This window comes from Halichoeres trimaculatus, unplaced genomic scaffold (assembly GCF_033239565.1).
Source record: "Halichoeres trimaculatus isolate MK-OKI-2021-1 unplaced genomic scaffold, fHalTri1.1 fHalTri1_scaffold_18, whole genome shotgun sequence".
NCBI classification, from domain to species: domain Eukaryota; kingdom Metazoa; phylum Chordata; class Actinopteri; order Labriformes; family Labridae; genus Halichoeres; species Halichoeres trimaculatus.
The window spans coordinates 23,390,678-23,462,766 of NW_027437196.1; the positions used below are offsets into that span (position 1 = coordinate 23,390,678).

A 72,089-nucleotide genomic window follows, 5' to 3' on the forward strand; every position below is an offset into this window, starting at 1 on the left:
CATTTCTGCAAACATGAGTAGTTGGTGAGAAGCCATATAAAAGTAGCATGTCTCAGGAAGTTGCCTTAAGACATAAAATACACGCAAAACAAGCAGACAAGCAGCATCAAGTGAATGTTGAAACATGCAAATGCAGGACATGCATAAGAAAAAAAAAATCAAATAAAATCTCCTTTTTCCTTTTTTTCTTTTTTTTTTTTTCATAAAAACTAGAGCTGAAAACAGAATCACTCTTGGATTTAAGCAGCCAGGGGTCAATAAATACGGGTAAAACCAGGTTTTAAGATTTCAAGATGTGGCTTTCTGAAAAGACTACTTTTGTCTCTATAACCTGGCTGTCCAGAAAAAAAAAAAACAATCATTTTTGTTATGTACAGTGGGGAAAATAAGTATTGCATCAACTTTTTTTCTCATTACATTTATTTCCAAAGCTTCAATTCAAAGAAAATTTTACCAGACATTGGTATTAACTCAAATAATCCTCACTTGAAAAGAAATCATGATATTCAAGTCCATAAATAACGATTATGTGGAATTAAGTACGATCACACAGGAAAAAAAGTATGGAACTCACCATGGAAAGGCTGTATACTTTGTCAAGGAAATGTACCATACCACCTGAAATCTGTCAGTAATTATTACTTAAACTTCCAATTAGTACAAACCAACAACAGTTGGGCTACAGCAAATTGATGGTCCTATAAAAAAGGTCATTTTTTTCACCAAGCAGTTAAATACGACAAACCTCATGATGGGTAAAGGCAAAGAGCTCCCAACCTGATTGTTGGTCGGCATCAGAATGGAACTGGTTATAGACTTATATCAAAGCACCTGAATATTCCAGTCAGCACCGTTGGGGCCATTATTTACAAGTGGAAGAAGCACCACCTTACCATCAACAGGCCACGCACAGGAACTCCTTGCAAGATTTCTGACCAGGGAGTCAAAAAGATAGTCAGAAGAGTACTCAATGAGCCAAATACCACCCTGGAAGTGCTCCAGAAAGACCTGGAGGCAGCAGGTACAATTGTTACAGAGAAAACAATGAGCGCTGCACTCCACCACCATGGCCTCTATGGACACTCAGCCCACAAGACTCAAGAAAAAGCATGTTGAAGCTGGTTTAAAGTTTGCTGAACAGCATCTTGACAAGCCTGTAGAATACTGGGAGAATGTTGTCTGGTCAGATGAGACCAAAATTGAACTTTTCGGCTGTCATACTACATACCATGTTTGGAGGAGAAATGGCACTGCACATCACCCAAAAAACACTATACCAACAGTGAGGTTTGGAGGTGGAAGCATCATGGCATGGGGTTGTTTCTTATCTCATGGTATTGGCAAACTTCATATAATTGACGGAGCAATGAATGGAGCCATGTATCGGGAAATTCTTGATATGAATCTGCTGCCATCCACCAGGATGATGAAGATGAGACGTGGCTGGACCTTCCAGCAGGACAACGATCCAAAGCACACGGCAAAGTTGATCAATCTGTTAGAATGGCCTGGTCAATCACCTGACTTAAATCCAATTGAACATTTGTGGAAAGAATCAAAGAAAAGTGTTCACCAGAGCAAAGAATATTCAAGATTTAAAGACAATCTGTGCAGAGGAATGGGCCAAAATCACACCTGAGCAGTGTGGACGATTAGATCAAACATACAAGAAGCATCTGAAAGCTGTTATTGCAAACAAAAGCTTCTCCACTAAGTATTAAATGAGTCTCAGTTAGTGTGTTCAATACTTTTTCCTGTGTTATCGCACTTAATTCCACATAATCAATATTTATGGACCTGAACGTTGTGATTTCTTTTCATGTGTGGATTATTTGAGTTAATACCAATGTCTGGTAGAAATTTTGTTTGAATTTCATCTTTGGAAATAAATGTGTTGAAAAAAAAATGTTGACGCATTCAATACTTATTTTCCCCTCTGTACATGGTATGGGACTGTCAAAAGGTAAAGCTGTTGGGGACCACTGGGATTGCAAGCGATCAACAAAAGAAAGGAGGAAAATAAAACAAGATAAAGAAGGCCAACATAAGAGGGCCCTTTAACTACCCCAAGCTTAACAAATATAGGGAGAAAACTAAACTACTGCTGCAACTGACAGAAAATCAAAGTATCAGGGATACCCAGAAAAACTTACCAAAAATACAAAACAACAAAAGAAAGACTGGGTAAAGGATTCGTCTAACTTTAACCAAATGCATGAAGACAAAAACCTCAGGGCTGAACAGAAGTGACTCACCTTTGCGGCTGCTCCCAAGTGTTCAAGGTACTGCAGTCTTTGTTTACCAAAGTGCTGCATTCAAGAAAATGCATAGTCTCATATTTAAAGTGGCTCATAACACATGACAAAAAAGGGGAAATGCACGGTCAGGTATATATGTAATATTTTTAGACCCAGGATGTAGAAAAAAGATGAGGTGTGTGTCAGTAACTCAGTGTGTAAGTTGTTTGTAAGCTGGTGAGTTGAAAACGTGTAAAGCAGATGGAAAACAAACTTAAAGATGGCCGAGGCTCACTAAGTAAAACCATACTGCCACGTAGCGAGTCCATGGAGCATGAGAGATGGAGCAAGTTGACTGCCTGAGCTAATAGACACCTGGAAGACTGGCCAGGTATGAATACCCGCCAACCTTCGTCCTGCAGGGAGAGAAACAGAACGAGCAACGAGGTGAAGAAGAAACAAAACATCAGTCCCTCTGCAAGACAAAAGGCCTTGACACTAATTATGTAAAACCAAACCTGGAGCATTTAAAAATTCCAGAAGATGTTGTCAGATCCTTCGCCATGCTCACTTTTTATATAACAGAAATCAGAAGGTGAAAGGTTGAGGGAAATTATGACACACAGCGTTCATTTTCTGGAAAAGTCGACAGCAACGACGCCAAACAGCCTGAATTCCTCCCTGATTACCTTTTTCTGAAGCTCTGTTTTAATTCCTGTAGAAACGGAAAATAACGCATCCGTTCCACACTCAAACCTTCACAGGAACCGTTCTGGTCATTTGGTGCTGTCACTGAAGGCGGTGAGGTGGAGAGAATGAAACAAAGACCGGCTTATGTGATAAAAGCTGGGTGGAGATGTTGAGGAACTGGCAGATGAATTTCTCTGCTTTGCTCCATTTACTCTATTTTTCTCATTTTTTGTGTTGTTCCAGGTGAGGTAAACTGGCATTTCATTCCCTGCTGACAAAATCTGGGCATGCAGCTGGATATTTAAGGATGAGTCAGTACAGTCAGGGCAAATGTCAGGATTTCACACTTTGGAGTTCCATGGCCTTAAACGCATTTAATTATTACATAATCCTTTATTAATTTAAACCACATGTTGTCAAAACAGACAAGTGGATTGAATTTAGCGCTGTAAGGTTCACAGTCTTTGCAACTTTCCTCTAAGCTACTCCAAAATCATTCTTGGAAATTTTGGGAGTTTTTCCTCTGAAGTTTGTCACAGCGCCCCTCATGGTGAAAAGTCTCCTGAACAGGTATCACAGGACAGGTGTGCACATTATGCTTCTACTCTCAGTTATATTGTTTGCTCACAGCCGTGTCTTATTATCCATGTGTGTTCATTTGATGCACAGTGTACAGTTGCTGTGAACTTTTGATCACAGCTGTATGAATGGTGATGAGTTTTTTGACATATAGAAAAGTTTGCAACCATGGTAAGTTGAGGAAAGTACGTTTGTTTGTTCATAGATTACATTTTGAAAAGAGCAATTGTTGTATTTGGTACATTGTACAGTGTTGTACACATTGCATGTTGTATGTTGATTTTCCAGAAGGAAATGTTGTAGTACTAAAATTTCTGATGAGTAGGTGTAGTCATCAATCAAAAGTTAACATTATAGTAGCATAAAAAATTGTTGTCCAAATGTTGTTGTTTTTGTTGTTGTTTGTTTCTTTGTTTCTTTGTTTGTTTTTTGCTTTTGTTTGTGTTTTTATGGATAGAAAATAAGCTTGAAATAATTTAAAAATAATTTAATTTAAATTAATTAATTTGTAGAATGTGAATTGTTCAACGTTGATTTTGGCATGAATTTAAGGATTATATTTTAGGCTTGTTTACCTTTTTGTTTCACGGTGCTTGAGGGTGATTAAAGACCATAGACTGTATAAAACATGGACGAAGCATCCATGACATCACCCGTCTGTTCCTGAAACTGTGAAATGAAGCCAATCCGCAGACACAGCCACATTCACTATGACGCCGGTATCTTCAAACTTGACTTCCACAGCCTGATCAGGAGAGCCACAGTAACATTTTACTGTCATGTTCAAAGATTTGAATTTAATAAATAACATTTAACACTATCTAGTGTATTAGAGCAGACTGTTGTGATAATTTTTAGCAGGTGACTAAAGAAATGAGATAAGTTCAACAGGCGTCCCTTCTGAGCTGTTAAAGCACATCTAAAAAGCCAAAACATGTTATTTGAAGCTCCACTTTGACGTTCTTTAAATTAAATGAACTGGATCATTTCACTTGACTCAGGTAGTGCCAAATACAGAAGTTCAAAACTGAATTTTTGGGGGGGAAAAAAGAAAAAAAAGGGAAAGTGAACCTTGGAGTGGAGTTTGAAACAGACGATCTAATGTAGAGATTGATGAACTGCTCTTATCTACCTAAGCTGTCATTAATCTTCTCTGGCACCGTCACAAAACCAACCGTCAGCAGTTGAGACACATCATTGCTTTTAAAAAAGTAAGTTTTCATGAAGACAAAGAGCATAAGAGAAACAAAACGGATTATATTTTAACTTAACATCAAGATTCTCAGATATATCAATAAACTGTTACATCACATTTATGGAATGCTTGTTTTTAAGTTCATTTCTTTGCCTGAAAAACTCAAACTTTTAACTCACCAATTATGACCAAAGTAAACAGCCAGGATCTATCAGACTCATTTGGACCTTCTGTTTAACACCTAACAAATATTTTGTTAGCACACTGACCAGTTAAGCTGTTTTGTTGAACAGGATATATTATTTAAGTGAAATAACTGCATTGCATGTATTTAATTGGAGAATTTTTGCTCTTTTTCATTTGGTTTTTAATTCATTTATTTGATTTTCGTATTTCATTTCATTTACTTATTCACTTTATCCTGTCCACTGCATATCCATTTATCTCATTTTTATGTAATTGATATCAGGTTTATCTCATCTCAATGATTTCACCCCTTTATCTTTTTGGGCTTTGAGTCATATTTTGTCTTCCTAGTCTCAGTTCATGTGCAGTTCTTGTTGCTTGGGTTCCTGTGTTGTTAGACCATGAAGACCCAGGTGACATTTAACCAGTGTTTTTCTTCATGTTGTTATTTTGTGTTTGGCCCTTTGAGATTTGGTCCTTTTTTTTTTTTTTTTTTTTTTTGCTCGTCTGTTAGCATGTTTTTAAAGGTGGTATAAAAAAAATGTATAATGACAAAAAGTGCATGCCCATGTTCCAAGTCTTTGACTGTAGGCCTTGAATCATAAATATGATAACTACATTATAGTTATATTATCACTTATTTTGTAACTGCAACTAAATGAGCATGTTTTAGCTTTTGCTAAAGCATGCTAGCATAATTTGTTGAACATTTCTGTACTTTATTTGCTAACAGCTCTCTATTCCGGTTCATATGTGCGTGTTTATGAGTTTCAACGCACTCTTACTCCTCCTAGCTGAAGTCTCAAAGCCACATTTTACTGTATTTAATTGAAGATAAGATTTATGTGACTGTGGCCAACACTAATATGTTACTGTAAAGGTGATTTATGGCTGAGATGCCTCTCCTCTCAGTGGGTCTTTGTCTGACCTGCTCTCTCGACAGGAAGTGCTCGTTGTGGAGTTTTTTCTGTAAGATATTAGGTTGCATCCTCTTTTACCCCTAGTCCATGCCCCAGCTGTCTGTCTGACAAACATCTTTAACTTTCCCTCTCCTCTGGCACATAATGTTGTCTAGACTGCAGTTTGGTTCGGGATAATGACGGGTTTCACCTGCAACCTGTGGCTCACTGTGGTTAAAGTCTTACTGCCATAAAATCAGGATCAAACTGCAACATTTACAAATCAAAACTGGAATCAAACTATATAATTGCACATGCATCATTTGTTTTCTTACTTATGAGAGAAATAATCATTTGAAATCTTCCTATGCCAAACACGAGAAGACATTTCTCTTGCAGTGATGCAAGGAGCAGCTGCTGTGTGTTTGCACTAATAATGTCCACATCTCTCCTGGTATGTGTGTTACTTCTTTTAGCACACAGCATGGCTCTGAGACCAGTACAGACTTGTACATTTTCTGCATAAATTGAAACCCCCTGGTTTTGTTTACTTTACTGATTGCAATAGTTAAAGCAGGGAACACTGATTTAAATTCACACTGCGAGGAGGACGTATGGTGAGTGTCAGGTCTCAGTCTGGAGCCTAAAACTGGTGGAAACACTGATCACAGGCAAGTTTCTCCAGTTATTGCACGCTAGATAATTGCATCTGCATTTCCCATTCAATTACCAGTTTGTGCCACGGCAAACTCTCCAAGAATGAGTCAACAATATGGAAATTGTGCGATTATGGAACCCCTTAATCATAGAAAACAGAGCTGGCAATTATTCCTGAAGAAATGTGCGATAAATGGACTGTGGCCTCCTGCCATTCCCGCTCTCCTGCTCAGGCGAGACGTCAGCTCGGCTGGAGGAAACGGGGCTTTAATTGCAGGCAGGTCTGTGTTTATTTAGCAGAGACACCAGCAGCCAATGAACCTGTGTTTATTTTCGACTTTGGATGACTTTAGAGGAGAATAAATCATTCATGTGTCGCCACATCGTATAAACCACTCAAAAGAGATGTCAAGTTGAAAGAGACCTTCATCCTGTGGAAAAATAAACCTTTTTTGCACCTTTTTAGTAGCAGCGTCTTTGAAGAATGGAGGAGTTTAAACCATTTGGCTCGTGCATTATTGCACGGTTGTTTTCTCTACTTTCAAAATGTAAAGTGTTCTCCCTGGTGCATTAATTGTGGACATTGAGGAATCTAGATATGATAATGTTTGGCACCATTACGCTCCTCTCATAGCGCCTCATTATACGCTCAAACTATGAAGACCTGTTATGGAGAGTTGGAGAGGGAAAGAGCCAGGCACAGAAAGATTTCTGTTACCATGAGGACGACTATATTCCAGGTCCTCTGTGTCCTCCAGAGGGGGGGACCGGTGGGACGGCTCACAGTGTGAAGTGCTCCCAGGGGTACGTGGGATAGCCGAGAGGGGAAATGTAATAACTCAATGAGGAGGAGAGGCTGCCAATTACAGTCAGCTCAGGATAGAGGAGCAGGATCAGACGCATCGAAAAACGGCTGCGTTTCTAGACTCCCCGGGGAAGGTTCTCCATCAGCGAGCTGCCAGACCACTGGAAATATGAGCAGCAATGTGGGAATCCAAACAATATCGTAATTTGGAGCGATAACAGCGAGCTAAAGAATATATCTAAACATGAGTATCAGTGGTTATGTTGTTTTAAGATTAGATGTACACTCCAGCCTGGGATCTTCTCGTTCTCCTGGCACTTTAGTTGCACTTATACAATGTTTGGATTGTCCCGTGGAGTATTTCTTCTAACAACACAAACTAAATGACCCACAGGCTCGACATTCCTCACGCTGCAGATAAGCAGCTTAACATGAGACAAGCTAAACAAACTTAGCAGGGCCGGTAAATACGTGTAACTCTCCAGTTTTGGGGTTATGACGCCGTTTTGGGGTGATTCAGTGATTGTATTGTTCCAGGGCAGGAACCGCAGAGGTCAAAGGTCACTTCCATCAGCAGGTCACACAGAAACCGAGCGTCAGCAGACTCACTTAAACCAACATCAGTTATAGTGAGAGTTCACAGCTATCACTCCTAACTCTAATAAGCACAAAAAATAACCCTGCAGTCAGCCAGAGGTCATTTCAAGGTGAGCATTAAGACGGCCTATCGCCTGAGGGAAGAGGAAAGTATTTCTGGGAACAATAGAGACGCTGTAGACCGTGAAATGATGGATTGCATCATGGATTTGTGTTACAAACTAAGTGACATACATTATCCTAATATTACAAACTATTTTCTGCTCTGTCTATTTTTTGGACAGGTCTCATTTCTCTCTTAAGACTGGGCCTGAGTGTGATTAATATCTAAATAAAGCTTGATGTTTTGAAGCTGAAAGTTGAAGGGTTTTTAAGTTTTGTGGCAGAGAAGCAGAAGACTCTTCACGGGTGTTTGTGTGGGACATAAGAGACCATTAAAACTGAAACGCTAGAGAACCTTGGCGGTCTTGCTGGAGCATAAAATAAAAGATGATGTCTGAATAAAGTATTTCATGCTCAGTCTGATCCAAAGGTAGCTCCCTTACTATCCTAACAGGCACAAAAAGCAGCAGCTTGAGGAGCTGTAAGGCAGCGCAGATGTTGTAAAACGCTGTTTTTGTGCAGAGTTAAAAGCTGAGCATATTGTTTGGTACAGCGACAGTCTTGCTGACATAGTTAGTGAGCTCCAGGATATCCAGCTGACCCTCTGCGGCTGCAGATTCTTTGAGAGGCCCGTTCTGCGGATTAGGGGGCGCTGGACCCTGACCTCTGACCTCTGCTGTTTGTTTACCTTTCCTGGAGTAGCTCACTGCGACTCTACTGTAGCATTGTGTTAACATCCTGCGGGCTATCTAGATCTTCTCAGTGTGTTATATTTGTGTGTTTAACAATGAGGAAAAGAGTCAGACAGGATGAAGATTAGAGGATACCTGTACCTGAAATAGTGGTTTTAATTAAAGCTCCCGTGAAGATTTTTTTAGTTGGGGTTGCTGATCTTTTCCTGTGATTGAAAAGTCAAACTTTCTGATTTATCTCATCTGTTTGTCTCTTACAGTCAAACACAACTCCTTTTGTAAAGTTTGTCGTAGAAAATGTTGGAACAGTTTGTTTGCGCCTCATCTATGAGCCAGTCTTACTCCTGATAGTCATGTTTGGTTTTTTGTAGGTTATTAAGAGGCATCACTTTTAACCTCAGTCTCTTTTATAACCAGCTAAAACTGCATTTAAGGCTGATGTGGTGTTCACACCAATATCTGGGCCAAACAATGCAACGCTAGACATTCACCGTCAAATACTGTGCCTCCTCCTGATTGCAATAAACATACAAAATTTGCCCAATCAGTATTCTCGCTCACATAAGTCATCAGCAACACAAGGAAGCTCATTTCATTCTAAATTATACATTTTTCAACTGGGGTTCAATTGCCTCATTTAGAAGTTGTCACAAGAAATCTGGGGTAAGAACGGTCAGATCAGTGGGATGAAAAAAAATCCTGATACCTGTTTAAAACAACAGATGGCACTGTTTTTGTTATCAGCCATAAAAACATGTAAAACTAATAATAATGATAATTCACAAGTACATAAAAGTATATTTATGTACATTTATGAGACCTAGATAAAAAAAAAAAAGGACCCCCCCCCCCCCCCCCCCCCCCAGACAAAAAAAGATATTGAAATGTTCAAATTTTCAAAAATTCAAATTTACATTACTACCTAGATAAAAGGACATGACTACCTGGGTGAAAAAAAATCAATAAAAACGATAGAAAAAATGAAAACAACAAAAAAGAAAAACATTCAAATTCACAAGTACATATAGATACATTACTACCTAGATACAAATAAATAAGTTAATTAATAAATAAGTAAGTAAATAAATAAATAAATAAAATTAAATCAATATAAAATAAAGTAAAATAAAATTTTAATAAAATAATTAAAATAAAATAAAATAAAATACCCAAGGTAAGCAAACATAAAAAATCTGCTGGCATATTCAAAATAAACTATCCATGTTTTAAAGGTAATATGGTTTCCTCTTGACTATATCAGCAAAAAAAAAACAACTCCAATTTTTATATTGCTCTTTTTCTGCAGAGCAAACATGGGGACAGGAGGTGAAGATTTTGGTGATGAGGATTCAGTGCCAGTGTTTCATGTTTATTAGGTCCCTAGCTACGATCCCTAACTACTGGATTAATGATCTTTTCCTCTCATTCTACTCCTTGTGTACATGTTGCAAGGTGTGTCTTCGCCTGGGTCTCTAACAGAGGTAGTGAATATCATGTGTTACATAAGAGCTTATTTCACTTTAGAGGGTGCCAATACATCCTACAGTTTTTACCCTTTTGTGCCTTTTTAAAAGCGTGACCAATATCAAAACAAGATATAAAGCAAATTAAGATAAGGGCTCCAAAGTGATGGAATTAAAGCATCAGAGATAACAGACTCTTTGGTCAAGCTCAGACACAATCCATGTCACTGATATTATTTTTCTATGTAAAAAAAATCATATAATGAGCCTGTATTCCATTATGCGTTCAGAGTATCATTATATCCCCCTGCCTGTAAATATGTTTATGAATCACACTCATTAATGTTAAGCCTGTCTCATGAACCTTCGTCTGTGGCACAAACTATATTCAGGATTTCCAGGTTTCCTTTTCTAAGTGCAGTTTCTGTCTTGCTGGAACACATCCAGAGGCTAAATTGTTTTTGGTTCATTACAGCCACACCAAACTGTGGACAAAGCAGTGCCCGTTATATCCAGCTCGTACAGAAATGCTTGCTCATTCACCACTAATTAACTCCAGCATGCAGTGCAGAGGAGTACGGAGCAGAACGCTTCTCGCTGTCTCAGTTTGGAGTAAACAAGACCCCGGCGGGGAAAAGGGTCTTGTCTCGGCTGCCTGGCTGGCCCATTTTAATAAATCGATGCACTAATCATCGGACGAGCACCAAGTGCCCTGGCTGAGCCTCCAGTCGCTCTGCCTTTGAGGTTAATTTAATTAGGTTCCAGTGCTGGAAAGCCCATGACATGCACACACAAGTGCAAGGTGTAATTGATTTTTTTTTCCCCTTACTGATATTTCTCAGCTTTTAGGTGGAAGTCATGTACAGGGTGAAGGAAATTTAATGACAAACACAGTCCACAAAGAGCTCATTTTTGTGGCTTAAGAAAAGTTTAGCTTATGATACAGTCCAGCTCTAATGAAAGGAGATTAATCCTCAACAAATAGGTTGACAGTATTTACAAAGCAGCTCCTTTGTCGGGGTGTTTATTGTGTTTTTCCCCAATTTGGCACTGCATTGTTAAAAAAGTACAGGACTGTGACATGTTCCCCTTGTAGTGCCAAAATAAGTAAAACAGAGCAGAATCTAATTGAACATGTGCAGCTGTACAAATGAAAAACAGGACAGTCACCATAGAAACTTGTGGTATATTTTGCCATTTCAAACATCAGGACAGGAAGTGTGTCGTCTGCTCGGCTCTGGTTCTTAATGTTCATTATTGTTTGGTGATTCGACAGCTGGCTGACAGAGCTCCAAACAAGTGTTCAGGTGAATTACATGAACCTGTTTGTCAAATAAAAGAGCACGGCTGCCTGAAGCCGTAGAATGAAGGCAGCCATCAGCTGGTCTTTTCAAAGAGAAATGAGAAATTAAGTAAAAACATCACTGCTCAAAACTTTTTAAGATGACTATTCAGTTTGAAGATGGCATTAAATCATCCATTCTTTGTACTAGCAGCTAATTCAAAATTTAAAATTGTCAAATTTTCAGACAAATAATGTGTTTTATACATGCGATCTGTCTTTTTTATCATCAAGTGTGTGCTCTCTAAATGTGTGAAGTCTTGGAGAATCCTGTGATGTGTACCAGCCTTAACTCGTGTCATTTGTGAGGGGTCCCTTCAAATGGTGCCACAGTCTGTTGTCAACTAACAAGGCTGACGTTGGGAATACAAAGAAATCCTGTGTCTGTTTCTGTCTTCACTCTGTTACGTTATGGCTGTGTATTTAGTCCAGCAAGAAGCAGGACTGCTAGACAGCCTGAGTTACAAACATATTCAACATTGGCCTTCACATTAAACTACAGATTTTTATTGACTTTTTTTGTTCGTCTACCTAAGGGGTGCCCTGTCCAGCTATAGAAGATGTTTTGGTAACACTTTACACTAAGGGTACCTTAAGTAACGTAAGCTTAGGTATTATTCAGCATTAATTCTAAGTTAAATAAGCATTATAATATGTTACCTAACATTAATTACCATATTAGTTAAGCATTAATAAGCAGTTAATATCTATTGTTCAGAGATAATTACAACATAATTAAGCATTAAAAGTTACATTATGTATTTAGTTATCCTTTAACATCAGTTACCTGACATAAACCTCAATAAATGTAAAGGAGTGTCTTATAGGCATTATTTAACCACAGTTAACCATGACTGAATGCTTTTTGACCCTTATTGTAAAATGTAATACATGAATCCCTGAGGTAACACCCATGCTGGTTAGACTTTATTAACTACATCCTATTTAGCATCAATTAAGCATCAGTTTAGTATTAGTTTGCACTCAACTTATCACCTGTAAAGCATGAGTTACAAAAGCAGTTATGAATAAGATTTAAGACAAGCAGCACCTAAAGACATAGAATTCAAAATTCAACAGAATAAAGAAAAAGTTACAACTAAAACTCAAAATAAATGTTTCATTTCTTGCATTTATTACAAAAACAACAGTAACATTCTGTGTAATGTAGTTTAACATTCTGTTAAACAAAGGAGAAAAAGTGTTACCGTTAGCAACCAGTTGTTTTAATTGCAGAGACTGATAATCAGTGAAAGAGAATTTATTGTAAAATTAAATCAACTTCTCTCAATTTTTCTCGGGAGGACCCCCAAGTTGCAAAGAGTGGAAATAAAAGCTAAAACATTTAAAGGAAGGACTTATCATGATTAACAATAGACACCACTTCCTTACTGTCTTAGTTTTCTTGACACTTCACTCCACTTCACAACATTGAAACATTCCCTACATAAAAACATGAATGAACCATTTGAAACATGTATTTATTTATTTATTTATTTATTTATTTATTTATTTATTTATTTATTTACTTAATTATTCATTTAATTATGTATATTATATACTCTGATTATTTATTTATTTATTTATTTTATACATAAATATACGTGTTTATTTATATATTTTTTTGTTTTTGTTTTATTTCTTTTTTAAGTTTTTTTCTTTCTTTTTCTTTTTTTCAATGCATGTTTGGGAGGAACATAATGGAGTCATTATCTTGCAGTGATTAAAACTGCATGCCCCCCTTATGTGTCACTCCTTTTATCATGGTGTTGTTTTGACCCTTAGGCTGCAGGTACTTTGGGTTGATATGCTTTGTCAGCACAGAATATGTGCAGTGCAAGAGGTTTGGGGGGAGGAACATGGATTTGGGGGGAGAGAAGAGGAGGGGAGGGGAGAGGAGAGGTCCTCTGAGGCTGTCACTCCCAGAAAGTCCCAGGGTTGCCTCCAGATTGGTTCATGTTCTGGACGAGGAGCCTCTGCCTCTCTGTGGGCCTCTGGTGAGCTGTTTTTAAAATCTCCATCTCTCGTCTGATGGCGGCGTTCTGCTTCCTCTCCTCTAAGATGGAAGCTTTAAACTGTTCCTCAGTGGCGCTGGTCCTGGCTCGAAGCTCCTCGAAGTCTTATTGGATCTTGTTCTTGGCCTGGAGCTGAGTTTGTAGCTTCTCTACCTCTTGTAGTAGCGTTCGCTCTCTGTGGGCAGCAAACTGCCTCAGAGAGGTCATCTCCTGGACCATCTTCTGGCAGGTGGCTTGATGTTCAGCTTTTAAGGACGTGATAGTCAGCTGGTCCTTGGTAGCATTGTTACAATCTTTCTGCTGCTGAAGCTCACGCTGTAGGGTCTGTAGCACCTGCTGAGCGTGCTGCATATGAGCCTGGTACGTCTGGCTCTGCTCTGCCATCGTCTGACGCAAGGCGTTTTGTTCTTTCGCCATAGCTTCCATGGCGGCCTTGTCCTGTGACACCTTGACAGCATGAGCATGTGTATGTTTCTGAAGCTCTTGATTAAGGGTGTCAGCTGTCTGCCTGGCAGTGAGCAGAGCAGCTTGGTGCCTCTTCGTTTCCTCCGATGTCCTCTGAAGGAGAGCTTGGTGTTCAGCTCTGAGGGATGTGAAGGCTCCCTGATTCTGAAGAGCATTGTTGTTGTTGTTGCTCTTCTGCTCATGGAGCTCCCGCTGTAGCCCCTGTAGCACCTGTTCAGCGTGCTTGAGATGAGCCTGGTAGGTTTGTCTGTCCTCTTCCATCTTTTGGCGCAGGGCGTTGTTTTCCCTGGTCATGGCTTCCTTGGTAGCCTTGTCCTCTGTCGTCTTTTGAAGCAGGGCGCTGTGATCGGCTCGTAAAGATGAGAAAGCAGCCTGATCTTGGGAAGCTTTGTCAGCGCTGGTCTTCCTCTGCTCCTGAAGCTCGCGCTGTAGAGCCTCAATCCTCTGCTCTGCACTTTTCATATTGTTCCTGTTGCTCTGGCTCTCTTCTGCCATCCTCTGCAGCAGGGCGTTATGTTCTTTGGTCATAGCCGCCATGGTGGCCTGGTCTTGGGCCACCTTGTTGGCATAGACCTGAAGTTGTTTGTTGAGGTCGTCCACAATCTTCCTTGCCTCATTCATTTGATTTTGGTGGAAGGCTTGCAGCTGGCTGTGAGCACCTTTTACATTTTCTAGTTCCTGCTGCAGGTGTTGGTTCTTCCCCCTCTTTAGGTCCAGCTCAGCGTTATCCACCTCCATCCTGCTATTCCCACCATTAGTTTCTTTTCTTGTCTGCAACAGCTGCAGAGGTGGAATTGGAATTGAGGCATTTTTCAGTAGTTCCTCCAGCTCTTTGCACCTGTTCTGGTACACTTCTCTGAGGGTTTTCTCTTTCACCGCATTCCTCTTGGCCATATCCAGTTTTTTGCTGAGTACAGCCTTCTCCTTCCTCTCTTGCTGGCAGGTGCTCCTCTCTCTGTTCAACATGATGTTGAGCCTGCCTGCGTCCAACACGTTGGTGTTTGCAGCTCGTCCTTGGACCTGATGTTTGAAGGTCTTCTGGTTGAGCTTGCTTCTTGCTTTTTTGCCATCACTGGCATTAGTATGTGCAGTTTTTCTTCTGCAGGTCTTGGCCTGAGCGTTTCCTGCTTCCTTTTTCTGAAACATTTTTCTCAGTTTGTAGCTCTCTGTCTGACACGTGTGTCTCCAGTGAAAGATGGGTTTGAAATGATCCCTGAAAGCTGCTCACTTATAGACTAGTGCGTGGAAAGGAGCCCTCTGTGACCTCATAGAGGAGAGCTTCTAGAACTCTGTTTGTTCTAAGGTTCAAACTCAAATTCAAATGTAAACATGTGGAGGCCATTCTTCTTCATGCTAAAATGTTACATTACTTATTAATTTATCTTTCAAGTGACACTTGATACACCACCATGGTGGTTAATTTTGTATAAATAAATCAAAGTGGTATACAATGCTCATCTTTATAGCAGTGGCGTGGCGTGGAGATTTTTTTTGAGGAAGCCAAGAGAGACAAAGCCTGTTATCTGTATTTTTTTTTAGGGAGTGGGGTACATAAAAGGCTATGTTGCAGTTTGTATCGCTATTTCATGTAACGGACCTGTTAGAGTGCCCAGAGAGCGCTCGTTTTACTTACTTTGAACACTGACCCACGCCCTTTAGATCTCCCACCCTCACTCACTTATTCACACACGTACATTGTCCTCTTGATTTAGCTTAAACATCGTATTAATTAATTCAACCGCCCACTTAAACACACAACCGGCCGCTTCATGCACACTACTAATGTGCTAACCTCCCTGATTTCATTCAGTGGCTCGAGGATGACGATACTGTGATTTGATTGGTTTGAGGCCAAAGACGGGGTGGCTTCCCTTGACACAGTCTTGGTCAATCACAGATGAGCAGTGTCATGACCACGGCCTCATCTGATTGGTTAATCATTCTTGTTTTTTTTCACCAAGGGATGCCAACTCAGCTTGGCCTCCTTGCGGACAACAGCGTGCAGTATCATATTTTCACCACGCATTCGCCACAGAACATTTACGAGGGCGCTGTTTTACACATTGTAAAATGCTCAATAACTAGAGGAGAGGAATAAGGAGGAGATGACGGTGACAAAACACAGAAGAAGTATCGAAACTGTTAAAAAGGAATATTTTCATTAAATCACAGCTACAGTCTAAAAAAAGAGAGGAAGCATGGCTTCCCTTGGCCTCCGGGAGAAAACGCCACTGCTTTATAGCTATTACGATCGTAAGATCTTAAACACACTCTACAAGAAGGGACAAAGCAGACTCTTCCACCTGAGCAGACTCAGGTCTTGTGGTATGGAGGGGCTCTTTGAAGTCCTTCTTTGACTCTGTGGTGGCATCAGCTATCTTCTGCCGGGGCAGCTAGCTCGTCCATCTTATTGGAGATAGATCTAACGCTCCCAATAATTATGGATGGAAGGACAGGTCGATGTTGTCACTTCTAAGTTCACACCTCAGAACCAGCACGTCATCCTCACATCCTTCTCCTCACCTTGTGGGAAGACATCAGGCCTTACACCAGTTAGCATTGACATGCTACAGGCTGCTAACAGCTGAGTTCACATGTAAACAATGCAGCCATGGTTACATGTAGGATCTCCAGACAAACGCAGGAGAAAAAGTAGTAAAAATATCACTGAAGCCACAAAAAGTTTGGTGTCCATGACCAACAAATGAGTCATACAAAGTAATGATCCACTCCAAATACAAAGATAACAAAAAAGAGACAAAAAAAAAAGTTACAAGAAACAGACAAAGAAGAGAGAGCTGCTGCAAGAGGCAGCCATAGCCAACAGGCCTAGCAACTGGGGAATTAAATAAGATAGCACGGGAAAAAAGTATTGAACTCGCAAACTGAGACTCATCTAATACTTGGTGGAGAAGCCTTTGTTTGCAGTGACAGCTTCCAGATGCCTCTTGTATGTTTTAACTAATCGTCCACACTGCTCAGGTGTGATTTTGGCCCATTCCTCTGCACAGATTGTCTTTAAATCTGGAATATTCTTTGGTGCCCTCTGGTGAACCCTTTTCTTTAGTCCTTTCCACAAATGTTCATTTGGATTTAAGTCAGGTGATTGACCAGGCCATTCTAACAGATTGATTTTCTTTTTTTGAAACCATTTGAGAGTCAACTTTGCTGTGTGCTTTGGATCGTTGTCCTGCTGGAAGGTCCAGCCACGTCTCATCTTCATCATCCTGGTGGATGGCAGCAGATTCAGATCAAGAATTTCCCCATACATGGCTCCATTCATTGCTCTGTCAATTATATGAAGTTTGCCAATAGCATGAGATGAGAAACAACCCCATGTCATGATGCTTCCACCTCTTTTGGGTGATGTGCAGTGCCATTTCTCCTCCAAACATGGTATGTAGGATGACAGCCGAAAAGTTCAATTTTGGTCTCATCTGACCAGACAACATTCTCCCAGTATTCTACAGGCTTGTCAAGATGCTGTTTAGCAAACTTTGAACCAGCTTCAACATGCCTTTTCTTGAGGAATGGAGTCTTGTGGGCTGAGCGTCCATAGAGGCATAATGAAGACGAAAGAGATTGTGGTGGACTACAGGAGGAACAGAAAAGACATCCAGCCCCTGTTCATTGGTGGGGTGTGTGTGGAGAGCGTGGCCGACTTCAAGTTTGTGGGTGTCACCATCAGGGAGGACCTGACTTGGAGTACCAACACCACAGCTCTTGTGAAGAAGGCACAGAAGAGACTGTATTTCCTTAGGCTCCTTGGGAGACAACAACTGCCTGCCGATCTGCTGGTGACCTTCTATCGCGGCGCTGTGGAAAGCGTACTAACATACTGCATCTGTGTTTGGTTTGCCAGCTGCACAATGTAAATTTCCTAAATTTCCTTTTTGCATTTACAAAAACAATCCAGATTCTGCACCAAAACTGTTCTGAAAAATCCACACCTTGCCCAAAACTGCCCTGTAAAAAGTTTGTTTGGATCTGGACAAAATTAGAATGTTGATTCAAAGTCCACTTTTACATTTTTTTAGATAAACTAAAAACTGAATAAGGTTTCAGCCAATCTAAAACACCGGCAGAAACCAGCTTTTCAGCTTTTCCCTAACTGTGCAGACCTCGATAGTTTGTTGAGAGCTGGAAAGAAATGTCTCCCTGAGGCACACACTCCAACACTGACAGACAGAGCAGAAGACTCCAGCAGATCCTCGGGCCTTCAGCACTCATCTGGACAAATCCCTGGAAGCCCCGGCCTGCCTGGGCTCAGCAAGGCCTTCACTGCCAGCTCCTGCATTCATGCCTTATTCTCTCATTCCTCCATCAGTGCTAGATTCCAGGGAACGAGGAAATCCACCCGCTCACAATACAGTAAAATTATATGTATTTCACTCGACATCCGGTATCGTCGTGCCAGCAACTGCTGCATTCTTAAGCTGCTTTTTCCTCCCCTGAAGACATACAGCAAGCAGGGAGAAATTTGTCTCCTCGCTTTGCCAAACACACTGTTTGTCCTCAAAAATAACACTCCCTATTCTCCAGGCTCTGAGGTACGGGAGCTTTAAATGTGAGGAGCAGTCTGCAGGAATTTTAAATCAGGAACAGAGCAGAATTCAACATTTGGTAGCATTACCCACAGAAACAGATGTTTGTTTTAGAAATTTACTCCCTTATTTACATCCACAAATTACATTTTATCGAACTAATGGATCATCAATAGCTATGGGGCTTAAAATAGAGAAGGTGTGCTTTAATTACTTTTGGAGACAAAAACATCAAATCTCAAGAAAAATCAAAGCATTAAATTTTAAAATGACCAACATGTTTTGTTACAGCAGAGTGATGTAGACCTTAATCACACTATTACTATTTTAAAGCAACAATGTGTTTTATATATGTTTTATAAGGTCTTTTAAGTTTTGAAAAGAGTACATATTAATTGAATCATCATGTGTAGCAGTGATTATATTCTGCAGTGAGAAAAAAACATTTTCTGAAAGGCTAAATGCCCTTAAGAGAGAAAAAAAAAAATCAAAACTGGAGACAGCTTGTTTTTTGTGGTCCATTCCCACAGAAAAAAAAATCCCATTTGTCTTTTGAAACTCTCACCTTTTTGATTAAAGATCTCCTAATGTGATTTTGTTCAGATTCCTCAACTTTAGTCTTGTGACTGAAACCACAGTAGGGAGTTGGTCTAAGTTAACACCTGCTTTCTGATGAGATCATGTAGGGTCATACAGCGCTCCCTCTGCATTTCTTTTAAGAGCACTGAGAAAAACAAACACATGCAGTAACTCCCTGGGCATGATGCAACCAGATCTTAACCGACTGAGATTAAAATGCTCCTGTAGTTTGAGCCTAGCCACAGGGAACCAGCATCCATCCTCTCAGCAAGCTCCCTCCAAAGACCCGGTGCGAGCTCGTTATCATTCTGACTCCAGATAGTGCATTTCTTATGTACAGTTTAATTCACATGATTTTAACTGTGAGAGGCCACAAGCTGAACACTTTTCTCCACTGGTGCTGATGTTTCGGGCTGTAACTCTGGGGTCAGGGTTGCACATTGTACACAGGTTATTTCATGTCAGAGAGCCTCTCCAAACCTTTAAACTCATCATTTATTAAACACCTCTTGTTTGTCTTGTCAAGCTGCGGCCTTGCTTCTGGTTCCAGCGTGTGCCCTGGTCTTCATTTTTGCATCTCACAAGGCTAACCTGTATTAATATTTCAAATCAGGGAAGCAAACAGGCCCCAGTCCGTCCCCTGATTGGCAGGTGAGGTGATGCAGCATTGAGAGATTATTGATGCATTGTTATGGGGAGAGGTTTGGGCGGCTGTGAAATGGAAAAATTAAAATAAAAGCAGCAACATTAGTCTGTCAGTTTTGCAGAGTTTAATTGGATAATTCCTGTTTGGGCTGTGAGGCTTCAGGCTGATTCCAAGTGGCACAGATGTCCCCATGAATAAAACATCGACTCTGCGAGCAAATATTAGCACTCGCAGTTATGATTATTTTCTTGTTAGTGTTTGGCGATGTCAAACATGCACGTTTGGTGTCGCTGAGCGATTGTGATTATAATTGGTCACATTGAAAACATGCAAGCTGTGACACATGACGATAGAAGCCGTCCATTTAGATATGCATGTTATTCTTGAAAAGATTATCTTTATTTCTCCTCTCCTGGGTCACATCCACAGACTCTTATTTTTGTAATCACGTCCAAATCAGTCCACGATAATTTCAACCACTTGTGCTCCATCTGTGTGGACAGGATGCAAAATGAGATGCCAAGTGCCAGACTGAGTGTGTGTGAGCAGAATGCTGCGTAGGCATCTTTGATATCCGTCAGGGTGCAACAAATCCAGGGCCGTTTCCTGCACCGTTCTGTATCTTCTGCCAGGTGAGTTGAGCTGAAATGAGCTGGCAGAGGTGTGTGCATGTTTCAGTTTGCTGGTTTGGCATCTACATTAAGGAGGTTATGAGAAGTTATTGCTATCACACTGTTAGAGGAAGACAGGAGTTCCTCCAAAGATGGGAACAATGATGCTGCAGATTTAAAAAACTCAAAGCCCTTCGATGCTTAAAGGATCCCTCTGGTTTGTTTAAACCATAGACTGTATAAAACATGGACGTCTGTTTCTGAAACAGAAAATGAAGCACATCAGCTGTAGCGGCCATATTGGTAGTGGCATGGGCTTCGCCTACAGCCATAGGGTGCCGGCCGTCACATGACCCTCAGCTGTGCCTCTTATTGGGGGAGCTCACGATCTTAATATCCTCTGAACAGCCACATTAGAAAAAAATTCACCCACCGTACAGTTGGTGCCGGTAGTGAAATTAGCGACTCAGACTGGAGATGTTTCTTGAACCAGGCTGTAAATTTCTGCTTTGAAAATGGCTTTTTTTTGGCTTGGTGTGTATGTGACTTCCGCTACTTCCGGAGCCAGCCTCAAGCGAACACTCGAGAAACAGCAGATTTTAGCACTTCAGCATTGTCTCATTTTCTCAGACCGGAGGTTGTCGCTTGCTTTAAACCTAACCTGTGTCGTATTGTTTTTTGTGTTGGAGGTTGCATAAATAATCAGCTGGGAGCCTGGAAACATGCTTTGGCTGTGATGCAGAGTGACATTTCAGGCAGGTGTGCTGAATCAAAAATGATTTTTATGAGGCATAGCTCTGTGATTCAAGCTCTGCTGTCTTGATGAAGTCCACGTTAGCATGGACTGCGAATGAAATCCCAAACTGACTTACCATTTCAACCCATCACATGATCTTTTAAGTTCTAAAGAACTTAACACCATCATTATCAGTGTTGGAAAAATTACTAAAAAAAAAAAAAAACGAATTCACTCTTGGACATAATGTACACTTTGCAAGTATGTTCTTGCCTTTTACCTCAGTGACACTGAAGTAGTGTCTGTACTTCCATCCGGAAAATGCCAATTTTAACTTGACAGACCACCCCGGATTTGCCATTCACAACGTTTACATGCAGTCAATATTCGGGTTGAGATCAATATTTCTGTTTCTGATACATCCAAAATAACCCGTTTACATGCATCAGCAAACAGAGTTCTTTTTTAATTGTTACACCATCAAAACAGCAACGACATTTTCTGTGCAAGGAGAACATCTCCTTGCACAGAAAATGTCATGAAGCAATGCATGTCACTTCCGCTTTTTCTTCCTGTATCCATAGCAACAGCAGCACCAACAACAACAGCAACAGCACAGTGGACTTCCTGTACTCAAAAGACCAAGGCTGTGTCCGAAATCACTCCCTATTCACTGTATAGTGCACAATATAATGAATACACCATTTTGTAGTGCTGTCCGAAATCTGAGTGAGCATGGTCATTCACTATATAGTCCACTCAATGTATCCCACAATGCATTTTGAAAAGTAGTGTATAAGCCAAGCGGCAACCTCAGGTCTGAGAATATGAGACAATGCGGAAGTGCTAAAATCTACTGTTTCTCAAGTCTTCGCTTGAGGCTGGCTCCGGAAGTAGTGGAAGTCACATACACACCAAGCCAAAAAAAGCCATTTTCAAAGCAGAAATTAACCTATTTACAGCCTGGTTCAAAAAACGTCTCCTGTCTGAGTGGCTAATTTTACTACCAACACTCACTGAGGGTGATTTTTTTTCTAACGCGGCCGTTCAGAGGATATTAAGATCGTGAGCCCCCCCAATAAGAGGCACAGCTGAGGGTCACGTGACCGACAGGCGCCCTATGGCTGTAGGCGAAGCCCTTGCCACTACCAATATGGCCGCTATAGCCAACGTGCTTCATTTTCTGTTTCAGAAACAGACGGGTGACGTCAGTGAGACTACGTCCATGTTTTATACAGTGTTTGGTATAAGCTATGCTCACTATGTGAGTACTATATACCATCATGCACTGCGGTTCAAACAGAAGAAATGGCTGATAACATGATTACTGATAACATGAAACAACATAAAAAACAGTCAGAGAATAACACTTAGCTCTCTGTTTAACTTTCGGACAAGCCCGTCTCACAACTTTAAGCAGAGAAACAAACAACACGGATGTTAGTTGAACCGGCAATTACGGGTGATGCATTCATGGACCTAGTAATTCTCACACATCATAAGTTGCTGTGCAAATATATAGTTTATTTCTCTAAAAAATGATGCGTAATAAGTGTTTCTATTATATTTGCCTGTTACAGACAATACGCTCAGTATAATATTAGTTATCGCTGAAATAAATACCGTTTTGCAGCGATTGAGAAAAATTATAACTGTAAATCACCAGCCGTCCGTGAGTGACGCAAGAGTAATTACGTCACTGTCAACGGCTGGCAAGTGAGTGAGTAGTGTCTGAAATGTTGTTTTAATTTGGCTGACTGAGTGGATTATATAGTCCACTACATCTTATTCACTATATAGTGAGCAGTGAGTAGGGAATGAGTGAATGATTTTGGACACAACCCAAGACTCCCTTTGAACAGAACAGACAAAGAACACAAATTAATCTTCCTTGTGATGGGAACATCCTGATAGGTTTTTACATGACCAAATGTTCAGGGTTAGAAAGGAAGTAACTCGAGGGGGATTTTGAAAACCAGAATATGAGCATATTCCAGTTATTAAAAAAAAAAAAAAAAAAAAAAAGGTAACTGGTGTTTACATAGCTGTGTGTAACCAATTTATTGTTAGAATTCTGAATATGAAAAGGTTACTGCATGCATGTAAATGTAGCCAATGTTGCTTCAAGTTCTCTTATGTGGCTATTTGTGGTGTTGAGGTTCTAACAACAACATCCACCCACATACCTGAACTCTGGCTCTGACTGGCTTATCTTTAGCCAATTATCATTAGTTATGTGTCTGTCACACTGATCTCCTCACCAAAGAACAACAACCAGAAAAAAGCCCAAACCCTTAAATAAAAAAATAAAATAAAACAGGTCTTATTAATGCTGGATAACATGACTGCAGACACTGTTTCCTTTCAAACACCCCCCTCATTCCAAGTCTGTCTGTTTCATGCGTTCAGTGTCTTGCTGCATGTTTAACAACCATATCATGATGTTTATTTTGTGTGGGCTTTTCTCTGAATGGAGCGCTTTGTGAGCAGTCTTGTCGCCTCTCCTCTTGCTCGGTGGTCCCTTCATACACAGAGTTTGTGTATTATGTTTTCCAAGAGGCCATGAGAAATAACGTCCCTGTAGACGACTCTCAAAGAGCACATGTGGGGTAAAGATGAGTGACTCTGTTAACACCTCTGCTGCTCAACTGTTTACACAAATAATACACGTTGTCTTTGCATTTATAAAGTGCTTTTTGAGTCAGCCATCATTCTTCTGACACTTTATTTTCAAATTCAGCATTCAACTAAAATATGTTAATTTGAGTAATCTATCACATGTTGTAATCCTGGCTGGGCATAAAACTGTGATCAACCTAAACCTCCAGACACTCATATGAAGGATTAATGTGCACTTTGTGAGTTTTGGTGGTCAGTGTGTTGCAGGCAGAGCTGGTGGTGGATTTAACGGTCCGATGGTGTGAAAATCTCCGTGCCAGGCAGAACTTTTGCATTCAAAATGTCAAACAAAGTTCAGTTTTTTGAAAGCTGTCCAAATATAAAACAGTAAGCCAAATGCCACAGCTCCTCTCAAATCCTTATTCTCCCAACCTGACACCAGAGTGTTGACATTCAGACTCTAAAGATTAATGTAAGACCTGATTGACGTGTAAATACTGTTTTTTCAAGCTTTCTTTCAAAATATGTTTGAACTTTTCTACAAAACTTGATCATTTTTGTGAAACAGAGTTGGTGTCTCTTCAACTGCTGTCAGACATTGATGGAGCTAACACAGCCCAGGGTTACCCGCCTGCCCCGTGCTATTTGTGGGTCTGACTAATGAGGGTCAGCAGAGGTCAAAGGTCAGTGGGTGGAGTTTTGGTCTGCTTTACAGGCTGATGTCAGCCTCTGATTATAGAAACATACGTTCAGTAATAAACCCAACAAAGGCAGATGCTAAAGCTTCAGAGAGAAGAAAACAAGAAATAAACAAATAATCAGAAAATGAATTTATTAATGAGAAACAGAATCAACCATGTAATATTTATACGTGGAAGCTGAGCGCTAATTGAAGACGTCTTTATCTTCCTCCCTCAAGTAATTGTGTTTTTGAACCAAGACAAATTCAATCAGCTCCCCGCTGCGACTCACACAGCCCCAAAACACTCCTCCCTAATCAGGAAGAGCAGCAAATCTGAAGTTTGGACACTTTTTCCATTAAGCAAATAGCACCCCAAGGTGTCCTTCACCTTCCACGCAGTGAAAATGTCCTCCTTCATGTTCTCTACAGGCGGTCTTTCCTCCCCGCCCCTCCCTCTCTGCCGGCGTCTCTTTGACACGGCTCATCCCGAGCTTGTTTTCACGTCTCCCACGATGCAGATGATAAGAGCGATGTGGCGGGCGAGAGGCGTTTGAAAAAAAGATTGAATTACCCTCTGCAAAGAGGCTTCATGTTGTCTTTATCACAGTGATGTTTACATTCATTAGCACTTGTCTGAAAAGTGTCACAATCTCTTCCCCCCTCGCTCTCACACGAAGACCGCTCTCCTCGACTCGGAGCAGCACACAGATCCTATCGAGCACGGAGATGTTTAGTCTTCCTTCCATTAACAAAACTCTCCACAGGCTCTGTCAAGATTTCACATGTTTGAGTGCTCAGGAGCTGCTGTCACTTCAAGAGGACCAAGACAAGGCATATGCATTTTTCTGTCTCCTCCTAAAGGATAATTGTTGCATTTCTGCACAGTTTTCAAGTGAAAATTGTTTTTAGAAATTTATGTTCAGTCGGTTTGAAAAAGAAACGTCACTGATTGTCTGAAGATGTGTAGTTTTATTCATCATGTTAAAAAAAACAAAAACAAAAGAAAAAAAAAAAACAGACAAACAGACAAACTTCCAACTTGCATCTTGCGTAAAGTTCCTTCTACACTTCCTCTGTTATGATGCATATAGCAGTAACTGGCACAATGGACTTGGAATAAAATCTACATAAGCATGTTGAAATTTACACAGAAAGCGTGGATATGAACATCATTTTGTTTTATTTGACATCAACTTTGATCACACAAGCTTCTATCTCATGTCTATAGAATTGTTGCCACAAACATTAGTTATGTGGTGTTTACTGTAATTGATCACAGCATTGTCACCATAAAAATCTGTCTGGACTGTGGTTTCCTACCTTTCTCTCTTGCTTTTAGACCTTGTTCACACTGGGATTTTCAGAAATGAATATTCCCCCTCATTCGTTTTTAAAAATACTTTTGTCAACACGCACCTGGCAAATCCACCCATAGGTGCAGCTCAAAGCGTGCTAAACCCGTATTTGGCAGTGTTCTACAGACACGAAACCCATGTAATCCAATCAGAATGAGCCCCTGTCATTTAGCTGTGACATTTGAGAATCAGAAACTCTGTTTCCCGATGTAAACAAGTAGCTACAAATCCAGAGTTTTAGAAAATCTTCACTTAAGCGGGAGTTTTCAGAAAAGATCACTTTAGCAACGTAAAACTGGAGTTTTGTGTGGACGAAAGGCCTTCATATATAAAAATATATGTGGTTTCCCAGATACCCAGCTACGTGTGGACATGGCCTTATTCTCTGCCCCTGATAATTCGTTAGGCGCAGGTGAGTTTACCCACTGTGGCGAGGCTGAGAGCAGCAACGGTAGGAAAGTTTTGCGCTGCATATTTTCACAACTTAACTTGTACTATAAACCTAATGAAAAACATTTGTATAACTTAATTAATAGATTCTACTTATGGTCATTATCTTTTTTCTTACTTCCTAACCAACTCTGGGTTAGATTTTTCTAAGATGAAATGTACTAAACAAATAACGAGGACAGTTTTCATTTCTGAAATCTTGTAAATCATAGGTTTTCAGCTGAAACAGGTCTGTGAGGTAACTGGGTTAACTTTCTTCACTTACACTGATCTGTTTGAGGACTTATTGTTTGTGATTTGAATAATTGCTGACTGCTTCTTCATTATACTTTCTGCAGACAGGAGTGTCAGGCTGGGTGTGTTTAAATGTTACTTCAAAGGTGCTCAATGTCTTTTTGAGAGAAAATTATTTTATTGTTTCTTTCATATAAAAAAACAAAACACAGAGCACATCATCCTCTACACACACACACACACACACACACACACACACACACACACACACACACACACACACACACACTCACACCACCCTTCTTCTCATTCCTGGCATTCCTCGGCGGTCTCCTGTATTTGATGGGATAGATTGAGTCATTAAGCCCATCTGACACGAGCAGTGGCCCTCCATGATAAGAGTCAAAGTCCGGCCCGATGTGGGGAGACGTAGGGGCCTCCTTGATGAAGGGGCCGCCTGATGGCAGGGGCCGGGAGGTGGAGGGGTGGAGGCTGTCAGCAGGCGTGGACCAGGGTCACTCCACGCCAGGCCCGATTAGATCCCCGTCAGAGAAATGCCGGCTGTCAGGCATCGCATTGAAACAGAGGAGGGCTCCTGGTGAGCCTTCTGCCGCTCAGCACCAACTTTCTGGCTCGCTGGTCACGATCAAACCCGTCTGCTGCAGCCGGACGCGATGCCTTGTGTCACTCCATTAAACAGAAAGTATTACTGGTTTCACGCCACGTTAAGGAGGCGACAGAGAAAGTCAACTTGACCTTGAATTCCTTCTCAGATGTGTTAATCAAAAAACCTCATCAGATGTCAGGAAGGAGAATGACACAAAGTTAATGAGCGGTTTACCAACCAACAAGTCAGGAGTCAGATTTAATGATGCTCAAAGTGCTGTGCAGAAAGTGCAACATATTGGACTTTTAAAGACTTTAACCTTGTTGTGCTTGAAGCCGTCTCAATATGTCAAAGTAAATACAAAAAGTGTTTTGAAATCAGGCCCAAGGTAAGATCTTGAAGCTGAAGCTGATAAAAATGCGTCCACCTGTTAAACATTAGCATACTGCTGTGTGCACCCAGTGAAACACTACACAGCCTAATTCATTAGGCCTCACGTGTCACCTAGCATAAGGCTACATGTTCCTCATTTTACAGCAGGCTGTTGGCCTCTCTGTGATGTAACTTGTGTGCTAACCATGAAATACCTTTATCAATATCTTTTATTTCATAAATTTATGACTTAAATTTCAATCCTTCTTTTTTTTACAAGTGGTCCTAATTTTGTCCTTGCAGCTAATTGATAAATATCAAAATAACACATAGCTATCAAAACTAGTCAGGAGTCAACTTTGACCATGGTCAGATAAAATGTGTAAACAAAAAAATGTATATCCAGGGTTTTCATTCCTGAAGTTTCTGGGGATAAATATTCCTCAAAAAATGTTCAAGAAAATGCAAAGTGACTTATTTGTGTGCGTTATGTTCAAAGTCAGATCTGTCAAACCTGCTCATAGCCAGTGAAAAACTTTATCTGCCTGTTTACCTGCAGTGTTTCCATTCATCTTGCAAAATAAAAGATAATAAAGTCTATAAATATTAATCAGTCATAGAGCAGGAGAAAATATAAGAGCTCAGCATACAGGAGAACAAAAGATTATATTTCTCAAAACTTATCTTTTTGAAAATTTAGCTTCAATCATTCTTAAAGAATATCTGACGAGTACAGGATGAAAAACCTGGATTTTTGTTTTTCTTGTGTGCACTATTTTGCTTTTTTGATGCAATTAAATTTTGTTAAATCAGTACGAGGATGTGCATAAAGTCTGAAATTGAAGAATAACTGTGGTGTGCTAATAAATAAGTCACTGAAGCATGATACCTTAGTTTTGCTTTTTTAAAGCATGAATGAGGAGAATGAAGTCCAAATGTTGAGTAAAGTATAAAGTTGTGCATAAATTTAAGTAGTAAGGAATGAAGCTTAATTTTTAGAGTTAGTGATAATTATAAATTTAAAACTAAATAAATATCATTAACCCCTCCATGAGTGAGCTACCACCTTATCGTGGTGGAGGGGTTTGCGTGTCCCAATGATCCTAGGAGCTAAGTTGTCGGGGGCTTTATGCCCCTGGTAGGGTCTCCCATGGCAAACAGGTCCTAGGGGAGGGGCCAGACAAAGTGTAGCTCACACAGACCCCTAATGATGAGCAACAAAAATGGTTCAACGTTTCCCTTGCCCGGACGTGGGTCACCGGGGCCCCCTCCTGGAGCCAGGCCTGGGGGTGGGGCTCGATGGCGAGCGCCTGGTGGCCGGGCCTGTTCCCATGGGGCCCGGCCGGGCACAGCCCGAAGAGGCAACGTGGGACCCCCTTCCCGTGGACCCACCACCCACAGGAGGGGCCATAGGGGTCGGGTGCAGTGTGAGTTGGGCGGCAGCCGAAGGCAGGGACCTTGGCGGTCTGATCCTCGGCTGCAGAAGCTAGCTCTAGGGACGTGGAACGTCACCTCTCTGGCGGGGAAGGAGCCTGAGCTGGTGCGCGAGGTTGAGAAGTTCCGGCTAGACATAGTCGGCCTCACCTCAACGCACAGCAAGGGCTCTGGAACCAGCCTTCTCGAGAGGGGTTGGACTCTCTTCCACTCTGGAGTTGCCGATGGTGAGAGGCGGCGGGCAGGGGTGGCGATACTCGTTGCCCCCTGGCTCGGTGCCTGTACGTTGGAGTTCACCCCGGTGGACGAGAGGGTAGCCTTCCTCCGCCTTCGGGTGGGGGGACGGATCCTGACTGTTGTTTGTGGCTATGGTCCAAATAGCAGTTCAGAGTATCCACCCTTTTTGGAGTCCCTGGAGGGAGTGCTTGAGAGTGCTCCGTCTGGGGATTCCATCGTGCTGCTGGGGGACTTCAACGCTCATGTCGGCAATGACAGTGAGACCTGGAGGGGCGTGATTGGAAGGAACGGTCCCCCCGATCTGAACCCGAGTGGTGTTTTGTTGTTGGATTTCTGTGCTCGTCACAGGTTGTCCATAACAAACACCATGTTCAAGCATAAGGGTGTCCATATGTGCACCTGGCACCAGGACACCCTAGGTCGCAGTTCGATGATCGACTTTGTAGTCGTGTCATCGGACTTGCGGCCGCATGTCTTGGACACTCGGGTAAAGAGAGGGGCGGAGCTGTCAACCGATCACCACCTGGTGGTGAGTTGGCTCCGATGGTGGGGGAAGAAGCCGGTCAGACCTGGTAGACCTAAACGTATTGTGAGGGTCTGCTGGGAACGTCTGGCAGAATCTCCCGTCAGAGAGAGCTTTAACTCCCACCTCCGGGAGAGCTTCAACTGTGTTCCGGGGGAGGTAGGGGACATTGAGTCTGAATGGACTTTGTTCCGTGCCTCCATTGTTGAGGCGGCTGATCGGAGCTGTGGCCGTAAGGTGGTTGGTGCCTGTCGGGGCGGCAACACCCGGACCCGCTGGTGGACACCAGTGGTGAGGGATGCCGTCCGGCTGAAGAAGGAGTCCTATCGCGCCTTTTTGGCGTGTGGGACTCCCGAGGCAGCAGACAGGTATCGACAGGCCAAGCGGAATGCAGCTTCGGCGGTCGCCGAGGCAAAAACCCGGACATGGGAGGAGTTTGGTGAGGCCATGGAGAACGACTTCCGGACAGCTTCGAAGAGGTTCTGGACCACCATCCGGCATCTCAGGAGGGGGAAGCAGTGCACTGTAAACACTGTGCTCAGTGGGGACGGTGCGCTGCTGACCTCGACTCGGGATGTTGTGGATCGGTGGAAGGAATACTTCGAAGACCTCCTCAATCCCACCGGCACGTCTTCCTTGGAGGAAGCAGGGTCTGGGAATGATGGGGTGGGCTCTTCCATCTCTGGGGTTGAAGTCGCCGAGGTGGTTAAAAAGCTCCTCGGTGGCAGGGCCCCGGGGGTGGATGAGATCCGCCCAGAGTTCCTTAAGGCCCTGGATGTTGTGGGTCTGTCGTGGCTGACACGACTTTGCAACATCGCGTGGACATCGGGGGCAGTACCTCTGGATTGGCAGACCGGGGTGGTGGTCCCCCTTTTTAAGAAGGGGGACCGGAGGGTGTGTTCCAACTACAGGGGGATCACACTCCTCAGCCTCCCTGGTAAGGTCTATTCGGGGGTACTGGAGAGGAGGGTCCGTAAGATCGTCGAACCTCGGATTCAGGAGGAGCAATGTGGTTTTCGTCCTGGCCGTGGAACTGTGGACCAGCTCTATACCCTCAGCAGGGTTCTTGAGGGTGCATGGGAGTTTGCCCAACCTGTCCACATGTGTTTTGTGGACTTGGAGAAGGCATTCGACCGTGTCCCTCGGGGAGTCCTGTGGGGGGTTCTCCGGGAGTATGGGGTGTCGGGCTGCTTGTTACGAGCCGTCCGTTCCCTGTACGACCGGTGCCAGAGCTTGGTCCGCATTGCTGGCAGTAAGTCGGACTCGTTTCCAGTGAGGGTTGGACTCCGCCAGGGCTGCCCTTTGTCACCGATTCTGTTCATAACTTTTATGGACAGAATTTCTAGGCGCAGCCAGGGTGTCGAGGGGGTCCGGTTTGGTGACCTCAGGATTGGATCACTGCTTTTTGCAGATGATGTGGTCCTGTTGGCTTCATCAAGCCGTGACCTTCAACTCTCTCTGGAGCGGTTCGCAGCCCAGTGTGAAGCGGCTGGGATGAGAATCAGCACCTCCAAATCCGAGTCCATGGTCCTCAGCCGGAAAAGGGTGGAGTGCCCTCTCCGGGTCGGGGATGAGATCCTACCCCAAGTGGAGGAGTTTAAGTATCTCGGGGCCTTGTTCACGAGTGAGGGAAGGATGGAGCGAGAGATCGGCAGGCGGATCGGTGCGGCGTCCGCAGTAATGCGGACTCTGCACAGGTCTGTCGTGGTGAAGAGGGAGCTGAGCCGGAAGGCGAAGCTCTCTGTTTACCGGTCGATCTTCGTTCCCACCCTCACCTATGGTCATGAGCTTTGGGTAGTGACCGAAAGAACAAGATCGCGGGTACAAGCGGCCGAAATGAGCTTCCTCCGTAGGGTGGCCGGGCTCTCCCTTAGAGATAGGGTGAGAAGCTCGGCTATCCGGGAGGAGCTTGGAGTAGAGCCGCTACTCCTCCGCGTTGAGAGGAGCCAGATGAGGTGGCTCGGGCATCTGATGAGGATGCCTCCCGGACGCCTCCCTGGAGAGGTGTTCAGGGCACGTCCCACCGGGAGGAGACCCCGGGGCAGACCCAGGACACGCTGGAGAGACTACATCTCTCGGCTGGCCTGGGAACGTCTTGGGATCCCCCCGGAAGAGCTGGACGAAGTGGCTAGGGAGAGGGAAGTCTGGGCTTCCCTGCTTAGGCTGCTGCCCCCGCGACCCGACCCCGGATAAGCGGAAGAAGATGGATGGATGGATAAATATCATTAAACACTTTAAGGGTTTGTTACAGGGGTTAAATAAATAAATCTGGTTTGTTTCTCTCTTTTCTTTTGGACTTTCTTGACTTTTTAATGCTGCTGTTTGTTCGACTTGATTCTTAGATTACAGCTTTCATTTAGAAATGCAAACATAAAAACAAACTCCCTCCTCTTCATCTCTCCCTCTTTGCCTGGTTTCTGTCTAAAGAAAGCTTCTCCTCAGCTCTTGGCTTTTAATCTGGTGTTACAGGTTCCCCCCTCCAACTTAGAAAAAAGTTATTTGTGCCTCTGCCTGTCTCCTTTGCTGTCTCTATGAGAGGTCCAGTGACATGTAGACACTGTAAGAAGAAACCTAAACGTGAGACCAAAAAGACAGAATCCAGGGAAATAATGAAATTTTATTTAAAAGGAAAATAATCAAGGGCCTGGTGGATCTCAAAGAGTAATATTTGGTTTGGGTTTTGTGTATTTGGACAAGCAAGCTGAGTATCAGCTGCAGGACAGTGTACGTGTTGTACATAAAACTCTCACTGTTCACCCCCACAGCAAACTCCAACAGGCAGAAGTTAAAGGAAAAGTGTTCCTGAGTTTGTTTAAATATGATCTTTCTATGCTGTGACCATTTGTGCTGTGACAGGGTATCAACCTGGGCAGGATGGATCCTGAGGCAACAGGAAATGGACCCAGCTTGACCCCAACCAAAATGAATTTGCACAATGGCTGACTATGAAAATAATTTTAAACATATGGGATTTAGAAGTCAAGAGGGATACTGCAGTTTCTTTTCAGTTTGATTGTTTGTTTTCAGTTTCTGTTTAGACAACTTTATTGTAAACAGATATTTCACTGCAGTTTAGAAAAGTGCAGTTCCTTGAGTGTCCACTTGAGGCTGGCTCCAGAAGTATCAAAAACCACATACACACACATTGTAAAATTGATCTTTGCGGCTAAAATTAACATGTTAGCATCAAAAAATGTCTGAATTGCTCATTTCACACCATACAGGGGTTTGTCCAATTAAAGCACATCTGACATAACTGACAGTAAGCTGTTGGTGAGGAAACTCAAAGCCAGCCTTAAATCTGTCATTTTTCTTTACACTGAATAGATAAAAGTTAGAATTTCAAATATGGCACCAGCTGAAAATAAACTTTAAATCTGGGCTTCAGAGACAGAGGGATGTTACCTCAGAGACTGTATGTCTCTGCTTTAGGGACAGTCTGTTCTCTACACCATTAAAGGCACCCTATCAACATGTAGAAATTACAATTTTTCAGCAAAAAATAATACTGCTTATTCGATTTAAAGATATAGAAGTTACAAGTTTGCATCATCAGGCATAGTTAAGGGCATACCTGACCCAACTTCCATGACAAATCACACCATCTCTGCTTGGTTACTGCACTATTAGGCCTGCTCCTTTTGTGGCAGCATCTCCGGGCGTGGTCACACTGGCCATCTGTCAACATAAGCCAAAAAGTAATTAAGTTCGTAGCCATGTTCTCTTTGTTCTCCACTGTGCTCACTGAGACTGTGCTTCTTGTAAAAAGATGCTTCATGATGATTTCTATACCCTGGGCAATTGTGCTGAAGTCTAGTTCAAACTGAAGCAGTGCGACCACGGGGCCAATCATGTTTGAATATGGCACAGTTGGTCAGTTTGAGTGGGCCCTCAGTTACTACAGGTCGAAGCCCACCATATCAGATTTGAAGATTTTAATTTGTGCTGGATGCCGCACCGAGGACAGAGCAAGAATTGGAGCAGATCAAGTGGAACAGGAGGTCAGGCACTAAAGCCACTTAAAAACACCTGAGCGACTATCAAAATAAGACACATGGTGTCAGTGCCATATCATATCACAACTTTTTTACAACAAACTGAAGTAATGAGTGAGGCCAGGCCGGGCCTTTGACTTGTCATTGTCTGCATTTATAATTAAATTGAAACTATTTCTCTTGATAATGATGGCTAAATACAATCATTGAATGAAAATACTTTTATATGGAACTACACAAACTATAAGGAGATGAAGTAAACTTAGCTTCCTGAATCAGCAGATTTAATCTTATTGGATGTACAGATTCATAAATCCTCCTTTCTTAAAGTGACGGTCTGCCTGCTCTCCACAGTCTGAATTAAAGAGTTGGTTTAGGGAGCAGCGTTTTTAGGGAACCAAAACGTGGATCTGTGCTGTGTTATTGACTTGACTGTTGGCTGCTCGATGAAAAACCTCTGGTGTCCCTGACTGGTAGTTTATGTTTCCACAGCAGCAGAGCAACAGAAGCTAAAGAAGCCAGCATACAGTAATACTCAGCGGTTAGAAGGCTGTTGAATCATGGTCATATTAGAGCCAGTCAAACCACACATCAAGAAAGACAACCTGACTGCTTTTCCACCCACACCCAGGATCCAATAACAAACTCGCTCTGCAAATTCCCCCGATGACAGCCGGCTCCTAATAAGTTGAAGACCCCACAGCCTCTGTAAGTGGGCCAACCAAACGAAACCAGAGAGCTCAGCTCGAGCACACAGAGCCAACTCAGGCTGTGGCCCACTTACCAACTCCAAAAACATACCAAAACACACCTCCAGAAGACTTATCCAGATACACCAACCTGCAATTAGCCTGGAGAAAACTTTGTGTATCAGTTGTGCGGGGTGATACAGAATACTGTGAGTCATTCTCGCCTTTAAAGGAGACACTGTATGTGTTTCCCTGCTGCTGTGTCACATTACACATCCATCACATGATTGTAGCATCAGCTGAAACATAGCTGTAGAGCTTAGCATGTCTGCCACCGAGTCAGGCAGATTAAAACATGACGATATAGTTGACTGATACGATGGGTAGACTCACTGGACCTTTCATGATCTATTGAGTGGTTATGTAAAGCATAGCTTTTCAATCAGAGCTTTTAAAAACAAGTACCAGGTTCTTCAGTGGCTCAGCAAACTTATCTAGCTAACTGAAGTATGTTACGCAACAAGAACTAACCCATGTACACGAATTAGAGGGTAAACACACACCCTGAGTTATCAGCAGAAAGTCTCTTGTGAATTCTCTTATGACAAATTTGTTGGTCAAGTTGAGGTTTCCATTAGTAATGTATAAGATTGCTCTTCACAAGCCTTTTTTCAAACATTCTCACTAAGTGTCAGACAGATGTGTTTTCAAAGAAAGGCCATCAAAGTTATCAATATGGCTTCATGCTAATTCTGCAGGTTCAACAACATGGATATTTTCGTATTGATTCTTGTCCAGCAATCTTTGCCTTCTCTGTCTTTAGAGATGTGACAACCACAGAGCTCAGAGAAGGGGACCTAAATGAGGACACTTTAATGCCAACTCAACCACAACAGGCAAAGAAGAATCCCTTAGAGAGGAACGCTAACTGCCGCGGGAACCTGCTAACCATACATAATCCCTTCCAAACTGACAGAAGTCAACAAGATTATAAGAATGAATGTAAATCCTGCAGAGACTGATCATAAAGTTATAGTTGTTCAAACATGGTGGTGCCCAGACTGCTTCAAATAAGTCTTTAGTTAGTTCTTTTAGAAGATAACGCTTGAAGTAAAGGCCGTAATTTGTTCATGTGTACGCAGAATATCCAAAAAACAAAATTTTAAAAACTTCCTTACGCAAAATATTGGAGTATAAATGGTGTAATGATACGTTTTTCTACCTGGTTGAGTGACAGGGACAGACGTACATGTAAACGTGTGTGTGGGGCGTGGAACTCAAGGGCCTATTATCAATGTGCTGCATCTGAAGAGAGGGGCCTCGGGCGTCTTACATTTTAGCGCTGGCTGGAGAGAAGATATGCGACGGCAGAAGAAATGGAAAGGGAAGACAGAGGCACAGTTGATCCCATCCACATACAACGAACTGGAAACACACCTTTTAAAAATCTGAACAAGGACAGTCAAATGCACACACAGACCCCCTCCAGAGCAGGGAAACTCTGCACAAATCCTCATCTATTGTAACACAAAGGGGAAAAGAAGAGCAGGTAAGGTTACCCGCTAGGCTAGCTGTAGGCTTTTCAGGCTGAGCAGGCCATGTAGCTTTGGCAGCCAAACAATGGCTGCAAGGCTCAAAAGGGTGACCATTTCAGTTGAAAATGCTCTTGAAATTTGAACTTTTGCACTGTGGGATTATTTGTTTATCAACAACAGCAGATGTGTGCGCAATTTAGGTGCTAAAGCACTGCGGAGTATGATAGTTTGTCAACTGATGTGGAGGAGTTAACCACCAAAAAGCACATTTTGTAACTGAATGTCATCACTTTGATGGACGGTAAAATGACCCCAGGTTTGTGAAATAGCAGTGAGTGGACAGAAGAGATCAGCAAGTGGACAGGTATTAGGTGGACAGACGTTTTTTGCAGAGAAACCAGCGTGTACCCAGAGAGGAAACACAACTCTCACTCGATGCTCATGACTGCATTACCCATGGACACTTATCAAACTGTGACATACCAGGAAACATCGTTTCATAATTTTACCTAATTTTACTTTGGTCATAAAATCTGTTTCTGTTAATCATAATTTATAGGTTCACTCATTATGTACTGTCCATATTGAGTCCGTGTTTGGTCAGAACCTCAGCCCCAAACCAACTTTTTCAGTAAATAAGGAAAGTCAAATCTGTATTTTGAATATCAGCAGTAAATATTGCTTGTTTGCAGTCGAACCTTGTTAATTGAGGTTGGATAAAGAATATAAATTTAATTACAAACACACAGACGTCGCTTGTGTATCAGTGTAAAGTGTGACCCTTTTAACTGGTGGCTCTCGGCCATTAATCACAGCTGCCGTCGTTTGAAAGTCACCAGTTAGCATGGTCGCGATTAACACCGAAACACCAGTCGCGCTGTAACGGTCGAAGCTTGACAGAATTTGCCTGTATTGTGTAGTATTGTTTCTGAAAACTGACCACAGAACAACCGTACATTTTGATGCTTCTAACAGGTTAAATTCAGTGTTTAAAAAAATGCTAACTCGTCTGAATGAATGGAGCGATATGCTGCTTTTGCGGTCGAGATGCGAAAGCATCTTTACTATTACATACAGACGGATAATCCCTCTATATTTATTTGGGATCCCGATTTTTGTGGTATGACTTAATTTTTCCCCATTTCTCAAAGCATAAGCAAAAACAATAACTGCGGTTGAGTACTTGCTAAAGGAGCTGTGTTAAGACAACAGTGAAAAACTATTCTTGCCTTTTAGCTTATCAACCACTGTTCTGTTCAGCCCAGCACTTTCAGAACCAATCAAACTCCTGTTTAACTTTATCTTATTTTAAGTTCTGATTTTTGATAGCCTTATACCTTCAGCGTACAATCTTTCCCTTTCATTTCACTTTATTGCCATGTCACAGAGAGCTAAGTAGCAAGGAGTCAAAAGATTTCTGGGAGATTGACTGGAAGAATAGGAAACAGCACAGTGAGGGGTTTGGATAAAAATTAAGTTTAGGAGCTCCCTTACTTTTCGTGGGTGCTCCTAACTTTTCGTGGTGCTCCTTAGTTTTTGCTGTTGCTCTTTCCATTTTAAAGGTAAAAGCTAACTGATATAGTCTTGATTTCACTCACATTTTAAGTTCCTTTCCTAAATGCTGAACTAAACTCCTTTCTCCATAATACAATATGTTAGGTTCTCTGTCCTTACAAACCAGGTCGACCACAGGACAACCACATGATCATCTCAAACCCAGTTACACTAAACCACTTAATAAAGTGTTATTTGTGGGCACCTTGTTCCAGAAGTGGACACAGATCTGAGTTGACAAACAAATTGTAGGCTGCAGAGCTGTGTACACTGTTTAAACACAGAGTGCTGAACACAGAAAACTCTTTTTTTTTAGTGTCCTGATGAAAGACATGTGATTAATACAATCTGCGGCTGACTTGGACGGGCTGCTGTAACTGTACCTTGAACACATGTTTTTGCTGAGGAGTTGAAAGATGGCACTCTCGAGGCCAGAATTGACTGCCTCCAACCTTGAGGAGACATTACTCTGATTTACTTCCCCTCTCAATTCTGCCGCTGCTCTTGTGTACCCGAAGGCTCCAGCAGAGAGGGTTAAAACGGAGAGGAAGCACAGGGAGACACAGAACGAACCCAGCATTGTTTATTTTCACAGGAACATTCCAGAAGTTGACAGCTATTCCCTCGTCTGGAGAGCTGAATTGCAGTGCAATTTTCCAGACTGCAGACACACTGTGTGAACTCCCACTAAGACCAGTCTGGGACAATGAAGAATGAGTCTCTTATTCACAGATCCACTGGGATGATAGAGGCTGAGTCCTGAGCAGAAAGGGTTAAACAGCTTTGTGAACTCATTCCTGGGCACAAAGAAATAAAACTACAGATGATTCATCAGGAAAATAATGCAAAAATTTCTTTTCCAGATTCAGTCCAGTGTGCTCTACCGCAGCATTTTTTTTCCAACAGGAAAGCCAAGCTCAGGTTTTTTCTTGGCTGCCACCAAGTCTTTTCACTTGAGATCTAAATTTGAAATTGAGGCCAAAGCATTCCAGTGTCCGCTCTCCACGTGGCTGCTGCACCAAGCTCTCTAGAAATGTCAGGGTAACCAGATCGTTACACACTTGAGTCCAGTTACACCTCCATTAACGACTGTGAAAAGGATCTACACGCTGACCCCAGAAAAGAGCCCTGAATTAGCATACATATTTAGAGAACGGCGTCTTTGGTTGCAGGAGGGCGCTCCACTAGATTCACCATCCAGAGCCCACTCTGCACGCTCACTCGTCAGATTCAGACTGAAAAACTGCCAAACTAGAAATCACCCAAGCAAATTTTAGACAAATTGTTTCAGGTTTTTGAGTAAAGGCTAATTTTCTCTCTTGTTGAATTAAATCAGAGAGATGTCTCTTGAGGGGGCAGAAGAAGCTGTCTGAGATTTTCAGTCTCATTTGATCTGCTCCACTGGAATAAAAAAATGTTTCAGCCACAGCCCCCCACCTTCAAGTAGAGTTGTAGCAAACTTTATCAACAGAGACAAGGGCAGATGTTTTTCTCACTGTATTGGTTATTGGCAAATCAGATAAGAGGTAATTCCCCTTCGCCAGTTGGACTGGAGTTGAACAGACTGAGTAGATTTACGGATATTGGACAAATCAGGTCAATTTCTATTGATAGAAATGAAATTTTGGAAAAATATATAAATTAAAAAACACTCAAGTACAGCCGGTTTGAAGTTTTTGTGCTGATAGGAGGTACAAAAGAGCTTCAGCAGGTCACAAATAAGCCATGAGAGCATTTCATGCCATTTTAGAACAGAAGCCAGTTAGCTTAGCTTTAGCATCCAGATAAAGCATCTATGAAGAAGAAAAACAACAACAACCAAACAGTAGTTTTTTAACTACTCTTACAATCAGTGAAACTCTTTAAACTTGTTTTTTATTTGATTCAAACAAGCAAGATGTTGGTAATGAGGGTGTTATTGACACCTGGGAATACGGCTAAGCTAGCTGCTACAGGCCTCGTACTGATCTTACAGCTTCTGGCTGTAGCTTTATATCTGCTGTACAGATATGTGAGAGGCAGACCAATCAATTCTCTCATTTCTCTCCCAGCAAGAAGCCTATTCCCCAAAATATCAAATGTGCTTACAATGGAAATGTGGAGCGTGTAACCCTGGGCTTGCATGATGACTCGTAGGACATCCTTGAGCGGAGGGGAAAAATCTGTTATTTTCTGAAAATTTGAATAAATCTTCCAATTTAAAGTAACTTTTGAGGCACTTCAAGGTGAGGAGGGATGTGCAGTTGCTGGCTAAGTACTGATGCAAGCGTGATGCAACAGAGAAAATAGTGCAGGCTCACACAGAGGGAGAGTACGTGGTGTGTTCAGACGCTGAGGCTGAGGGGTCAAACAGTTAATCCACAGATCCCTTGGGGCTTTCAAACCTCGGTGCATCATGTAAACGCTCCCCATCGCCCTGCACAGTAATGACTTATAATCATGAGGGACATAAATATCCTGCCCTCTGCCCTCACACGTCTGACGGTCAATCACTGAGTGTATAAATACATGGTTCAGCACATATCCATGATGGCTACCATCTGGAAATAGACATAATGGTGATTTATGTTTCCTATCAACAAACACCTCCCCTCTGTCTTCCATGCAGCGTTTGTTGTGGACTTAACGGAAAAGGAGCATTATCAGCGGACTATTAAACAGTCGTCTGCCAACAGGAGGTGGCCAGAAAAAACAAAGGCTGGTTTTAAGGCGAGCTGGTAGGAAATGTTTTAGTTTTCAGTGTGTGTAATACCCCCTGGTGATAAAAAAGGGGACCAGAGAGAGAAAGAAAGAGGGCGAGTTGTTGAAAAGCTTGAAAAAGTTTGCTCAGCTCCAGGTGCAGGCTGTTCCCCGCTGATGTCTTTTCACAAACACTCTGTTCATTTGTCCGGTTGATGGGGCGGCTGGACAGCTAACTGGACGGCTGCCTGGTCACTGGGCCAGATCCTCAGTGGAACATCAGAGTGTGCTAACCCGACTTACAACCACATCCTCTTTCACTGGCTCTGTGAGGCGACATGAAGTGTGACAAGTCAGGAAAGGAAGATGCTGCACTGAGTGAAACTGTCATTAAAATAAGTCTATTGGTCTTAGTCACCCAGGTAAAGTGAAATTATTTATTACACCAAAACTGAAGAGGGCAAAAAAGACTAAAATAGGACTTCAGCTAATTCACATTTTTGTTTCCAGACTGAGACCAAATCTGAATATTTACCAGTAAACACTGGGCAGAGAAACCCCAGTTCCCCAGAAGTTACTTCTTTCAGTGTTTTTGCTTTATTTAGATTTACTTGTTGGATCATTTTGGAGAGGGGACCATTGTGAATAAAAAGCTTGCAGTAAAGATCGAGTTGAACACAAACAAAGAAAAAACCTCTGAGACACCTTTTAGATTTGGTTTGTACAGATGAACCAAACCTGCTGTTTCCCTTAGACTGACCTGTGTGGTTTGAAATACTAGAAAGAAATACAAAAAAAAAGTTTAATCAACAAAAGTTAGGGGAACTTTTAAAGTGTTGAAACTGATTCTGAGAAGGACACGGTGACAAACACAAAAACAAACACAACATGCTTGTGTGTGAAAGGTGGCAGTAATACAACTGTAGAAACTGGGGCAAAAGTAAAGAAGGAACGGCTGCTAACCAGCAAACGGACGCCACCTTTGGGCTCTCGGCTTGTCTGGCGGTGCCCTGGGGGCTCAGTGGGTCTGCGTCTCTCTGCTGGCACAGACACGCCATTCTCTGTTTGATTCTTCAGTTTCAAAGAGCCTCGTTGGGAGTAAGCCGTCTCCTCTCATTGTTTGCTGATGTTGTGGCCGGGTGGGGGGTTTTTGGAAATGTGTGTTTGCAGCCCATCCCATCGGGTCTCCACGGCTCCACCCGACAACAGCTCCAGCAGAGTGGCCGCTGCCATCTTCATTTACAGTGCTTTTCGCTTCATGTGAATGTTGTATAGTTAACAGGCCTCTATTGATGGTTCTGTTCAGCGCAGATCAGCAGGGGTCAATTAATGAGCAGCCCCTGACCATCAGATCCCAATTATGGCTTTCAGAGCGTTCCACCAGCCCCCCCTCAAATACCCTGCTCTGTTTGCCTGATAATTGTGTAATTAGAGTTTGTATCAATAATTGAAGCACCAACAGGGACGTGTGTTGTCCTCCTGTTTGCCTCATTTGTAAAACTCAGCATCATTTTTGCTAATGATGGACCAAGGCTTACACCTATCTGCCTCATTTATCAGAATAACTAAAGCCCCTGACTGTCCTGTGGAAATCTCTCATTTAACAAAAAATATGCTCCAAATCAAAAGCAATACATTTATTTAATTAATCCATGACACTTTAAAAAACACCGGTCAACATGTATAGCTTCTTTCAGCTGCACCTCAATGTTAAAAGGGTATTCAAATAATCAGGGATGGACCATCTGAAGTTAAGACAGGTTTTAGTTGTAAGATTAGTTATCTTTTTTCATTTTTCTACTTCAAAATCTGCAGTTCATAAAACCTTGTATGCAAGAAAGACAAAGATTTGGAGGAAAGGACAGAGTACGTCTGTAAAGTAGCAGATACTGTTCCACCATTAGCTGCAGAAGTCCTCAATCTGCCACCTAATTTTTTGCTCATGCCAGATGACTTGACAGGTTTCATGTGTCAAAACTTGGGGACTATTTTCTCTCTGAAAACCTGTAGCTCATGTTTTACAAACTGCAATCATGTGATCATCTTAAACACTGAAAAACATCTATATAGCTCCAGCAATAATTCTGCTGTTCTGCTGTTATTCATAAGTACATTGTAATGAGCAGAATTAGCATAAAAAACCTAATGCTGTATCCAAATGTAAATATTTGGATGAAACATTATCAACTTGTCTGGCTTCAGGACCCACCATCGCCCCTCAATGACAATGACAGGCTGAACAAAGGAAAAATGTTGATCTTATCAAATTCATGATAAAAGTTCATGACGACAACAAACTCAAAAACAAACATGGCAGCTGTGGAGGAGGTATTATTAATGTACCTCTTGTGTAAAAGACTAAAACAGAGTCAGTGTTGAAGGAGGCAGGTGAGACAGTTCAATACATTGGCTGTTTTCGAATTCGCCTAATACATACTGCTTATGAAAGTAGTATGTAGTTGGCACTGCCTACTACATACTACTTTCGTAAGCAGTATGTAGTATGACTGTTCAGTTGGGTTAATTTTTGTAGTATGCTACGCTGGTCTTCAGTTCGAAGAAAACGGAAGTTGGCTACAGCTGACTTTTTTTCCCAAAAAAACTTTATTGAAAATGTAGAAAATAAACGAACCACGAGTAACTTATCTACAAATATATTGCCAGAGAGAGTATTTTATATTGACTTTCAGTGGTGGAGATGATGAGGATGTAAAGATAAAAAAAAATGGCTCTTACATTTTTATTCCTCTGCTACTCCAGTTGTTGTTGCTCCGCTCTCTGTCATTTTCACTTCTGATATGGGACCAGGCGCGGTGCATTGTGGGTAACAGTAGGCGAAGCAGACTGGTCCGATGCATACTGTGGATTTTTACGGATTCAGTACATCATCCGGGTGTTTTTCTCATACTACAACTCTGACATTTGTTCGCATACTGCATACTGCATACTGCATACTGCATACTACATTTTGGTCGAATCAGTAGGCACTGCTAGTATAGTATGCAAATTCAAAAACGGCCATTGTGAAAGTTCTGCCATTGCTATTTTTTCTTCAGGTCTCACCTAAGCTATTCATTGGGTAGTAACTGCAACAATGCCCCCACAGTTTCTGTTGGTACTGTTTCACTTGGTCCATATCCATAAGAATTATGTAAACATGCAGGAATATGGACAAAATGAACGCAGGGCACAGACAGAGGGATCTCTCCTCATCCAGATCATTTTTAACACTTAAAATTAATGGGCCTTTAGTCTGCTTCTATACTGTGAAATGAACACTGACACCTATCCTACAGGGTATTATCACCACCTGCTGCTCTGGAGTGTGAACACAACACTTAAAATACACTCTTCCAAATAAAAGTATGGCAATTTTACACAGAAATTATTATTTTTTACCTCAGTGTCATGGCCTACCTGTTAAGGAACACTTATTTAGACTAACCCAAAGTAAGTACCACATCAGCTCTATTTCACCTGCAGCTCCAGAGCTTTATCGAGTTGAATATTGAAGTTTTTGCACCAGCCACATTTATGCTTTGAGTTTCTCTATCTGGACTGTGGAGAGCCTGAAACCAAAAGTTCCTTATTAACACTTACAGAAAGTCTGACCCAGACACTGGTGTGAGTGTGCGCTGTATAGCTGTGAGACCTGTAGTCATATTGTTACTACCTAGTTAGTTTCTGCTGATAGCATAATGTTTGTCAAACTTAAGTAAAGCTGATGTTTTCTGAGTTACTTTAATACCTTCAACAAAAGACCTTACATTTGTATCAACAACACTGTAGTATTCAAGCTCTGCCCACAGGCCATGACTGACAAGGTGTCAGTTTGTCTGTTTTCAAATCATGGAAAGGTAGTATCTGGGTGAAACTCTTCTATTGCAGTTTTCTGGTAATAGATATGGGTTAAACCTTTCACACGCACACACACACACACACACACACACACACACACACACACACACACACACACACACACACACACACACACACTGAAACATAGCCTGTTGCTCTTTTGAAAAGACCTCGGGGCCACTGAGCGATAAGCACTTCCTGCAAACACAATGCCAGGTTTCTCTGTGTTACTCTCCCTCACCTGTATCCTGTGACAGCCCCATGTCAATAAACCAACGCCTGTGCCCTTGTTTTCTGTCTGACACATTAATGTTTGACAAGACAGTCTTATTAAGTGAGGGGAATGTTATTTTTCACTTTTCACACTTCCTCAGGTACAATGTCTGTCACCGTCCTTTCAATAAATAATAGATTGAACCTGCGTTTCCCATACAGTGCAGCTTCACATCATTAATATGAAAACACCTTTGACTTGACATGGAGTAATGAGATATTTGACGGCTGTGACAGTGATGGTGCAGCAGTCTGCTGATAGTTTGGTAGAGTATGCAATGTAATCAAAATCTTGAGTAGACGTGTCAGAAGGGTGAATTCCTCAAATCAGTGTGATAACTTTTGTCACAGCTGTCTGTAACATAATGCACATGGCATGTTTGGCTCCCACAGTTTGCAGGAAATTGGATTTTATTAATTTAAAGAAAGAGGAAAAATAAAACTTCAAGCGACAGGGATGTTGCACACAGTGAACATATAAGGTCACACACTTATGAGGCAGACTGCATCCCATAAAGGACACTGCTCCAAAGCTTTATATTTTTGAGCTCTGTATGCCTCAAATTGGCACACATCAGAAGCAAACTGCTTCAAGAAGTGGAGGAGCGTTTCGTTCTTAAACCACAGGGCCAAGTGGTTTAAGCAATGACTTCAAAATCTGCTGTCTTCTAACTTTTATCTTGTTAGCAAGGCTTGTTTTCTGTGGACAGTTAATCTGTTGTTATTCGCTTTTCTTTAAGAACAGCCCTACTAGAGGAAGGCTGTAACAAGGGCGACTAAGTTTGTAGGCCTGTCAGTTTCAGGTCCCTGGGGATGTAGCTCAGTGGTAGAGTGCATGCTTCCCATGTATAAGGTCCTGGTTTCAATCCCCAGCATATCCATGGATGTTTCACTTTAGACACACCTAACTGTTTGATCGTTGTGGTTAGGGTGATGGACCATAGGTCCAGGGGTGTCCCGAAGAAACATCTGATTGCTGTTCGTAATAAATAGAAAGGTTTGAATGCTTGCATGGAAGACCTCAAGGCTCCTGAAGTGGCCCAATGCTTTTGTCTTTTTAGTGACAAAGCTGTGAAAGGTTAAAATCTGGCTATAGAGGCCATGTAGGCTATTAACCTACATACCCAGAGGGATTAAACTTGTAGGCCTGTTGTACCCAGATACCTGGGGATGTAGCTCAGTGGTAGAGCGCATGCTTCGCATGTATGAGGTCCTGGGTTCAATCCCCAGCATCTCCGAGGCAGTTTCACTTTAAACACAGTTGGCTCCCAATATTAAGGAACAGCAGAGAAAGAAGTGCTTAAATACTCTGCCTTGGGATCTGTAGGTCAAAAGAAGTTGTGACTCTTCATGACACTTTTAGTGCTTGAGAAAAGAAAGTTGTTGAATGTTGAAGGAAGCATCCAGCCACACCCTGAGGTTTCTCAGAGAATCACTGATAGTGTGGTTGTTTGGTTGTTGTAGCTGTGGGGTTAAGGAGATCAATCAAAAGTCCACAGGGGTCTTCCAAGAATCATCTCATTCCTGGTAGTACCATTACACAAGGACTTTTAAATAGAGACAGGGCAGACCTCAGGGTTCTTGACTGGGCCCTCTGCTTTTCTCTTTCTAGTGTCTAGCTGTGCGAACTCCTGAGACCCCCCACTGTTTTTCATTTCAAGGTGTGTAACTTCCCCCTCTATAGACTGACACGCATAAGAAGAAGTTGTAGGAGTAAGAAGTAGGAAGTAAGCTGCTTCTAAAAGGGAATTGGTGTTTTCATATAAGGATTGGTTGTTCCTCATCAAGAACAACCAAGTGGTTTAAGTGATGAATTTGAAACCTGTTGCACCTCTTTTTAAGGAACATGATTAAGCTGTTGTTGATCATTTTTCCTTAGCAGTAGCACTACTGAAGGGAGACTGGATGAAGTCACTAACATTCAGCCTGGGAGATTCAGGTTGTAGGCCTCTGACATTGGGGCAATCGGGGATGTAGCTCCGTGGTAGAGCACATGCTTCGCATGTATGAGGTCCTGGGCTCAATCCCCAGCATCTCCATGGTGACTTCCCTTTACACTAAACCTGAAGAAGTACTTGAGGCAAATGTAAAATCACATTAAAAATAATTGACCGCTCACTAAAGCTGAGGTACTGAAGTGGGCACTGATATCAATGGCAGGTTTAAGATAAATAGTGGATTAGATGCTCAATTGAGTAAACAGTGTTGGGGAAACATTTTGCCTTTTAGAGCAGGAAGTTCTACAGTTTTAATACAATGCATATAGAGCATCATGTTTCCTTTCTAAAACGTGACTAGTGGGAGACAGGACCTACCTATTGTGGTTGCCTTTTTTAAAAACTGTCTGTTGACCACCATCAACCTTGAGTAAAGTTATCATCTGTGTATTTGTGAGTCCGGACATCAATCACAACCACAAATGCATATTGAAATGAGGCGTGAGACTGTCCTTGGTAAGTGTGAGTTGTTTTCAGGTGAAATTGCATAACAAATGTACCATTAAGAACAACAGTATAAATCAAATATATATGGAATCAAATTGTTGTTTAAAAAGTGTACAGAAGTCTAAAAATAAAAACAACTCAAATATAAAATGTGTAGGAACTGGAGGCTTTATTTGGCATACATAGAAATCCCATCTCAACCCACTGAGAGAAAGTAATTAATTCTAATTGGGATATTTCTGCAGGACTGGGGAGTAAATGCTATTCTGGAGCAATGTTTTTGATGCCCCATATGCTGTACTCAGGAGCACATCTGTGCCCAGTACCCAGAGAGAAATCCCCCGGCAGAAAACACTTCAATACTGCAAGGAGGGCAGGGAGAGAGTGAAACACTGCGAGCATTATTATGCCAGCCGGCAACAAATATCCATCCTAATTGCTTCACAATTGTATTAAACTAGCTATTATGTAGCAATTAAATTTGTTTAAGCCCCAGCTCCAGTTACAGTTTTCTGTGTGACTAATTAAAAACAAGGGAGCAGGAAAACCCCAGGCAGAAGCTTTCCCTAAGCTGGAGCTCCAGCTCCCCTGCCACGACTGTATTTAGACTGTCAATCACTGCAGAGTCAGAGGCAAGTCATTCAGACAGCCTTTCTGATTCAACCTATTCACTCCTATAAGCCCTTTATCTACACTGTCTGTGTATAGCTCCAATTATCCCAAAGTGACATCCATTTAGCTTAAAACAACAGCCCAGTGCTCCAAACGTCCTCCATTACCCCCTTGGTTCACATCGCCTCAGTTACACGACACGTATGATGGTTTATATAAGTATTTACACACATAATTAAATAAAATAAAGCAATATGAAAGAGTGACAGCTGAAAACTTATCCAGCATTTGCTTCACTCTCACCATATGAAGCTGCATTCAGAGTTTCTGGCCAAAGTCCAGCTCTGCTGAAGCAGTTTCTGCCCTCCTGCTCGGGTCATTAGAGGTGAGATGCAAACTGATGAACTCACAATAATGAGCTGTGAAATTAAAGGCAAATTAATTGGACACCAATAAAGAAAAGATTAACAAAGATGGATTATCCAGTCTGTTTGACTCTCCTAGCAGCTTTTCAATAGTTATTTTGTGCACAGAAATTAACATAATTTGCTGCTAAAACTACCACAGTATCATTCCACATGAAGTTACTTTCTTGCAACAGTCTAATTCCAAACAAACGGCTCCAAACAAACTGCTCTTTTCTGCACAAACTTTTCTCCACATTGTTGAACAGTATACTCACTGCATATTACAGCTATTCCTTGGTTGAAGCACTTCATTTCTGCAAATCCATGTTCCATCCCCTAGCTATCTGCTTAAAAAAAGGGCATAACTAATGACAAAACTTTAGTTATCACTTAAAAGTAGAACACTCATTCAAGCTCTAAAGTCATGCCCTGGACACTTCTTTGTTTAAAGATGTGCATTGGGAAAATGTCCAGTGCTCGCTGTCTTACAGTTAAGATTTGGCAAGGTACACTCACACTTGCCACCACAGACTGACTAAAAATCATCTGTGAAGACTCGATGATGCCCGTCATTGGTTTCTGATCAGGGGCTTTGAAGCCAAACCATGGTCGCCGTATTGGAAAGCTGACTCAACCAAACTTTTGGTCAAACTGGGCAGGTAAAGAAGGCAAACTGTGCTGGGTTCATAACACTCCTGGCAGCTTGTACAATACACCTGTCTGCCACATGCATACCTCTTATTGGAAACATAGCCTAATAAAAGAAAGCCCTGTTTCCACCAAGCAGACCTGTTTAGATCAATACGGGTTGGCTCGGTTAAGCCTGGTCCTGTTTGCATTTCCACAGCCAACTGCGCCCCCTTGTGGAAGCGACATGAAAGCCAGTTGCCGATAGCTGTATCAGTTAAATTATAGCACGATGCCATAGCAGCGCACCACAGTGTACCCCTCTAATAAATCAAACAAAAAAGAAAAACGTGACACGGTAAACAAAGAGCAATGATGGGAGACTATCCAGCAATTTGTCCTTTTTGTGATTACCATGTGACTCTTTGTTACAAAGTGCAGTCAAGTTTTGTTTCAGAAAAGGCTGTGTGCTGTGAGGAGAAATACGGCTGCTGTTGCACAGTAAGTGACGATTCCTTTGACCAATCAAAAAAATGCAGTGTTGTAGCTCCACATTTCAGGATCAGATCAGTTCAGTCTGGCACCTGTATGGAAAGGTCCCCAAAAAGTGGGACCGCTCGTCTCAGTAATTTTGTCCGCCATAAACGTCATAAATGCTGTAAAATGGGGCCATACTGGGACAAACCAAACTGAACTGCTTGTTTGAAATGGGGCTTATGTCCGAAAAAAATAAATAAATAAATAAACCCACCCCACACACAGTTTTTACAGATAAATAACAACCAAAAGTGAATTATCAGACCAAGCTGCTGGAGCTAACAGTGACTCCTGAGCTTTTGCAGATTTTAGAAACTAGGCCTGTTAGTGACAAAGTCATCTCAGCAGAAAAAAAAACATGTAGGACACATTCATTTTCTTTCATTTTGATGTTTTGTTGGCATTTTTTATTAAGCTTCAGCCACTTACTAGATATAAAGATGAACAATGCACTTTAGTCTCTTCTTTAAAAACGAAAGCTCTAATATAACTGGTTAATAAATTTCAAAGATCCCTCAGACAAACCATAAAGCTGGGCTCTTGGAGTGGAGTTCAAATCTGGCCTACAGGAAACCTCCAAATGGCACCAACCCAACAGTTTTCATGGATCCAGAATAAAACAAAAACCATGTCGAACATACAGGGTGCATGTAAGTAACTTGTGTCAGTAAACGTGCAATGGTGAAGACTTTGAAGTGGTGAGAGGACACAGCACAGCTTCCTTGAATCAGCATCTGATGTCTTGGTGAAGCTGACAGATATGTATTTAAAAGTTTGCCTCTAGCTAAAGATGATAGTGTGATAATGTGTTGAATAAAATGTCAGATCTGTTTTTTCATCCTGGCCTGGTTGAAAGTGAGTCAGTGTGCTTATGTTAGTTAGGAATTATCAATATGTTGATCAGTTTTGTAAATATACAGTATGGTTAATGTAGTTGTTTGGATGTGAAATTTCTTTCCATCTTGTTCTGAAAATCTGGTAGTCTCAATTGTTTGTTTTTTGTAAGTGTTATAATCCTGGCTAATTGGTGACATATCTTTTCATTTCTCGGAACCAAAACTTCTAACTTTTGTGACAAGTTGCAATATTTTAAACCCACTGAGTTCAGTTGTGAATACCACACGTCCCCGTTGAACCATACAGTAGTTTACCCTCTCTTTACTGTAGCCTGGTGAGGACACAGGAGGCATCGGGTCCCTGTCCAGCTGCAGGCTGTCAGGACTCATCTCACACGGACTCACTCCTTGCCTTTGAGGCTCTCTGTGGACAACTTCAGGGGTTCCCAGAGTGTCCAGGAGACTGTCTGAGACGATACATCTTTTTCAACACGGTGTCCATTACAGCATTAATATCCCGAAAAATGTAGTTTTAATGAGAAGGAAAACAAACTTTTCTGTTAACCACAACAGTACAACACAAAGCCTTGAGTGACCATGATGTGTTTATACAAAGGAATTAAATAACCTCAAATTTGCCTGAAACAGCAGTTCAGCTATCTCACCATCAGCCCCATTTGCTTTCTGCACAGGAGAAATAATGAGTCCAAATCTGACTCATAAAACCTTCATTGTTTTTAAGCTGCTCTGGCTGCTTCATGTGGGGTTACCGAGTACGTGCAGAGAGTTTCGTACAAAGCTTTTGCACAAGAGCCAGGAGTAATAACACAAGTGATTATGTCTCATTACACTAACAGTAGACACTTGTCTCCTTTTCTCCCACTGTCCTTGAGTGTTTTGGCTCCCAATTACTTTTTTTTGTTTTGTTTTTCCAGTGAATATGGAAAAAATGTCCCTTAATCTTTACAAAACGACCAACTGCCTTTCTTTATCCAGATAAGATTGACAGAGAGGAAGTGTCAGAATGGTAGGAAAACCGTTCAGGAGACAGACATGTCAGTCGCTAACGCCAAACTCTAAAATTATATTGTGTTTGGGGAAAAAAAAACATTTTCCATTTGATATGCTCAATTTGCAGGCCAGTTTGGGGAAAACATCATGTTTAAAACATAATTTTAATCACCAAGATGGTAATTAAGCTGCATAATCTCTTCTGATTTAGTGTTTTATTTAATTCTCTGCAGCTAAGACATACAAAACAAAACGCACATTGAAAGGTGCATAATTGAAAACAATTCACCCTTTATCGTGTAATTTATACCTAAGATTCAGGTGTCAAACTCAGCATTGGCAGGTCGGTAACATATCATGTTAACCCCTGAATACTGAAGCCGCTCTGCATGGGTTTAACTCCTGGAGGGGATTATTTAGCTCTGCCGAAGTTTCATGTCAAGAAGAGAAATTCACACCAGGATTAAAAGTTAATACTTGTGACTGCTGCTGATGGACATAGCTGGAAAGTTTAGATGCCTCTCTTTCCTCATCGTTTCTTTTCTCCCCCTCCCATGTCGTTACTGTTTTCAGTATTGATTGCCTGCTGCCTCTTGAATTATGCATTCTGCAGCACGGTTTAGGGGCTCCCAGGTGGGTTTGTCAAAGAGAGAAGACACATGTAGTCGGGCAGTGTGGCTGCGAGCGTCAGAAATCCATACAGGTCACAATCATGTCACCCCATCAGTTTTAATCAGTTAAGCTGAATGCGAGCTGCTGACAGGGCTTAAAGGTGTAGGGGATGTGCTCTGCCTCAGCTGCTCCCCCGGCACACCGGATCTGGTTCAATACGGCTGGATGCTGCTGACAGAGACTCATTATCATCTGTGTGTGGATCCCAGCCAGCCCGGATGATGAGACACACGCTGGTCTGGGCCTGTTCGACAGTGTGCTCCCATACCACAGCGCAATTTGGGTTTGATTGGTTTATCGGAGTGTGGGTCACCTTCTGCAGGTTTAACCCCCGGAGTAATGATGAATTGTGTTTCTGCAAAACTCACAGAAAAAGTGCTTAAAGTCTGGAAAGCCATCAGAATTTGGCCTGTGCTTTAATATGTTGGAAACTTTTCAGCATAAACATTTGTTAACAAGTTAACATAAACACTTTGAATGACTGATCCGTGTAAAATATCAAGGTCAAACAAATTACTGACAAGGATATTCAACTGGTAAAGATGCATCAAACACTTGAATCTTCTTTTCTGTTCCCTGTCATGCAAAAGCAACATGCTAAGCCCAAATGGACTAGCAAGACATTATGACTGAGTCAAAGGGATGAGAAACCAATAACAGAGATAAAGATAGAAAACATTTCACCCAGCCTGAAGAAGCAGAAAATTCCCAAGCATCAAAATAAAAAAGTAGGAAAAAAAAAAACAGTGAAAAAGTGCACTTGCATCTGATACAAGTCGACAGTGTATCAATCTGTCTTGCCCTTTTCTTTCTGGTCATCTGCTGTTTGTAGTAAACATAAACAACTAGAGAGAGGTTGAAAACACTTGAAGTGATAAATATGGAGCTTACAGCCTGCATCAAATATGAAAGCTTCTGAGAGGAACTTTGGTTTGTGTTGATGTTGGCGCCCACTGTGTGACAAGACATACATCTTGTCACATTACTGATCTTATTCAGTACACAGTAAAGGAATATTTTCTAATAAAACTCCCCTCTCTCCTTTGGAATATTATGTTACTAATTGTAAATTTTGGGTGTTGAATTGGTTTTAGGAATGAGAAATGATAAAGAACCTTGTTGTTTTGTATGGTTGTGTCAACATGCTGTGTATTGGTACAAGCTGTTGTATATACACTATTTTTGGTGCTTATTGCTAATTTTGTTGCTTACTTTTTGCACACTTTATTTTACTGCTTCTGATTCATTTTACTTTGTTGTCTTTACTAAAACCTAATTCTATTTTATTCCTGTTTTAATTTCTTACTGCTGTACCGTGTGATGAGCAACTGGTAACACAAAATTTCCCCCTGGGGATAAATGAAGTATTTTTGATTGTTTTTCTTCTTTACACCAGGACATTTAGCTTTAGGTCTGCAGCTGTAAGTAATTAGCTTGATAAGCTAACGTCACGTTTCTGTTTCTGAAACAGAAAATGACGCACATTGGCTATAGCAGCCATATTGGTAGTGGCAAGGGCTTCGCGTACAGCTATAGGCCACTTGTCGGTCACGTGACCCTCAGCTGTGTCTCTGACTGGGCGAGCTTGCAATCTTAACATCCTCTGAACGGCCAAGTTAAAAAAAAACTTCACCCCAGCACAGTAGGTGCCGATAGTACAATTAGCGACTCAGACAGGAGACATTTTTTGAACCAGGCTGTAAATAGGTTAATTTCTGCTTTAAAAACTGCTTTTTTTGGCTTGGTGTGTATATGACTTCCACTACTTCCGAAGCCAGCCTCAAGTTTTTAGCACTCCCTCATTGTCTCATAGTCTTAGACTGGGGGTTGCAGCTAGGTGTTAGCATGCTAATATTTGCAATTAAGCTTTAAGGCATGAAACAAGTGTCTGTAATATGCATTTTTGCTTACAAACAACAAAGGGCAGCTCCAGTGGTTTGGACAATCCAGTTCTTGAGAAAAAAAAGGAGAATGATGGTCCACTTCACAGTAAAAAACAATAATTTTTTTAGGTTTATAGTCCCATGTTCAAGTCGCACTTATTCAACAAAGCAGGGTGTTCACTTTAAATATGATGGTCAAATTTAAAAGTAGATAGATCCAGAGGTCTAGAGAAGAGCATGTGTCTACCAGATTATATCCAGTTTAGGTTGTAAAAACAAAAGCCAGTGACCTAAACTCTCAAAACTGTAGCAAAACTAACAAACCACATCTAGGCTGGGGGCAACAATACCACTTATTTTCACTCCAAAGAAATACAAAAAGATGCTCAACCTCATCTAATTTAATTTAATTTAAAAAAAAAGAAGTATTAAGTACCAAAACTTCTTTAGAGAATCATAATCTTTGTGTTGATTTGTCCGTCTTGTGTTTATTTTGCCACCAGGTACACTCCCCCATTTACGATCTTGATAAACATACAATGTTTACAAAAGGTGGGTCATGACATTGTATTTAGTGGATGTGCAGCAGATCGTGTTGCGGCTGTGTCTCGTCATGAGTCTTCCCACGGAAGGGCGAGTCTCCAAAGCAGGCCAGCGCTCCTTTGATGAAAACAGTCACGGAGCTCAGAGCGCTACAAACGTGAAGGAGTGAAAACACAACAGGGTCAAAAGAGCAAATCCGGCCTTCTGTTCTGCCTTTCTTATTGTGAGGTTTGCACAGGGCACGGTGCGATTTTCTTAACACTGCCGATGAAAAGAGGCTTGATTTTCACAGACCAGCTGACCTGTTAAGAGCAGGTGTGTCTCAGATACAGTTTCAGACTTTTTCTCTTGCCGGTACACCTCCCAGCTGACGATACCGCTGCCTGATCCAAGTGCTTATCAGGATTTAAATAAAGGCTAATCAAAAGTTGAACTAACTTCTTTGTTTTCCCCTTTTTCAAAGATTCTCACCGGCTTTAAAAGAAATGTGTCTGAAATAGTTATGAGAAACTCACCTGGAAACCAACATCAATCACTCAGCGGATCAACTTGGCTTTTTTCACTCTCACTTATCTGTTTCCGTTGAGTATGTAACAATATATGAACATCAGAAAAAAGCTTTCTCATGTTTCCACCTTGGGCTTTGGAGGGGAAATGCCTGATCCCTTCCTGTAAAGGGATATCAGGTGAGGAAGTCACCATTTCAGCTCTTTTGTAAAGCTAAATGGGAGACTGTTTACACACCCAAAGGATTGTTAGTGTATGCGTTTGTAAGATCTCTAAACACGTGAGATTAGACAGCAGTTTAGCTCTACTTGAAATGTTTTTATCACTATTAACCCCTTTATGAACGAAGCTTTTCAATGTTTTGATGCAGTTTGTGATCAAAGTGCATCCAGTGAAGAGTCCCTACAGAGAGAGCATTTCTCCTAAAGTAGGGTATTTGTTCTTATCCACAAACAGACGTTTCATCACCCTCTTCAATGCCACCACAATCCATCCACTCAAACACCAAGTTTAGCTTCAGGAACAAGGTGAGAAGATGCTGCTCGACTGCTTACCACCACTTGGATCTGTCAGACCTCTGTTTTTAAAAAGTAATTTCAGATCCAACATGATTTGTAGGTGTAACAAACAATGATGCAAACATAACCCAACCTGTGAAGGCAGAAGTAGACCTGTTTTATTTTTATATATTTATTTATTTTTTAACATCCCTCTTCTTCATTCTCTCTTTTGTTTTTCCTTTCTCTGCTGGTGACTGATCAGCCATGTATCAAGATTCTAAAGTGTTTTGTTTTAAATAGATAGAATATTATATTTAATATACCCCCCTTGTTGTATTGATTGGTTATTGCGCCCATTAAGAATGCTAATAGGTGTTAAAATTTTTGGGCAGTCTGAACCTGAAATCTGATGCATTCAATCCTCTTTTCCTCAAGTTGCTCAGTATTTCTGGTATTAACTTTGTTCAGATCTGTACATTTGTGTATAAAGATGGGTATAACAACTTAGGCCATGTCCACATGTAGCCGGGTATTTTAAAAAAAGGGGTATTCCCCCCTCGTTTGTTTTTAAAACTACTTTTGTCCACACGCAACAGGCAAATTTGCGGTAAGTGCTACCCAAGGCATTTCAAACCCATATTTGGCAGTGTTTAGCAGATCTAAAACCTGTGCTAGCCAATCAGAATGAGCCCCAGTCATTCAGCTGTGAGAACCGAAAACTCTTTTAATCTGCATCTACACAAAACCATGAAACCAGAGTTTTCCAAAATCTTCAATTTGGCCTTAGTTTTCAGAAAACATTGTTTTTAGTGACATAAAACTGTGGTTTCATGTAGATGACAGGCGTAAACGTATGAAAATATATGCAGTTTTTTTTAAATACCCGGCTACATGAGGACATAGCCTCAGACTTACCTTCAAGTTTTAAGGTTTTATGTGTCAGTAAGTTTCATTCCATGATTATCTATCAGGAAAGGTATTTTTTCTTCTTTGTTTTAGAATTTCTCAGAATTTGTGTCAATTCTGATATTTGCGTTGTTTTTGAAGGTTTTGTGTTATTATCAGACTGTTGTAAACCATTTAAAAGTTTCTACCACAACCACATGTGCTAATTTTGCCTGAATTGGTTTGAAATGAATATTGTTATCAACAAATAATGTAATGTTGCTATACAGTTTTTACCCAATCACACTCAAATTTTCAATGCAGCTGGGTAATTATAAATTACAGGATATGTTGTCGACACTCCATCTGTTTTGCTTCTGTTTATGGAAGCAATGAGTCTCTTTCCCTTTGTTACACATATGGATTCTGAAAATTGTTCATCAAAGTTATAAATAAATATTGATATTCAGCTTAAAGTCTGCATCTCTGTATAGTTTACCAGATGAAGTGCAGGTGGTGGGTAAGTGTCTGTGCTGTAAATTTAGCATGTTAAATATAAGTGTGACTGCTGCTCAGATCCCATCACTTCGTCATCATTTCCTGCCTGTTGCGACATTTTGTGTAAGCAGAAACAAGCCTGGGAAGGAGCCAGAGACACAACATCCTCTGCCACGGGGTGACTCTCTCTGACCCCACACACAAAACGCCCTTAAAAATAAACCTGCACAGAAAGCACAGAAATACTGAAATGTTTGCCCAGACTCTTATCTCAGGCTGTACGTTTCCTCTGGGGTTGTGTAACGTGTGCTGGATGGTTTATGTTTGGGACTGTAGGATGCATAATGGAGCCTTCAGGAGGATGTGCACAGCTCGCTTCCCTCTGCAGATTCCCAAGATGAGTGAACAGGGACTGCATGAGCAGGGTGTTGTACTAACCATAACTGGACATGCAGGAATTTCTTACTTTATAAAGTCACTCAATGTGATCTTAAATCTAAGGCCTGAAAAGCCTGCTCATTGATTTATAACCTGTGCAAAATAAAAAATATGTCACTGCTTTCCAAAAGTCAACTTTTCCTACAACAATTGAAGATCTATTTGACATTTATTTTAGATTTCCCAAGCTTAACCTCTCTAGAAATATATCCTCACAATAATATGACATCCATAATTCTTAGCAGTGCAGAAAAACTAGTTCAATGGACATAGGTTGAGCTGCTGTAAAAGAAAAATGTCTTTGGTGTGTATAGATGAGTTCAAGTGCTGGAATTGTAGCTCTCTTTACTGAAGTACAATAATTCACTTTGAGCACTTTGATAAATACGTTTTGTGACCTCAATGTCTAAAGCAGACCTGCCGGCACACATGCACATCCTCAAGGCACAGCAGCAATCAGACCGCAACCAATGGAGCCGCTCTGGGTCTCTGTTGACGCCTACCTGCTTCTCACATGACTGCTATGACCTCATTCCACCTGAGCCCAGCTCCCAGCTGCCTCCCAAAGGCCTCAGGACAAAGAGTCTCACACACCTACAGCCCTGAGCTCATTGTTATTGTGTCACCTCCTTTATTAGCAAACACGCCAAGCTCAATCATCCAACAAAGCCTGAAAACCCGAAACTTGCATGAAGAAGTGACGTTAGGGCCAATCCACATCACCAGTTTGATGTTACTTACACAGAATGATCAACATGTTTGATGACATAACTTGCAGGGAGAAAGCCCCAGGGTCATAGACATAAAGTTAAATGCAAACAGCAAACTATAGTTACAAGAAAGTGTTGTGTTTTTAAGTGTGACACAAGCAGCGGCCTCTGGAGTTCATACATGAGCTAATGTTTATGTGAAAAACTGCAGTTCCTTGAGTAACCACTTGGGGCTGGCCCCGAAAGCACAGGATCTGTTCAGATATTATAAAAGCTTAGATTTATAATTTAGTCTTGTAGATGACTAAAAGACTTCCTCAGCTCCACCTCTTGGTCTTGACCTTTTGGGTCAGATGGGTCTTCAGCCCCGTTTCCACCAAGCGGTTCAGTTCAGTTCATCTTGGTACAGCACGCATTTTATGGTGTTTCCAATGACTAATCCCAGTACAGATCCCCAAATAAACAAGATGAACCTTCCCACTTTTTGTGAACCTATGGGTGGGGTGCCAGACATACTGATCAGAACTCCAGAAAGTGAAGTTAGAAATATTGCAGTCCATTAATTGGTTGAAAGAATTGTCACTCACCATGCGACAGCAGCTATATTTCTCCACGCGGCACACAGTCTTGTCTGAAACAAAGGTTTATTGCGCTTATAACAAAAAGCCACATAGCAATCACAAAGATGACAAATCACTGGGTGTCTCCCATCATTGCTCTTTGTTTACTCTGTCATGTTTTCTTCTTTGTTGGATTTATTAGGTGCAGATGCTGCAATGGCATCACACTATTACGCAATTGATGCAGCTATCAGCATCCAACTTACATTTTACAGACCCATTTTAAATGGAGCTGTCAAAATTAAACATTAATCAGATTAATTCCATCATCATGATTAATCTGATTACAAATTTTCACATAATAAACTCATTTGCAGCACAGAATGGCTCAAAATCCCTGAAATACTGCTGGCAACATATTGGGCAGTTTGTCCAAGTAGATTTAAGTACAACAACAAAAAAGACAGATTATTCGACTAACATAAAGTATTATGCACACTCTGCTGAAGGGTGTTATCTTTTCTGTTAGCACTTTGGCTAATGCGTCACCCAGCTTGCAACAAACTTCCCCCATTCAATGTTGGAGCCTCTGTAAATCTGTGTAAATTGCTCAAATCTGCTGTGTCTCGAGTGTTCGCTTGAGGCTGGCTCCGGAAGTACCGGAAGTCACATACACACCAAGCCAAAAAAAGACGTTTTCAAAGCAGAAATTAACCTATTTACAGCCTGGTTCAAAAAACATCTCCTGTCTGAATCGCTAATTTTACTACCAGCACCCAGTGTATGGGGGTTCAATTTTGTTCTAACGTGGCCGTTTAGAGGATATTAAGCGTGGGCTCCCCCAATAAGAGGCACAGCTGAGGGTCACGTGAGGGCCGGCACCCTATGGCTGTAGGCAAAGCCCTTGCCACTACCAATATGGCCGCTATAGCTGATGTGCTTCATTTTCCATTTCAGAAACAGATGGGTGATGTCGGCGAGACTGCGTCCATGTTTTATATGGTCTATGGTTGAAAATTATGATGACCCAGTACGTATTTCATATTCTGGATCTTAGTATCCAGAATATTGCCAGGATCTGGATTGTACTTTTACATCTGTCAGAAATGATGGTGACCTTGTCTTGCATTGTTTTGCAAATCAATCTGACCATCTATCGTGGAGTTTTATACACATATGGTGAAAACAGCTCTATCTCACAATGATAAAGAATCCTTTAAAAAAATCCTGGATCCATACGGTGATCCGGATCACATTCAAAATTTAACCACTTCCTAATCCAGTTTTGAACATTTCCTGAAAATTTCATCAAGATCTGTTTGTTACTTTTGGAGTTATGTTGTTCACAGAGAAACTTTCCTCAAAACATAACCTCCTTGGCAGAGATTATGTTTTAATTGAGAAAAAGGTAGGATGAAACAGGAATAATATGAGCACCCCTGATCTCAGTGATGATTAAAATACAAATTTATATAACTCTCACAAAAGCATTACTCCATGTTACTTTGTTTTTGTAAGCCCATAAAAAGCCACATTATGCTACTAATTGACATCTGTCATCTATGACTGTTTCAATACAGGTTGCAGAGCTTTAAAGAACCATGGTTGTTGACACAGTAACACAGTGTTGACAGTGTTAAAGTGTGAATTTGACTGTACATACTGAACTACAACTGCTTCCACTGACACATTGTACACTGCTCCACAGCTGCTCCTTCCTGGTTGCAGAGAACTTTCAACAGCTACATTTGATCCAAAAAAAAGTTCTCGTCTGCATTAGCGAAGCCTGGGAATTACATCAGGCTCAACTCAATAAAAATGTAAAGTTGTAAGTAATAGGTGGGACTGTTTACTTAAGCAAGCTGGGAAAATGCACAAAGAATTGTTCTTCATATTAGTCATGTAACTTTAACCGTAAACAGAACCAGCTTTGCTTCACCTCAGTTACTCTGTACCGAACGGTTGAACCTTTTGAAGCTGTAAAAGACAAGAGGAGCTCTGTTATACCAACTGGAGCGTTACCGCTAAATGTTTTCAATCCTAAACATTTCCAGTTCCTGACAGCTATAACGTCATTGTTGCTTTGTGCAGCAATGGACTGTGAATTACACAGAGAGTTGTCAAATTAGAGTGATTCATAAACATTTACAGCCAGGGCAGAGCCTGATGGTTGAACAGAGTTGGAAAGCAGCCATTCTCCTGTCCACATCATGTTTCAGGTGGTGAGTAATCCTCCTGTCTCACCACTTCTCAGTCTGGTGTCGCCGCTTCACTGAAATCACCCTTTCTTGGCAGGTGTACCCGTTGTAGAACAAACCTCTCTCCTATTACAAAAGGCTGGGCTTAATAAGCGTCCCGGCTATATCAGCGCTGTATTCAATTTCCTCAGATCTCCAAAACACTGCTGTAAAAGTAGCTGAAATTTACTGCTTTGCCCCCTCAGGTTTTCTTGAAGGGAGATTCCCTTGTGTTGGTTCTTTTATTCCTGCCAGAAATATTGCTTTGCACTCACCACTGGGCCTGTGGGAGAAATATGGAAATTTTACAGTAAGAAGTTTAGAAGCGGTGTAATTGGAGTTGGGCCAGGGTGAGATGCCCCCACCTCCCCCACGTCCTGCAGCATTAGAGGCCCCTGAGCAACGTTTGAAAGTGCATGTTAAAACACACAGGCTCTCTTAATTGGACCAGGCTGGAGTCAAAACTTTGAAAAGTGCAGCTGCATGTATGACTGATTATGCTTGTTGTAAAGTACTGGATGTCCCAAAGGCGCCATAGTGAATTATACATTTTCATACAGTGTATTGTGTTTGTTCACACTTCCTGTAATGGTTAACTGTAGTCAAAACTGTTGACAAAACACTCTCACCTTCTGCATATGTATGAGTTTTCTAGAGCTTTTAACCACATCATCGAGAAGATAACCTTCAAAATTTAATGCGTGGAAAGCTGGTGCAATGGGAAAAGTGTTGTTCTGAAGTTTGTGGTTCCTCAGATTTTTATCTACTTTGCAAAAACAGGCTGTGAATTCAGTGTCTGAATAACAAGCTTCCTTTTCACTGTCAAGCATTAGAGTTTGCAGTTTGACATTTTAATTTTATAGAACATTTGTGAGAGCAGAGAGACAGCTATGCTTTGATTTTACAATCACTGTCAAAGGTTTGGAGACTTCTGTTCCTATCACTTAAAGCTTCTGTGAGGAGTTTTAAGTTGGTTCTGCAACAGATTTCGATCAATCAGATACTTCTTACATACCTGACAAGTTTTGTATTTGAAAATAAAGGACATTTTACGGCGCTTGCTGCAAGCCGTCCCACCTCTGTATAACAGGATAAAAAATGGTAGTGTGCATAGATTGCATTTATAATGAAAAATAATGTGAGTTTATATACTTTTCACTTTGCTTTATTAATTGTATCCATTTTGATTTTTAAAATACAGATTAAGAAAGCTTGTACTGTTCTACTTTTGGTGCACTACAGAACTTTTCAGTTAAATTCTAGCTTTTAAGTTTTAATTTTGTGAACTCTTTAAGTCTAGTTTGGTTTTTGTCAGTTTCATTTTTTTTAGTTAAAGCTGTAGTTTGTTGATCCTGTATTTGTTATAATAAAACGTATTTATGTCCATCTATGTTTCACCTGAGTTTCCCTAATGCTGAAAATGTGACCCGTCACTCTTCAAAATGCACAAGAAAAAAAAATGTTTTAATTAGGAAAATGGTAAAATGAATTGTAATGCACAGTGACATGAATAAGTAACTTTAATCAGATCACTGGTTTGGAAATGGTAACACGTTAGATTACACATCACTAAACACAGTGGTCATATCAGAGTTACCGGCATCACTGGTTATAATACAGGAGATTTACGGGAGAATACTAATATGGAAGGACAGCACGAGAGAGGGGTAAAATATGGTAGTTTTCTGGCCATAATGGGAGACTTGCTTTGTTCTTGATGTCCATCTGCATGGAGACAGGCTGATAGTGATTTTTATTTCCAACCCCCCTTCAAGGTGTGGATATTTCACAAAGTCATAAGCTGCAGGCATGCATGCATCTGTCCAAGGACTGGAGCTGTAAGCAGGTGCTTGGGTGATTATTTGTGATACACTGATCCTGGGTGTACCCTGCCTCTCGCCCAGTGACAGCTGGGATAGGCTTCAGCCCAAGCAACAAGCTTAGGTATTAAGATATGATGCCCATGTGGAAGTGCTGAAAACTGCAGTTTATTAAGCACCTGCTTGAGGCTGGCCACAAGAAATGGAAACCACATACACAAAGCCAAAAAGGCAGTTTTTGCAGCATTAAAAAATGCTAACAGTTCAAGAGGAAGGCTTGGTTTTTTTTTTAAAGTTCATTTCTCTATCTGTACTCACTTTGTCAGGGGGAATTTTCCAAAATGTTATTCTTAAGTTATTAGATTTCTGAGTTTTGTCTCTATAAGGGCATGGTTGGCTCAACTGACTGACAGGCAGTGACGACTAACCTCAGTGAATACGATTACAGGCTTCTGATGTTGGCCGCTGACTATATGGGTAGAAGATTCCACAGCATATAGAGCATATATGATGCAAATATTAGATTTAGCATTTTAACTTAATTTTTCCAATTTTTCTATTTCAAACTTTTTCTTTTTTTTTTCAAAAATTAAAAAAAAAAAAAAAAAACAGAATTATTGTGCAGATCTTTTAAATTTCACTATTTTTATTTTTGAAAAAGTCGATTACTTCCAAATTTTTGAAATACTGGGGGGGGGGGGGGGGGGGGGGGGGGGGGGGGGGATGAAATTCTTACTTCTATTTTTATTTATTTACTTTTACTTCAAAATCTTTTTGGATTTTTTTGCAATTATTTTTTTAATTTCAAAACCTTTTAAAAACTTATTCAAAATTTCTGATTTTTTTTCTTTGCAACTGTATGCAGAGAGGCCATAGCCAGCCTCTTTACTTAACCCTAACTTGAAAGAAGCTAGATCTAAGTCAGCTTTTGCAAAATGACAACAACAGGCTTCAAAACTCTGTATCTGAAACAGACCGGTGAAAAGCTTATCAACATGTGGACAACAGTCACAATGAGCTGAGCCAGGACTGGAATGAACAGGTTGGAGAGTTTCAGAGACCTATGATGACAACATAGATGAGGAGAAACTCAGGACAAAAAGAAAACCAATTTTGTCATTTCAAACTGTGTTAGTCAAAGCTACGCTGTGAATACACAACTGGTGAGTGTTGATGGAAAATGGTATGCAGAGCAAAAACGAAAATGGTGAAGAGACAGACAGAACTCGTATGGGATAAAAGTCTGGCATACAGCATAAACAAGTATAAATAACCCAAATAACTTGAAGGAACTAAAATTAACAGGTCACCCTCTTCTCTGCCTCTCAGCTCTTGGTTTGTGTCCGCTTTGAAAACTACAGTTCACTCCACAGAAACGTACTGGACTACTATGTTCTTGGTTATCTAAATGTGCAGCCGGCACTGCCACACTATCATGGAGAATATATTCTGCACACAGTTTTCAGGAGGTGCTCAGAAAAAGGAGAAACTTGTTCTCCTGACAAAGATATGACAGTATCACATATGAAATGACCTCTGATGTAACTTTTTAGCATTCATCGAGACTGGAGCCTTATCGCAATGAAGAAGAAATGACATGGAGCTGAGAGTGCAGGAGCTAAGTGCCCCTCTGGCTGTCTGTCAGGATTCATGCTATCACTGATCATGATGCAATACTCTGCAAAGTAAACTCCTGCAGCAGATCATTACAGTGGTGGGGTACAGTGGAACGTACAGTCTCATAACTCATGGCCTGCAGGAGTCTGTCCATGTGAGTTTGAATCTACAGAGAATGCTTCTTGCTTCCTTTTTCACCATCTGCAGAGCTGCATTCTGACATCGAGAGCAGAGAACACTTCAGGTTAGCGCTGCAGCTTTCAGGGGAGGTAAGGAAGACGCAGATTGTGCCTGACAAACCAATTAAACCCAGTTAAGGTGGAATGAATGGTGATGGTTGTCAGAAGGAGGAAGGGTCACACTAGTTAAGATAACATCAGGACTGGCCCTACAGTTCTCTGACAGACAGAGGTGCTGCATGAAGGAATGGCAGCATTAGCTCAGTGTGCTATTAGCATGTCAGTCAGGTACAGCAGATGTGAACAGGCTGGAAAGGGAAATATTTGCACAGTGACTGATGGAACAGATGTCAGGTTTGATGGTATCTGCAGGTAGTGCCATGCTGTAGGAGAAATGTGTCATTCATATTCCTTTAGATTGAGGTAGACATTTCAGCAGAATAAAGAAACCAGAGGGGGAAAAAAGCATGTTTTGTAAACTGATATTAAGAGGTAGATGCATTTTCCCTTACCCTCAAGGCTGCAGCGCTGAAAGAAGTTACCCTACAGAAACTTCAACCAGTGCCTTGAGCACCCAAGTTTGTTTTCTTGAAAAGTCAGAAAATACATAAACTGTCGTATACATTTTTAGGTTTTCTCATGAAGGTTTTTCTTTTTTTAAAGCTCCAACCATTGAGATTCAGAATCCGTCAGTCATTTTTGCCTCAAGTGCAGGCTGATGTCAGAGAAAGGTTAGCACAACTGAAGATTTAAATCAGTGATCATACCATTTTTCAAGGTTTTGACAATTACTTAGTTCATTCAGTCATCCTCTACTGAGTCCTCGACTGACATCTCCAGTCATCCCAGTCCTCCCTGCGTCAGGCTGTCTTGTATCAAGAAAGCTCCCATGTTGCAAATATGAAAATGCATTTTGAACTTCAATGCACAACCAACCTCAAATAATAATGGGGGGCTGTGACTCAGAGACAGAGTAGTTGAATTGAATTGAATTGAATTGAATTGATTTTTATTTCGGTCATGTCGACACACATATACAACATCACACATTGTCAATAGATGATCACATTGTACATGTCCGAAAGGGAAGATGGGAGAAGCAGAGCTTATCTAGTCCCGTCCCCGTTTACTCAATATTTAGTCTCCTCTTTTTCACATTTCATTAGAGTAATATAAATTTTGATTACATTTACAGAACTTTGCGTAATTATTTATTGTCTTTTAGTGTCCATAGTTGATTTTTGATGTCCAATTCTGTTTTTGTTTTTTTTTTTGCGTGAGGCATTGTCTTTTAGTGTCCATAGTTGATCTTTAATGTCCAATTTTGTTGTCATGTAAGGCATTGTCTTTTTGTGTCCATAGTTGATTTTAAATGTCCAATCCTGTTCTTCACGTACGGCCTGGTTCGTGGGTCTTTTAATTTTGTTCCTGTTGGTGTCTTAAGCATTAGAGTCGTTGTCACTCTCCCCTTCACCCAGGCGTGCTCCAGCACTACCGTCCCGGGCTCTGCTGCGGTTTTCAGCCATGCGGGCGTTTCCGCCTCCTCCTCGGGTTGTATTGAGGAGTGCACGAGCCATCATTCTTTGACCTCCGGCTCTATTGATGTCATTGCTTGCTTGTAGCATCACCTCTCTCGTTGCTGTGAATTCAGCTTTCATGCGTCTCAGCCTCCACATAATTCCGCCGAGGCCCAGTCCCAGGACTGTGATCACTGCTCCAATTGCTGCAAACATGAACACGTAGTTGTCTCTCCATCTAAAGGTTGAGGGTTTAATCCCAGCTCCTGCAGTCACACGCCGAAGTGCAAGTACACATCCTCAAGCAAGTATCACACTTGACGTCAGCAACATGCCGAAAACCGGCGGGAAAGAATGATGGTTTTGTGAGACTGCCATCATTATCGAGTTTATTCACACATCTAGCTCAATATTGTAAAAAACAAGTAATTCTACACTCATTACTGCTTTCAACAAGCCCTAAATGATCGATATATGTCCTGTATTTAAATCTAAATAATTCTTTGAAATTTGCTTCCATCTTCCTGGTGTCATGTTTCAGCTTGGGGCTGCTCTGCACCAATGAGCAACAGTTTGTGTGTTCAGTGCTTGTAAAACTAAAAATAGTTCAATCTTCACTGATCCAAGATTTGAATCAAGTGTTTTGTACATAGTTATTCACATTTTTCACTGTTTTAGAGTATATATTTAATTTTCACCTTTATGTTTTGAATAGTTTTTTGCGTTCTGGTTCTGTTATGTTGCTGAGACATGATGAAGTTACATCTGTCTTTAGCCCTTGTTCTCCTGAAGTGTAGAACTTCATATTGCAGTGAAAAATGAGTCCACAGTGAGTAAAAATGTGACAGAAAAAAACTGGCTCTAAATTTGAATTAGCTTATCTCAGGTGCAGTAATGTGTAGATTCTGTAAAGACAGAACCACACCACTTTTTTCCTGTGTTCCTTATGCCTCAGGGTATCTAAAAGTGTGTGGTATACACTCCCACCTTATTTTCAAAAAAAAAAAATCTGAAAAATCCAACTTTTGTTTCTCATTTTTCTAATAAATTACTGCTTTTGAATTTTGTTACACTACATTAAGACACAATTTACTTACATCGGCCTACAGCCATGGATGTTTTCAATCACTAGAGGTGCTGCACTTCACTTTACAGAGAAAAATGAGACCACTGTGAGTAAAAATATGACAGAAACCAAAAACACCTCGAAAGTGCTTGGGAGCTAAGCAGAAACAGATTAAATACTTCTCACCACTAATTTACAGACAGTTCAGATATATCTTATAAGCACAGTCAACTAACCTGGAAGCTAGCTCCAGGTCCTGCTTGAGCATTTATAGCTGCAGGGTGTTGAGATTTACGTAACTTTTCTATGAAAGCAAAATTAAAATAAACCTTCTTGTGTCTGGTTATTTTTACACATTTCTATCAGAAGTATCCTCTTGTTGAACAGTTTCAGCCCCAGTAGCTTCTCTGTTAGGATGGACCACACAGCCAAGCCTTCACTTCACACACATGCATGTAACAGTGTTGGTTTCCCATGTCTTTGTACAGCTCACTGTTTTCCTCCTTTGGACACCTCACAAGAGTAGAAGGTATTCTGATACAATCGTGTAGCCACTGAAATCTGGTTCTTGTAAAAGTTGTTTGCATCCTTGCTCTTTCCCAGTCTTGCAGCTCGGTTCCAATTCTCAACCTTAAGGTCACAACGTTAACTTCCTCCCAAATCAGGATTCATAACTGAGGAGCACAGGCTCTGACAGTCTGTATGCTACTTTGAGGTTTTTTTTTTTTTTTTTGAATAGGTAATAGAAACTAAGGTCACATCTGTTGTCATGCATACATTTCAGATTGCCAGCTCATTCTCACTCAGTGATAATAAAGCAGGATTTATTTGAATTTCTACCAGGGGGCCTTACAGCAAAAGGCTCCATTAGTCTTGTTAACTGCGCTTGTAAAGCATCCAAACCCCAGGACTGAACAGATTTTTGCTTGTTTTCTAACCAGCTGAACTTTTGCTTGTGGAGAAAGTGTTTTGCAGCCAAGCGAGAGCCTCCTTCCATCAACTTACGTTGAGGAAACCCCTCACCATCCCCTCAGACAAACATACAGAGAGCACTCCAGCAGGATGTCGGTGTACTCTGTTCCTCACAGCGTGGGCAAACAACCGACCTGTGTCCTTTTTCACAGTCTGCACGACAGCCTCCTGTCCGGGGAGCTGTTACTCTAGCGAGTGACTTTTCTTTCCGGTCGTTTCTGGGAATAATGGCACACAGAGGCCAGCACTCCACAGTCACAGGACCTGTTTTTCCTAGCAACTGCCCTAGCTGCTCAGGACATTAGTCAGAGTTCTGGACGCCTGTGAAATGAGTCCATCGAAGGGAGGATTTTTTTAAAAGTCTGGTTTTAGGAATATGATGCATATTAAAGTGATTTCTTCACTCAATACTACTTGATTTGTAATGAGCAACATCTCAAGGCCGTGATTAAAACAAACTCTGTCCTATTGATTGGCTGTTGAAATTTTCTCCTCAACTCTTGTGAAGGATTCCATTTTCATTGCTGCTAATGCATTATGTACACATGTAGCAATCAACCATCATCAGAGCTGGCATGTTCATTTCACCTAAAAATAGATATTTCTGTCAGCACAGCCTGTTTTCTGGCTCCGTATTGACTTCCAGACGCAGTAATTTTTGCAGGCTGTGTTTAAAACATGCACCACTGCCATTAGCCTTTCATCAGCTCCTCAAGTAGAGCACAATGCCAAACATCTCAGCTCATGATTTATTTACAAATGTTGTCCCCGAAAGCTAACTATTGACTGTAGGAATCCATGTTTTCAGGATGAATTAAAGGCAGTGCTTTGTGTGGCCTTGGCTGGACGTTGATGGTATTTTAGGAAACATATGTCAGAGATATTCAACCCTAAGTAATGCATCACAGCCTATACATCTGAGGTGGTGGTTTTCTTGTTTTGAGTCAGTTTTTTGAAACAAGTAAACTGTCAAAGCAAGAGTAACAGGTAAAGCCAAGTACATGAGAGATGCTGTTATAATAACAATGATGAGGGGCAAGTTGTATGAAAGGTCCCAGTTTAAATTTATTTTTAAAAAATATCTATTTATAGGATATCAGCAAAAATCAAACATTGATCATCTCTAATTATATACTGATATACATTTAGAAGTTTTGAAGTAACTTCCAGAGAAAATCAGATTTTGATTGAGAAATGCTAAAAAACGCCTGACATTGGAGGTCAATGCTGCAAACTAGTTTGTCATCTGTATTGTCAACATTTTTATTTTATGGCTGAAGTAAGTTAGCCTGGCTAGCTTGCTAAATATGCTCTCTTTGTTTTTCTGTCAGGTAAGGTAGCTCTCACTGGTAGATCTCACTTAATGAGTGAGTTGCATTCATACAGAATGTGATGTCTCATTGTTAAAGGTCCCATATTGTGCTCCTTTTCTGCAGTTTAATATGGGTCATTGATGTCTTCATGAAATGGTAGTAACATGTTTTGGTCCAAAAAGTCAATAAATGAAGCACAGCAGCATTGTTTCCAGGCTCTCATAGCCCCTCTGTTCAGAACGCTCTGATTTAGTGGGCGTGGCCTTCATATGTAAATGAGTCACCACTGATACCGCCCCGCTCTTCAGCGTCACTGAGAGCGGCGCCACGAGCTCCGAGTGCACAATGTTTAGAAAACAGCAAAGCTCATTTACTGTAACATTATAGGCTGAAACAACAGGCTAACAGCAGCTAAAGTTAGCATCCTTAAGCTAACGCAGTGGCAGAGACAGGGGGGACACTGAGGAAAAGCTCTTACATCTGCTCCACAGCACACAGCATTTAAAATACTCACATTTCCAGGGTCTGAGGTTTGTTGGCGAATGGTTGGTAATGCGCCTGGATTCAGGACCAGTCTATTCACTAGCCCTCTGTTGTACTGTCCAAAGTTGGAAAAGCAGTCAGCCGTGAAGTGACGAGCACACACATGCACAGTTTTACTGAGTGTAGTCGGCACATTTCCTTAATAAATGAACTCGGCCACTTAGTCTTGTCTTCCTCCAAGATGGGAAGCTTGTGCATGGAACTATGAGGCTGTTTACAGCCAAAAACAGAGCAGTGATGGCATTGATGGCTGCTGAAGCAGCAGCGGGGATGGGAGTGGGCGGGGAAGGGGTTTGGGGGTATCTGCTCCAGTGGACCAATCAGGTCAGACTTGCTATTGATTGGTCAAATAGGGAATCGCTGACGTCAACAAATCCCCCAAATCCAAACAGCTCTTTTTAGGTCAGGATTTTACATTCACAAGCACTACTAAGTACAGGTTTCGTCATTAAGTATCACATTTTGTGGGCTGGGAGGAAAGACAAAGACCAACAAATTTCACTAAAAGAAGTGAAATGATCCCATAAAGAAGTGATTTTTGCACAATATGGGACCCTTAAAAGGATTTAATCACAAACAAAGGGAATGGTGAGAAAAACTAAGTGTTAAACTTTTTGAGCTAGATAAACTTCAGCTAAAAGTAAGAGCAGTGGTGGTGTGTGTAATTTCAGCTTAACAGTAAAAAAGAAACAAAGTTGTGAATTAGCTCCACATATGCGGTTAACTTTGCAGGATGTCAGTTAGACCCAAAGAGGAGGAGCTAAACATGTTTTTGTTTTTAAGAAAAAAAAAAAAAAAGGAGTTGAGGAAAGTACAGTGAGTTAAGAGTTCAAGAGTTCCAGGCCATGAACTCAATCCATCATATTTGTCTTCAGCACTGATAAGCGTGTGTAAAGCACCCTCGGCGACATTTATCTTCATACTGTTTGTAATATTTGTACATTAATATTCCTCCACGGCGTTTCTGTCAGTGTTGCAGACTGTAGCAGCTTGTGTGGAGCAGAGTGAAGGACTTCAGTGGCAGAGCGCCTGTCCTCTGCAGTAAGCTCTGGAGAGAAGGGTTTACAATTGATTTACAGCCTGTTTGACCCCATTAGGCCCCGAGCACCTTTGTATCCACAGCTCTGGGGAATGTGTGTGTGTCAGTGTGTACATATATTGCAGAAAGATGGAGAGAATGAAAGACGGAGAGGAAAGGGAGGTGGGGGGATGATACAGGAGGCTTCCAAGGCCACTGCAGAGCGGGGTTCTGAGCATTGCATCAGGCCCATGTTTATTTCATAAACATTCTCCCCAGCTGTCAGTCTGGGAGAGATAGTATACACTCTCCATCTCCCCCTTCAGCTACCCACCGGGGTAAATAAGCAGCAACACACCTGCAAAACTGGTGTCCTCACATGAAACGAGAGAGTGCTGCCTAATAATAAACAGCTACTCCAAGTTGAAGCTGGGGTTAGAGGTCTGTATCAAATACAGATCCCATATTTTCTTCTTACACTTTAAACCACTGGAAATTTGGCTGGAGAAAGTGAATTGCAACCCACATTTCACCAAAGAATTTCTCATAAAGTATTCCTAAAATCTTAGTAAAACAAAAGTTGACAAGTATTGGGAAATGTAGCTCTAAAAACATCCCAGGTCTCTGTGGAGACCATTTCTGCTGGGGTTCTGTTTGATTCCTGATTCAGGAAGGAAGAAAACTACATTTGAAATTTAAAATTAATCATTTATTTTCTTCAAAATATAAGTGAAAAACAAAGTAAAGCTACTGAAGCAACATATTAAATGACTGTCACCATTTGGAAACACCAGATCAACCCTTATAAGGAAATAACTGGGTTGAAGTGGGTCTCTCGGTTAACAGATACAGTATGCCTACCTGTCAATCAGCTTGGTATGCCTCTAAGTATAGAAAAGTATGCTTACAATAAACTTAATGCGGAAAAAAAAAAAAAAAAAAAGACGGGTGGTTGCACCAAATTTCACGTTTTGCAGTTGTCCTGAATAAAGAAATGAGCTAAAAAAAAAATCCACAATTGTGCGTTACGCTAGGCTGTTAACATGCTTTCCTCTGCTATCAAAATGGTCATTTGTAATAGAGGCCTCAAATGAGGTCTCCTTTGTGTTTGGAGATTGCCTCAAAGGGATATTTGGGGAGGGGAACTGTTTTTTTTTTTGGGGCATGACATTTTTCAAAGCTGCAGGTCTCTGCTCTGTCATGATGACAGCTAAAAATCAGATTATCTGCTCTTACTCTTAAAGCTGGGGAGCAAGTCTAATAGAGATAGATTACCCTGCGGTATAACTCAGTGCCAGATTATTCCGATCCTGCTGAAGATCAGTGTGTTGCCATAAATACAGTAATGGCTGCTAAACCTGCTGTCAAGCTCATTTTGCATATCACAGTCATCAATGGTTGACTCTTGTAACCCTTTGAAGACACAACACTAATCATTTAATTGGGGGGGGGGGTTCAGAAAATAGCCTAGTTATTATTACTTATGTACAGCTTACAGTATCCACATCAAATCCAATATCAGTTAAGTTTTCAAAAAAATCAGGAAGTGTTTCCTAAAAAAATGTCATTTTCTGCTTTTTTTTGCATTTAACTTGACAAGGTGACAAACACCGATTTTCTTTCATTTCCGTTCTATGTTCACAGACTGTACAAAACATGAATGCAGTCTCAGAGACTTCATCCACTCACCACTCAGTTTTGGGGGGTGATATGAGTCCAAAGATGGGGGTACCATGGCAATACTGACTCTTCTTACTTTCAGATAAACTTGAATTAGACATAATAAAAGTTGCTGACAAAAGCCTAACCACCTGACGGATGCTCATAAATCATCCATCCACGGGTCAAATGAGCCATGAGCCTTATTATGTGAATTGTTATACTGTATAACTCTTTACCTTTAATCAAAGAACATTAGTTGTGAAAATTAAATCCCACAGTTGTCAAAATAAGAGCAACGTAGACCAAAACTGTTCTTTCAGGCTGTAGATAGAGTATTAG

At 41.3% G+C, this 72,089-nt stretch overlaps 2 non-coding genes across 2 annotated transcripts; both read left to right on the forward strand.

Moving 5' to 3' along the window:
* Positions 1 to 45,302: 45,302 nt before the first annotated feature.
* trnaa-cgc (transfer RNA alanine (anticodon CGC)) lies at positions 45,303 to 45,374 on the forward strand. The gene has a single exon. It is a non-coding gene; the product is annotated as a tRNA-Ala (tRNA).
* Positions 45,375 to 46,103: 729 nt separating this feature from the next.
* On the forward strand, positions 46,104 to 46,175 carry trnaa-cgc (transfer RNA alanine (anticodon CGC)). The gene has a single exon. It is a non-coding gene; the product is annotated as a tRNA-Ala (tRNA).
* Positions 46,176 to 72,089: the final 25,914 nt, after the last annotated feature.